Source organism: Calliphora vicina, chromosome 4 (genome assembly GCF_958450345.1).
Source record: "Calliphora vicina chromosome 4, idCalVici1.1, whole genome shotgun sequence".
Taxonomy (NCBI): Eukaryota; Metazoa; Arthropoda; class Insecta; order Diptera; family Calliphoridae; genus Calliphora; species Calliphora vicina.
The window spans coordinates 38263619-38335707 of record NC_088783.1 but is presented as its reverse complement, the minus strand read 5'-3'; the positions used below and the strand labels follow the sequence as shown (position 1 = coordinate 38335707).

General features: G+C 30.2%; 3 protein-coding genes across 6 annotated transcripts in view; 2 read left to right on the top strand and 1 right to left on the bottom strand.

The window, feature by feature from the left end:
- The first annotated feature begins 11790 nt into the window (after positions 1 to 11790).
- Positions 11791 to 17597, top strand: LOC135958357 (N-acetylgalactosaminyltransferase 4-like). The gene is made up of 3 exons (XM_065509261.1): positions 11791 to 12236; positions 16097 to 16868; positions 16923 to 17597. The coding sequence occupies exons 1-3, from the start codon at positions 11791 to 11793 to the stop codon at positions 17595 to 17597; spliced, it is 1893 nt and encodes a 630-aa protein (XP_065365333.1).
- A 23383-nt stretch (positions 17598 to 40980) lies between these two features.
- LOC135957534 (uncharacterized protein DDB_G0283357-like) lies at positions 40981 to 49077 on the top strand. Its single transcript, XM_065508304.1, has 3 exons — positions 40981 to 41267; positions 47958 to 48265; positions 48440 to 49077. The coding sequence occupies exons 1-3, from the start codon at positions 41005 to 41007 to the stop codon at positions 49030 to 49032; spliced, it is 1164 nt and encodes a 387-aa protein (XP_065364376.1). The 5' UTR covers positions 40981 to 41004; the 3' UTR covers positions 49033 to 49077.
- Positions 49078 to 69794: 20717 nt separating this feature from the next.
- Positions 69795 to 72089, bottom strand: part of Graf (GTPase regulator associated with FAK) — a 223747-nt gene continuing 221452 nt past the window's right edge. For all 4 annotated transcript variants that reach the window (XM_065510208.1, XM_065510207.1, XM_065510210.1 and 1 more), the window contains exon 13: positions 69795 to 70318. In XM_065510208.1, coding sequence (XP_065366280.1) covers positions 70218 to 70318 — 101 coding nt within the window. In that variant the 3' untranslated portion in view covers positions 69795 to 70217. The remainder of the gene's footprint in view (positions 70319 to 72089) is intronic.

Genomic DNA, 72089 nt, shown 5'->3' with positions numbered 1-72089 from the left:
AATCCGATTGCTCACCAAAGTGGAGATTTTGACACGGAAGACAAGTATTACAAATATTGGCTCAGGTCAGCCAAAAAAAACCTTTAAGAACAAGAATTGGATGAATTACTCCATGAAGATTGATTCCTCCACAAGAGCATGCAAAATCATTGGAAGCCACCTAAGCAGCAATTCAAAACGTTTGCGAGCAGCAGGATTTATCCAAAAGCAGGTAAATTGGGTGCCATACGAATTGAAGCCGAGAGACCTGGAAAGACGATTTTTAATATCCGAAATGATGCTTGAACGCTATAAAAGAACATAATTTTTGCACCGAATCATTACTTGCGATGACAAATGCATCTATTACGATAACCCGAAGCGTAAGAGATCGTATGTGAAACCCAGCCAAATCGACACCAAAGCCAAATATCCCTGGCACTAAGGTAATGCTCTGTATATGGTGGGAGCAAAAGGTTCCTATCTATTATGAGCTGCTGAAATCTGACCAGACTATCTCAGGGAACCTGTACCGAACGCAAGTGATTCATTTGAAGCGAGAAGTGGCCGAAAAACGGCCAATATATGAGGCCATACATGTAACCGTAATATTCCTTCATGACAACGTTAGGCCACATGTTGCAATACCTGTTAAATACTATTTAGAATGAATTGGCTTTATAGTTCAGACCTTGCCCCGTCCGATCGATGCAGAACGCTCTCTCTGGGATACGCGTCACTTTGAAACATAGTATCCGATATTGGCTTGATTCGTTCTTGGCCTCAAAAGATGAGCAGTTCGTTTGGCTCGTCATCCATATATTGTGAGAAAGATGGGAAAAGGACATAGCTAACAATGGCCAATAATTTAAATAAATGTCTCAAATTAAAATCTAAAAATTAGAAAAATCCCGCATTTTTTAGATTTTTTCAGTTTTTCAAATAATAGATGGAATTTTGATAGAAATGTGATTGATCACAGGTTGAGCGATTTGTTTAATTATACGCTAGCTCAGTTGTATGAACGATCACAGATTGTTTTCTTAATTAAAAGCTTATTTAAAAAGATATGAGGGATGTAAGATCTTGTGAGAATTGGATGGCAATTAGAGTGTCAAAAAAACTGGCAAATTTAAGAAACCGGTTTCCGGTTTAATCGAAAAAGTGTGTTTTTGAAAACAACCGGTTTAACTGTTTCGGTTTTTGTCTTCAAAGAAACCGGTTTACATTAAATGTTTATTTAATATGACAAGTTCTCCTTAAATTTCTTTTTATTTGTGGAAATGTGTTAAGAATTGTGTACTAAATCTTCAAAAATTTAGCATTTTTGAATTCTTATTATTATCTTTATGCAAGTATTTTATAACTTTTACTAAGTATTGTCAAATACTATAATTTTCTATAAAATAAATTAATATTTTTAAAAATGGTATTAAAATTGTTCATAAAAATGTATGAATGAGCTTTAGAAAATATATTTCATTAAAACCGGTTAACCGTCTTACAAAAACCGGTTTGTCAAAAAAACGAAAAGTTAAAAAAACCGGTGGAGTTTACAAAGATGATAAACCCGTTTGACCGGTTTTCGGGTTTGGATCTCTAAATTGATAAAATTGATCATTGAGTAAGCAGTAAGCAGATTTTTTAAATTTTTCATATAAAAAAATAATTTTTATCTGGAAATATGAGTGATCACAGATTAAGCTAGTAGTTTCAATTAAATGCATATTTAAAGAGTTATGGATGATTTAAGAATTTTTGAGCTTTTCATACAAAAAATTTAGATTTTTGGATGGAAATATGAGTGATGACAGATTGCGCTAGTTTTCTCAGCTAGATTGAGCTAGATTGAATAAAGTGCTTAATGAGTGATCTTGTTATGATGTAGATTACGTTTTCAAGCGACTGTGGAGATAACAACACATACCAAATCTGGAGTATCAAAAAGTTAGAACACTATTAGGAAAAGGCAACAAAAATCTTTCTTTACTTGTGCACTAAGGACATCAACGACTAAATGGATTTAAATAAGTTTTTTCTATCAGGTATGTTTCCTACATCAATGCCATAATATTTTATTAAGCTGAATAAATATTCATCGAATAAAATCTATAGATTTCGACACTAAACAACCCTTTTATTTTGCAACATTTGTCTGCCTAGTTTATTTATATAATTTATGGCCCAATAAAGTATTAACACAAGCTAAAAGCAATACAAACCACAAAATAAATAAAGTGTTAATAGTTTTAATGGCCATTAACACTAAAACAGATTAGGTTTTCTAAAAAAAAAATAACCAATTTATAAATAAATATAAAAAGATTTAGAAAACCAAATATTTTGTATTTAAATGAGCATTTATTGGCTTTACGCATAAAATAACCATAAAATAAGCTTTTTTATATAAAAAGCTAGTTTGAAAACGTTAAATATGTATTGGAAAAATAAATCAAAAACTGTCAAAACACCCACTCAAACACACACACAACAAACACCCATTTCAATAAAACAAATGACAATTAAAACAATTAATGTCCTTTCAAACCAACATTTACACTCTCACATACAAATGTATAAATAAATAACAAACTAAATTATAATTAAATTCTAGTTCAATATGGATTAGCAATATTTTGTGCGTAAATGTGTGTTTTTGTGTGATTTATATGAATGAATCTTAATTTGCGAATGAAGGCTTAAATATTACAAGAGCCATTCAAAACAAAAAATATTGTGGGTGGTGGAAAATATTAATATCAAACAGCCACTTCCGTTTCCGTTTGCCATATTCTACATATTATTATTATTACTGTGTAATTTATTTGTAGATATGTATGTGTGTCTAATGACTCTTTCTAGTGTAAAAACTATTTGCCACAATATTGTGGCATTATTATCACATTAATAATAGTTGTGTACACGCTACGTAGCTTAGGGAGCTCTAAGAAAAAGCAATTAATTAGAAATGGAATTATTTAATAAACAACGTGAAAGAATTTCTAACGAAAAATATTGAAAAAAAGAAAAACAACTCAGACAAATTTATTGAAAATGATTGCTGAAATCGTAAATGGAAGGGTGACAAAATGTGTTTTTAATGGTTCCATGAAAACAGTTTTTAATAAATAAAATATGAAATAATATTTAGAAAGTTATGGACATAAAGGGTCTTCCAATAGGGATTTTCTAACACTGACAGCTAATAGCGGCCATATTGTTGAGGCTTCATCTGTCAAATTCATTAGAATTTGGGACGGTACCAATCCTGGTTTGTGTGCATTTTGGCCTGCAGCCCATCGAGTCATATTTCTTTGAGAACGATCTGTCACTTTTAACACTATCTTGCTCTCTCGTTACAAGTTTTAAAAAGTAAACGAACTGAATCCCGTAACTTCCAGTGATAATTTGTACAAATTATCAAGTACGTGAACACAACTGTTTTCGACCCTCCTTAGCATCGCCAAATCTAAAAAAGATCTTCTCAAGGACTTTTAACATTTTAAATTTCAGCTCATTCGGACAATAAATGGATTTTTGGCAATTTTTTTACAAAAATGTGAGACCCAAGGTGGCGTGTAATTTTGCTAATTAAGCGTAAAAAGCATTATTTAAAACTTTGGAATCTTTGGTGCCCCCTGCCGCCTTTTTCAGCAAAAATTCTTAAAATTTCCTTTTTTAAAAGTCTTTTTTGATTTTCTCAAAAAAGAGGTCAAATTTACGCTTAAAGAGAGGAGCTAGCGGGCTAAGATCTCCCACAAAAATTACCCCTCTTAAAATTCCACAATATAACTCTGACAATATGAATTCTCTCAGACATTAACTTAGAACATTTTTTCATTTAGTATAATGCTCCCTGCGATCAAAAAATTAAAACTTTGACCCACTGTAAAAAAACTCAGACCAATTTTTTCATATTTTCATAGAGTTTCTGATTCTCGTTTAGTGAAAAAATGATAAATAAATTCAAATGTTTTCATATGAAAAGAAAAAGTAAAATAAAACAAATTGAAGAACGGGAATCGCAATTTGTGTAATTGTGAAATGATAATTGAAAAGTTCATATGAAAACGAAAATGAAAAGTTTATTTTTCATTTCAACGTTTCACAGAAGCAGAATCGACTCCCAGCTCGACTACAAGTTTATTCTACAAAAATTATCTACACAACATGCCCTTTCAGAATTATAGGGTCACTATTCTGTTCCAAAACTGCTGGTGGACAGTGATTATAAGAAAATTACGAATGTTCATGTCATTTTCTAAGGGGGACTTTGTATGACGACTAAGGACAAATGTTGCCCGATTGCCGCATAATCAACATAATTATACAGTATTCCGGGAGGACTTTTGTATGGAGGCTAGGTGAAATCATGGACCGATATTGCCCATTTTCAATTACAAATAAACCTTATCACCAGAGCTAGCTCTATCTGTCTGTGTTTTCAACAGACAGACAGACGGACGGACATAGCTAGATCGTCTTATAATCTTATGAGGACCCAGGATATATATACTTATGTGTTATAAACGGAATGACAAAATCAATATACCCCCCATATTTTTGATGGTGAGTATAAAAATCTATTTTTGGATGGATCACCGATTTTGATTGTTTTCTCAATTAAATGCATATTTACAAAGTTATAAACGATTTAAGATTTTTTTCAGTTTTTTCATATAAAAAATCAAATAAATTTTTGGATGGAAATGTAAGTGATCGCAGATTGATCTTGCTTTCTGAATTAAAGGAATATTTACTGTGTTAAGCACGATTTAAACTATTCACATAAAAAATGGATTTTTGGATGGAAATATAACTGATTGTGGATTGAGCTTGTTCAGTCAATCAAACGCTTATTTATAATTATATGAACGATTTAAGATTTTTTTTTAATTTTTCATATAAAGAATCGATTTTTGGATGAAAGTATTAGTGATCGCAGATTGAGTTTGCTTTCTCAATTAAACGTATATTTACTATGTTATGAATAATTAAGATTTTGTGAATTTTTCACATAACAAATTTTTGAGTGGAAATGTGAGCGATCACAGGTTTCTTAACTAATCGCAAATTTAAAAAAAAAATCGATTATAGGGTGGAAATATCAGTGATCACAAATTGAGTTAATTTTCTCAATTATGTGATTAAACATTTTTTTTAAGTTTTTCATATAAGATATCGATTTTTGGGTGCAAATACGATTGATCACAAATTTAGCTAGTTTTCTCAATTAAACGCATACTTTCAAAGTAATGAAAGATTTAAGATTTCTTGAGTGTTTAATAATGGATTTTTGAATGGAAATATGAGTGATTACAGATTGTGATTTCATAGTAAATATCGACTTTTTAAAAGTGGCAGATTGTGCTTTTTTTCGTATTTGTAACAGGTTTTGATAAAAACCTTAAAATTTAAAAATGTATTTAGTCTTAACACTTTAAAAACTTTAACAACTATTCTTACTTTTACCACTATTTCTGCTTTAATGAGACTTAAATGTCACATGCAAATCTAAAGGCAACTGTTGTAGATACAAAGAAACATTTTGTTAACAAATCGAAAATTGTAACAAACAAAACCGGAAATTACATTCAACGGAAATACGAGTACTTTGCTAAAGCGGAAATAACTTTCACGAGTTAACAAAGGTAAAACGCGATATAGAATATTGACAATAAAATATGATGTCTTACAACTAGATTAAAGGATTGAACACAAAATATATGTATGGCAGCCAAGAAAACTTTTAGCATAAAGAAAAAATAGTCATGAATTTTGTAACGGAAATACACATAATTCAAAGATGTCAACCATTATATATAGCGACAGAGGTAAAGGGAAGGAGACAACAAAAATGAAATATATTATTGAATTTTTAATATACACAAAATAAGAAAACATAAAATGTATGCCACAGACATCATGTGCTTCAGCATCCCCCTTGTGGCACACAGGGGAACAAAATACCAAAAGTCTCAGGTGTGAATAACAACGCACCAACAAAACACATTTGCACAATATTCTCTAAGAAAAGTAGTCAGTCTACTACAAAGGCAGGGAATATAAAATATAAATAAATATGTTGTTCATCTTTGCTAGACAACAACGCCTAGGAAAATCTAAGCGACTAAAGAATTCTGTAACCAAAAAAACCAAAAAACCGCAGCTCATAAAAACTCAACAAAAAAAAGACTCCATAAATCTAGAAAAAAAAACAAAAAAACAGATAAAAACGAAACTTTTTACTGTCAAGTTGAAGATGAAAAAAAAAACGCACATAAAATAAACCGACAAAAGTTTTTAAGGCTTTAAATCTAACAAGGATATAAAATTGTATTATGAGGCAAACGAAAAGCATGAAGAAAAAAAAACAACATTTTTATATTTCTGACACGAAATTTACACTAAAAACACTTGTTTGTGACAGTTTATTTCATAAATGAGCGTTAAAACACCTGAACATGTTGTTGTTGAAGAAGCAAAAGAACTGAGTGGCGGGGGCAAGAGTGTGTTACGGCTACAATATGTTTGCAACAAACTTTGCATAAAGACACCCACCCTATCCCCTTCAGCTTCAACCTAGAAATTTATTGTTGAATGGGACAAAGGATAAAATGAAATAGCAAAAGTTTCTTGAAAATATTAGAATTCAAAAACGACTATTGCTCTTCGGTTTTTGTGTGCTTTTTGTAGTTGTTGCCTGCCTGTAAGTGTTTTAAAAAGTACTTAAATTGTTAAGTGTTTTTAGTTGTCACTTTTTTCTTATTCTTTAAAATTATTTAGAAGAGTAATAGGTGACTGGTAAGTAGAGCTATGTCAACAAGCAAAGTTATAATTTCCAAAATAATTATGCAAAAACCAAATTAAATATATTTTAAAATCTTTCCAAAAATTATAAAGTAATTTCATTCCAATTATGTTTCCAGACCGATAGGGAAAAAGTGGAAATATGAGTGATCACAGATTGGGTTTATTTTCTCAATTAAACGCTTATTTACAAAGTTATAAACAATTTTAGATTTTGTAATCGATTTTTAGAAGGAGATATGAATAATCACAGATTGAGTTAGTTTTCTCAATTAAACGAGTAGGTATTTACAAAGTTATGAATGATTTAAGATATTGTAAGATTTTCACATAAAAAAATCGATTTTTGAGAGAAAATGTGAGTAATCACAGATTGAATTAGTTTTCATTATCAGTTGAATCATTAAAGGTTTTTTGGAGTTATTAATATAAAAAAAGGATTTTTGGGTGGAAATATCAGTGATCACAGATTTAACTAATTTTCCCAATTAAACGTTTATTTACAAAGATATAAACGATTTAAGATTTTGTAAGTTTTTCGTATAAAAAATCGTTTTTTTGTAAGCAAATGTGAGTGATCGCAGATTGAGCTAATTTTCTTAATCATATGTTTGATAATTTTGTAAGTTTTCGATATAAAACGTAGATTTTTGTGTTGAAATCGCTGAAGCTAATTTTCTCAATTAAATGTTTCTTTACAAAGTTGCAAACAATTTAAGATTTTGTATAATTAAGCGCTTATTTACATGCAAAATATATTTTGATGGAAATATGAGGGATCGCAGAAATATCACTTACTCGATCTTGATATTGGAATAAATGGAATTAAAGAAAGACTAATACACTGAACTAACATATTACCGTTTTGTTACTAATATCTCTTAGACACAGATAATTTCAGCAGCTTCGAAATGGTACAGCTCCGTGCTTGAAAGTTCAGACATATCATAGTCTTTTTGTCATTTCTCTACTCATTTGATAACTTGTCATTTTCTCTACGTTCAGAGCACAAATGGTTCTGATGAACATACTGGTAACATTGTTTTGGATTCTACGAAGGGTGCACCAGACAGGATTATGACTTGGTGAAGGATCTTTAATATTTTTAACCCTCCATTACTCGCAACTGATCTGGTTGATACAGGCAAACATTTTTTTATTTTAAATGTTTTTAAACATAAATTTTAAGCTATTTTTTGATAAAATAATTGGGGCATTCACATGGTCTCCTATTTGGTCATAATGTCCGAATATGTTTTCATAGTTTAAACAAAAAAGTTCTAAACTAATAACAATATTTGAACTATGTTTATTGTTTTGTCATAAAATAATACTTTTTTTGTTTAAATCGTAACACCAACTATTATAATATATTAGGACATTATGACAATATGACTAATAGCAGACCATGTGTATATCCCAAATATATTTACTGCAATTTTTTTGTATTACTCTTTTAAATACATTGCATTTATAATTGTTTTATGCCTTTCTTTTGTTGATATCAATTTGACACATTGCGATTAGTTTCCATTGAAAATGATTGCGACTGACGGATGGTTAAAACTGTCATTCTACAACTAAGCAAAACTGATATGATTTCGTTGTCTCTTAAGAGAAAATATGATCTGGTAATGGGTTTAAAAATTCCGACAAGTCAAGTGGATAAGAACTGAGTAAAACTGTTCTAATTTCGTTCTCTCTTAAGAGAAAACTTGTTCGATGAAACATTTTGTTAGTTTTTCTTGGACTTTAGACTTTGAGATATCTGACCAATTACTTCTTAATGCGCAAACGCTTAAGAACTTCTCAAAAGGATCTTTGAGGAATATTTTAACAATGGCTACTATTAGTAAATGTGCATCGAATAGAGGTTATATAGATTTTGCTGTCTGTTCATATTATGTTCTTTGAAAATTCTGTATATAATAACAGACTCTTAAGCAATAATCCCTAGGGGTCGTAGTATATTCAGCCATATTTGGAGAAATTCTATAAAATAACGTATTTTGGTCAATAGTAAATAATCTGAACTGAAGCAATGCTCAGGATGGTATTCATATATCAAAGACATCTTTATTCGATTTTCGATCCTAAAGCTACGCTTCCGCATACACCGTAATAGGCACCGAAAACGAAAAAAAGTTCGTTTCAAAAATCAACGAAAATTGGGAACGAAACGGCATCAGTAACAATTGGGGGGCCATTTGGGGCCGGAACGAAAACAACTTCAAGTAGGTTGTTTTCGGTGCTGTATGAACGAAATTATTTAAATTATTTTTTTATTTCAAATTTAAAGAAAATCAAAATTAATAAAAAAACAAATTTTTTTTATTGGAAGAGGAAAAAATAATAGATTTTGTCAAAAATAATGAAATTGTATTTAATGTGCGACATCCAAAATTAAAAAAATAATTTCGTTTCTGTAAACAATTCAGAAACCCAGCTTAACTAGTTTTGGAGTGTTGATACACTGTCTGTGTAAAATTGATATGATATGCTGCATGTTAATAAATTGGACATTCTCAATAAAGGACGATGAACTATAATCTGCAAAAAGCAGAAATGAAGGTTCAATAACATGAATTAGTTTCTCCCCTGAACCGCTACGAAGCAGTGGAAGATTTTGTAGAATTACGTAAACAACCAAATTTGGGACTCTGGCGAACATGTGTAGAATATTTGGGTTCAGTTGATATTGAATGGCCTTTTCCAGTCTCTTATTAACTTTTATACAGAGATCATATACAAATGAACGGTTAATGAACTAAATTTGATTCTTATTAGTTAAATGCTCATTGATATTTGTTTAAAGTGTCAAGGAAAATACTCGTTTTATTTGAATAATTACACTCTGCTACAAAATGACACTTTTTGTCAGAACTTGAAAAGCGACCTAATAGGGGTTGTAGGCCTAGGTGAGGACATACTAAAACCGTTTTCAAAGATTTTGAAACACCCTCAAAATTTTGAGATATTTTGAAAAAACTGTTTTATGGTAGGTCGTAGGACTTTAGTACCTCTAACTCACACATTTTTAGACCGATTTAAAAAATTTTAAACAACTATGGATAGGCAAAGAATTAAGCTTTCAATGTATGAATAAATTCTATATCGATTTTTGCGTAAAAAGATTCGCTTTATTTTTTTAATAATTTTTCAAATTCAACAATAGTTATTTTAATTTTTTCCTATAAAAACCTATTCTTTTTTGCATAGTGTTTTAAATACAACTTTATATGGGAAAAATTAGATATTACTTGTTAAAATCGGTTTATATTTGCAAAAGTTATTAATTTTTTTTGAAAAAAAGTTCGAACAAATTTACCTAGTAAATTCAAAATTTTACAAATATATTTTTTCTACAGTTTTTTTTTTTTTATTCATATGCGCTGGGGGAGAAAATACTAAAAATGCTATTAATTAAAAATTGAATAACTTTTACAATTTTAATGTTTTATTAATAACTATATTTCCTATATATGTTGGTATAAAGTTTTATAAACTTTCATATCAAAATAAGCAATGAAAAGCGACTAAAATCAAAAAAGTTGATAAATTTTGTTTTTCTTTTAGATATTCTTAAGAAAAACAATACTTATAACTTACAAATGTATAAAAAACTGCAAGTAATTTTAAAGCGTAATCAGTTTTCTTTCTTTCGTAGCACCGTGTAATCATTTATCCTTTAGTCTAAAGAACCTAAAAAAAATGATTCTCTTTCCCAAAAATGTTTTAATTTACAAACAAAACACATAACTTTAAAGGTATATTTTTGCAGTGTAGAGTGCAGAAACAATATTAAATTATTTTAAAGGAAAAGTTGGTCAATTAAGATCAACCTAAAACACTTTACAGTATTAATATTTAAATAGTTGTAATGTCTTTATATTGCTGCTGAGAAAAGGTTTTTAAAGAGATAAAATCAATTTGAAGTAAACTTAATAATTTAAAGTTGTTTTAAACCATTTGCTTACAAGATAAATTAAGTTAAGGGACAACTAAATACCAAAACGAGTTCTTCAACTTATTATGAAACCATAAGGTGTTGTTATTCCAATATAAAATTTGCACCAATTCTAAAATTCAATCCTAAAATCCCTTCTCCAGCATAACGTGGAGCGATACCAAAAAATGGCTTCAGGCCCGTCTTTGGCCAAACAATCGATCTATAAGTTTCCAACATGGCTCAACATGGATCACATACCTAGCACAATACGACCTGAGTTCGTTCATTGATGAAACGCAGTCAATGACGACACTCGACCTTTCTTCATAACAAAATGCTGTTGATAATATTGCACCAAAGTTATTTAATTTTATTTATTTAGACTACCAAAACTAACATAAAAACCTATAACAGCTTCAATATTTTGTATCTAGCTAAATAAAAAAAGAACATTCAAACATTTCTGTGGAGTTTGGACAAAACATCTTAGTTTTTTTGTAATAAAACTAACTTTTCAAAACGATCCCTTTACACTAATCTGCTTCTTCTTACGAATATTAGTTTCTGAGCTATCATAAAAAAAACTTATTTGGAGTTGTTGTTGATTTGTTTTTGACACAACAACTTAATTCGCAAAAACTGTTGAATTTATCGATAATTATTTATCCTTTGTATAATTCTTTGAGATAAATAATAAAGTTCTTCAAGGTCAAATAATAAAATATTGATCGATAAATTCAACAGTTTTTGGGCTCTCCTGAAAAATTTGAAAATTCCACTTAAGTTGTTTTGTCAAAAGTTCACAGATTTTCTTATCACATCTATCTACCTACCTACATTTATAATGTGTAAAAATAGAAAATTACTTAAGTAAATTAAAAAATAAACACAAAAATAACTAAAAACATTGAAAAACTAGCTATCAATGCCATCATTTCTTCTAGATTTTAAACAATCTATCAAGAATCAATCAGTTAGTTTTAGACAATAAGAAAGTTAAGTTGCACGTAGCTCCCTGTGAACTTATACAAGAAAATAATAATAAAAAAAACATGAAGACCCGCTACCTTAAACGTATAGTGAAAAATATCATAATATTCGTCATAACTCTTGTAGTTCTATCGATTGTAACCATTAAAGTGGTGGAACAGCGTTTAGCTAAAGAAGATGAAGAAGCTTCAACAATGATGCGTAGAGCTAGACCGCCCAATGTGCGATCTGTGCCACGTGGTATTTTAGATCTAACACAATTTTACGACATCAATGTACCATTTCGTTTGCCCGAGTTGAAGGGCCCCAAACGAGATTGGCATGACTGGGCAGCTCTTAACAGAGATCAACATCGTACGGGATTGGGTGAACGTGGCATGCCGGCTTATATTACCGATGAATCACAAAAAGAATTGGAGCATGAAATGTCCATGGATAATGGCTTTAATGCTTTACTGTCCGATTATATATCGGTCAATCGTTCGGTACCCGATGTGCGCAGAGATGAGTAAGTTATTTTTGTTATTTTGTTTGAATTATCTGTGGTGTTATTTAGAAGGTTGTGCATTATAGGAAGCCGGAAGATGTAGTAGTTTAAAGATACCTGGGTGTGTATCTTATCTATAGTTGTATCGTAAAGTGATAAGTGTTGTAGAATTCAGAGATATTAGAAATGCTCGTAGATAAAAAATCGAAATGTTGTCATGCATAAGTATATCAGACATGTTTAAGAGTCATTTGTTGTACATAGAAGTATCAACAGTTTTTGATTTTTATATGCAAAAAAACATGTAGTATGTAGGAAAAGTAATATAACAGGAACATTTTTAAAATGTGTTCCACAATCTCTAGTTCTAAAATGGCTATAAACAGAACTTCTTCGGATTATTTAATATCGCAACCACTTCTAGATGCAACAATATTGTGATTCTTACCCTAGGTGTCCACGTAGCAATTTGCATTGCTTAGCACAAGCAAAAAACGTCAACAGAACAACAGCATAGCAATTGCTGATTATGTTAGGTATTTTTCTTATATTTTCTGTGGATGGATGTTTTCCACTAATTTCTTTGTTTTTTTTTACTTTTGGTACTTAAATATATTAAATGTGTATGCATTATTCACACTGACTCATAGAAAGAAGAAATTTGACATTAATTACAATTTAAATGAGCAATCATTGCGCAATTTATTCCTACATATGACAATTTGCGGTCTAAACATAGCAAATGTTATGGGCGCAATCAAATTTGACAATTGCGGCAATAAATATTGCTACGTGTAGACCGAAGGTTAAGCAAAGATCATTGATTCCATTAAAGGAATGAAATAATGACTTCGTAACGATTCCGTAGAACTTGTTCCAAGAATACAATAAATTAAGCCAGGTGCAATTAGCGTTTCTATTAAAATACCGTTTCAGCTAAACTGCCGATTCCTTTAAAAATTTCAAGAGAAGCCAATATTTGTGAGTCTCCTGAAGGGTAGATATAAACATTGGCCCATAATCATAGTCAGAAATAAAGAATACTTTAAGAGAATTAAACTCGACTTTACTCAAGAGTGGACTTTAGGTCTATCATAGACAAGTTAAAGTATACTTCTGACGTTGAAGTCGACTTTAAATATAAAACTAGCTGAAGCTGTTATTAACTCGTTTAACAACAGCATCAGGTGTTCTTCACCAAGTAAAAAAGTTCGGCAGAAAGTAAAAAATGTTTAAGTTACAAGATATTGGTAGAGATTTTGCAATTATTGAACAGTTATCAATAAAATTAGTACCAAAATATTCTAATTATGATATTCATCTTATATATTTCATTTTTCCACAACAAACTACTTTTTTTTAGTTGTCCCGGTTACTTTTATTGTTTACCTTTTTTGTTATTTTTTAAATTTTGTATTTCAGCTGTTCAGCGTTGCCACTTGTCTGTATTTTGTTGTATATTGTATGAAAACATTTTCTACATTGGCGGTGGCACCCAGTTAAAGTCGGTTCAATTTAAAACAGACTTTAATTTTGACTATAGTTGCAAAATAATTAAAAGCAGGTTTTTATTTTAAAGTTGTTTCTAAAAAGAACCGACTTTAGTGTTTGACTATGATTATGGGCCAATGTACAATTATGTACAAGTTTTTATATTCATTGAGAACCTTAGAAGCAGAGGATTAACATTTAAAAAAAAAATTGTGTCGTACAGTTTTAAAAATAACATTTAAAATAAAAACCACAAATTTCATTATTTAGAGATTTTTTGTGAAGAAATATTTGAAATTCCAATTAGTGCAAAATTCAAACGAATTAAGATATCGTAATAAAATTTGGAACTTGTATAGATCAAAAGATCCTTCAATTAATGTGTTGAAAACTTTAACCATTGTCTTCACTTAAAGATCGAAATTTCTAAAACGGGGAAAATGTATTCAAAAATTTAGCTGACTGATTTACCATGTGATATCTTATTAGCTTTGGTATATTTAAGTCATTCAAATATTTGATTTCTTTTATCTGGGCTTTGCGTTTTTAGAAATTTAAAACTAGATATTAAAAATGTGGAATTCACAACGCGGTTTTCATCATTAATAACTTATAAATCATTTTGAAGGGTATATATTAGGGTGGTCCCGTTTATATGGAGAAAAAATAAGGTATCGATGTTCCCGCCTAAAATGAAAATTTGATTCATTCTTTTACATTTTTTACATTTTTTCCATATTTCTTCCAAAGGAAGTATATGTAAATTTGGCATCATATGAAAGGTCTTTGAGAGACGCATTCAATTGGTTATAAGAAATTTAAAAAAAAAAATAATTTTTAATTTAAAAATTTTCTACAAAATTTTAGTTTTTTTAATTTGTTCATAGAATTTATTCAAATTCATAGATGAAATTTCTTGATCATAAATTTCACCGAAATGGTTTTCTCGTTTTTTTTTAAATTTAGTCTAGTTCAATGTTTATACAAATTTGTTTAAACCTAATTTCATCCCTATCTGACATTCTCTGTATACTCAATTCATAGCATATGTAAAGGGCATCAAAATAACTCAAATTTTATAAGCTTTCATTAGTATACTATATATATATATACTACGAATATTTAAATTTAAGCTAAAACATTTACTATACATCGCGCTATAATGATTATTTTAATGTTATTCCTTTGGAATGTTGTCATCATTGGGAGGTACTCAAGCTGCATTCATCCAAAAGCATGGAAATTGGGTTCAATTCGAATTGAAACCGATAGGCCTTGAAAGACGAAATTGCATGTCCGAAATGCTGCTTGAACGCTAGAAAAGTAAATAATTTTTGCACCGAATCATTACCTGAGATGAAAAATGGATCCATTACGATAACCCGAAGCGTAAGAGAGCGTTTGTGAAGCCCGGCAAACCAGCCGAAACGACACCAAAGCAAAATAAACATGGCGTTAAAGTAATTCTCTGTATTTCCTGGTACCCAAAGGGTGCTATCTGTTATGAGCTCCTGAAATATAGGCAGACCATCACAAGGAACCTGTACCGAATGCAACTGATTCATTTGAATCAGCCGAAAAGTGCCCAGAATATGCGGCCAGACATGAACTCTTAATATTCCATCACGACAACGGTCGGCCACATGTTGCAATACCTGTTAAAAAGTATTTAGTAAGGAGTGGTTGGTATGTATTGGCTCACCCGCCTTATAGCCCAGACCTTGCCCCGGCCAACTACTATTTTTTTCGATCGATGCAGAACATTCTCTCTGGGATTCGCCTCTTTTTGGAACAGAGCATCCGATATTGGCTTGATTCGTTTTTGGCCCCAAAATATGAGCAATACTTTTGGCGCGGAATCTTTATATTGTCAGAAAGATGGAAAAAGTTTATAGCTAACAATGGCCAATACATTGAACCTATAGTAGGCCCGTGGGGAGGAACTAACCCATGTAAATACAAATTAACTCAAAAACACAACAGCACTGATCTTCAATCGTTCACGAGCTACCGAATCATTTCACAAAATAAAAACTTATTTAAACACTGCGCGATACAGAAGTAATCCAAATTACCTCCATTATCACAATGGCTGGTTATATGTTAATTTATAGTTATAGTGTCGGTTAAAATAATTTTTGTATGAAAAATGTCAGTATATCTTTTGGTTAAAACATATACATTGTGATAATGGGGATTAGCGTTATATTTTAACCATTTTGAATCGATAGCCAACCTTAATAATTCGATAATTCTATAATTCTTTATATTCCGGAGCTTGTTATAAGCAAACTCTACTGCATTATAAAGAAATTTAAAGTATTTTTTTAATTGTTACCAAATTGTTACGAAAATAGAGCAAATTTTATAAAAGTTCCTATTTATTTCAGATGTCACAAAAAGCTGTACTCCATGTATTTACCCACCACAAGTGTGGTCATACCATTTTACAATGAATACTTCAGTGTACTTATACGAACACTGCACAGCATAAAGAATCGCACACCACCCGAGCTATTGCGTGAAATAATTATAGTAGATGATTACAGTGATCGTGAATATTTGAAACAGCAATTGGAAGATTATGTGGCCAATTACTTCAAGGATTTGGTGAAAATTGTCAGACTCAAGGAAAGAACTGGATTGATAGGAGCCCGTTTGGCTGGAGCCCGCAAAGCCACTGGAGATGTCTTGGTATTTTTTGATTCTCACATAGAATGTAACTACAATTGGCTGCCACCTTTGCTGGAACCTATTGCCTTGAATAAACGCATATCCACCTGTCCCATAGTAGATGGTATTGATCATGCCACTTTTGCTTATAATGGTGGTTACCAGGAAGGTTCGAGAGGAGCATTTGATTGGAATTTGATCTATAAACAAATGCCCATATTGGAGATTGATTCAGCAGATCGCACAGATCCCTATCGTAATCCCATAATGATGGGTGGTTTGTTTGCCATAAGTAGAGAGTTTTTCTGGGAGTTGGGTGGCTATGATGAGGGTTTGGATATTTGGGGTGCTGAGCAATATGAGTTGAGCTTTAAAATTTGGATGTGTGGTGGCTTGTTGTGTGATGTGCCCTGCTCTAGAGTGGCTCATGTCTTTCGGGGACCCATGAATGGCAGACCAAGTCCTAGGAACTATAGTTTTGTGGCCAGGGTAAGTATGTTTTATGGAACTAAACTATATCTGCTAATTAATGTGTTTTTCTAGAACCATAAACGTTTGGCTGAAGTGTGGATGGATGAATATGCCCAATATGTGTATGATCATGAACCAGGTACTTATGAGGACTTGGATGCTGGCGATTTATCGAAACAAATCGCATTGCGTAATAAACTGCAATGTAAACCTTTCAAATGGTTTTTAGAAGTTATAGCTCCTGATATATTGAAAACCTTTCCCCCCGTTCTACCACCCGACTTTGCTTCGGGTGTCATACAAAGTGTAGCTTTTCCTCAATACTGTATCGATTCTATGGGAGGTGCCAGTAATACGGCCATTGGTCTTTTCATGTGTGCCGCAAATAAAACTCATCCTCAACCCACTCAATTTTGGAGTCTCAGCTATATAAGGGACATACGTAAAAAATCACAAGATATATGTTTGGATGTCCATGAAAGTCCCAACAATGCCACCATATGGATGTGGTCTTGCCACAATTCTGGTGGCAATCAATTCTGGTCTTATGATCTTAAAGAACAAATGATTATTCATGGCACCAAAAAAGCTGCCTGTATGGAGGCTTTTGTTGAAGATGGCAAATTGGCAGTATATGTGAATCCTTGCGATAAAATGAATCCCCGAATGAAGTGGATATTTGGAAATGTAAATGCTACAGCTTTCGAAGATTTTTGGGAGGGAGTGAAATTGGAGGAGGATGACTAATAAATTTACTATTTTAATATAATTTAAGTTGTTTTTGTAAAAGTCCTTTAAATGGCCATAAAACACTTCCACTTGCATCACATTAAGGGAATTATCCTAATTGTCTGGAATTTGTATTCAACTGAACCTAGAAAACATTAACGTGCTCATCTCTGACATTCTTTTGGCGTTTAATAACAACATAAAAACTGAATATAAAACCCATTTTATAACCTTTAAACAGCTTTGCTCGTGTTTCATTTTTTCTTTTCATTTCTTTTACTTCCTGCGCTAATTATTTCTTATGTCTACTGCCATTCTTAAATGTTGGGGCACATTACGCGTATGTTACTGCTTGGCAGTTAATGTGAACCTTGTCTCATTAGTGCAATTAAACAGGTGCTCAAAATGTTAAATTTTTCCTGCGCCAGATTAAATACTCTTACATCAGACAGGATGATACTTAACTAAAAAAAACGACTCATCTTCCGCATCTTCCTCATCTCAGCAGTTACATTTTTATGGGTGTTGATGTGTTTTTTAATCTGTATATAAAATAAGAAATTCTTTGTTACACTAATGTAACGGAAATGTTACAAGAAATTGAAATTGGCATCGTGATAGAGCAGGGGGATGATTGCAAGTTAATGTTTTGCCACTTCCACTTTCATTGAGTTGACTGACTATTCGCTTAAGGTCAAAATTCCATTAGTATGTATTTTTATACATTACGTTGTTTTCCTGATCCCTGCAAGGCAGCAAATAAAAGAAATAATGCCATCCTCGTCGACATCATCATCATTAAAAGTGCTAATCCCTTAAATCATGCTCTTGTATTTGTTATATCAAATTTTATGAAATTCTTCACACGTGTTCATTCGGAAAATGTTAATTTTTCATGTTCAAATTTGTTGGCGTTGATGTTTTGGTGGATACAATTCTTTTGTTGAATATCAAATCGTTTAATTTGCTGAGCAGGATAATTAGTAGAAATAAGTGTTTCGAATAAAACTAACAGAAAGTCCCAATTTACAATTTGAAAAGATAAGTAAATTGTTAACTTAAGTACATACAAGAATTTTTGAAGGGGTTATTATCTTCCATTGAATAATTGGTTGGAGTTTATTTTGTGGAGTATAGATCTCTGGTTTTTCTTACTAACGGGGTAAATCGCAACACGCATTCAATAAAGTAGATTTGATAAGATCAAACTCCTTAATGATATTTAATAGCCAGATCAATACTAGATGCTAGTAAAACGTGTACTAAATCCAATATGATGCTCTCAGGTGTCCATAAAGGTTATCTAGTAGTGTTCCCGACACCTCAAACAGATCGTCCAGTATATATTATTTAACAAGTATGTGTCTTATTAATAGAAGTGCTAGATATTCACAGATTAGAGGAAACACTTTTTCCTTCTGTCCAGGATCGCGGAAGCTGCGACAATTTGTAGAAAGAACTTCTGGTTGCAGTCTAAATCTGCTTGCATGCTAACCGATCACCAAATGATCAGTTCCTATTCAGTTTCACTTCATTTTCTGAGAACTATGAATTTGGAGTAATTTATTGTCTCCCTTATGAAGATAGTGTCTAAAGATTTCGCTTTTAATTGTACTAAGCTGAGACATTAAAAGCCTACCGAAGAACACTAATGTGATGAACAAGCTTTGAACTATGTATGCCTCGCTGATCATCAATACCTGGGCCTGAAACACAATAACCTTATCTGAATACAATCCTAGTTCATCACAGACGATACCAGGGGGTTATTATTTGTTGCGAAAAAAAAATAATTAAATGCTATTATCAAATGCTATTATCATCATTCCATTCCGTTTTGAAGATATACAAACTTTGAAAATCTTATTAGATTCTATAAGAGGCGTAATGTATTCAAGCTTTTAATTTAGGACATAGGAAAACGTATATAAAATCATTACGTGTCCATAAGTTCTAAATCTCCAGCATCCTCTCACTATATTGAAGTACATAGTAATGGGCGGATTACGCCAACTTAAGATGTGCTATTCCTAACTTGTTTTGGCTTCTGTTCTCAAGACTTGCAGTGATACTCTTAACTCTCGATTTTAAAATGGTCACTATACAGCTGCTGATATAAATCTCAGCACATAGATCACCTAGAGCTAGAGCCTGTTGAATTCCGATAGCCGTTACGTCGATGAGAACCTTTTCCATTCCTAGGAAATATATTTCTTAAGTTCAAGTTGTCTTTTAACCTCATGTATGTCGGCGCAAACGTGGGAACTTATAGAACTTAAATATCATTGTTAGGGGAAAATGATATCCGTCAGAAATCAATTTACAACAGCGAATATGTCAAATTAAGTAAACGCATAAAAACACAGATCAGGATTGACAAGAGAAACTATTTTGAACAAATTGGCTTGGAGGCTCAAACGGCATACGAAAAGGGAAATTTAAAGGAACTGTATAGGATCACAAGGAACTTGGCAACTAGCAATATGAAAGGTACCCCACCGGTTATGGAAGAAAATAGCGCGGAAATTAAACATCAAAAAATGATCAGTTGCAAATTTGGAGAAGGCACTTTCAAAGAACTCTAAATATAGTTTACAGTGAATCGAATACTCCAGTAATTAATAGACGACTATTCTTGGATACCAATATAAATTTCAATTCCCCATCCATTGAGGAAATTTGCACGTCAAAATGTACCCTTAAATCCGGTAAAACTGCTGGCAATAACGGACTAACAAACGAATGTTTTAAGGCGGACCCACTGACAACGTCAGAATGAAGGAGTCAATCATCATCAAACTACAGAAGAAAGGAGACAAAAAAAATTGCAATAACTGGCGTGAAATCTCTCTTCTACCAACTGTGTTCAAAAATTTTAATAATATTATTCTAGATCGGATATCGAACTCTTTAAATGATGTTCTATGTAACACACAGACAGCATTTCGACCTAATAGATCAAATAAGTTCGGTGCGTGCCTATATAGAACAAGCTTCGGAGTTCAACACGACAATGTATCTAAGCTTTGTTGCTTATTGAAAAGCATTTGATGCCTTAAAGAGAGAATATATTTGGCTGGCGCTTGAAGCAGAAGTTATTCCTTAATGTTAATGTCAATAGGAAAAGCTATGATGACTCATCCTGCAGCATCCTACATGATGAGGAACTAAGTTATAGCTTTAGAACAGTTTGTGGTGTAAGACAATGGATGTATTATTGGATGAAATGGAAGCAAAGAATATTAGACTGTTGTGGAAGATGAACCAAAAGCTAAGTCATCTTGAATATGCGGACGATGTTGTTCATTTAAGTAATACCGTCAGAGGTGCAGGAGCTCTTAACAACCCTAGCGGACGAGTCAATAGAAGTTGAATTAAAGGCTAACATAAGAAAGACGAAGGTAATGAGAATGAATACACAGAATATCTTAAAACTTACAATAAATTCAAAGGAAACAGATGATGTAACTACTTTTGAATACCTTGGAAGTGTTATCAATGTGGAAGGTGGTACCAAAAGCGATGTGGAAAACAGTTTTGCAATACGATCCAACTCAATTAACATCTCAACTAAAATAAATCTTTTTGATTCATGTTTTAAATCTTCTCTCTTGAGAATTAACGAAAAAGTTACAAACCTTCATCAATAGAATGTCTCCGATACATTTTAAGAATATTAGCATCGTCAACTTACTGGATAGAACTGGACAAATCCATATTGGCATGGAAATAAAAAGGATAAAATGTAGCTGGTTAGGACATACATTGAGTAAAAATACTGATGAAATCCCACACGCAGTATTACAATGGAAACCGCAGGGCACGCGGAGAGTGGTAAGTCCTAAGGAGACATGGAGAAGAACTGTTTGCAGGGAAACAAATAAATCATTTACCCAATTACGATATATAGCTAGAGATAGAACAGAATGGAAGAACTATATCAAAACTATAATTTGAGATTAGACTAAGATCCAATTTTAAATACAAAATTGTAAATATAGAATAGGTACTGTCAATATTACGAGAGTCACGAGGATGCCTCCATCTTCTGTCTTATATTTGAGTTTATTTAAAATGCCCACAATAAGATCAATTAAAAAGGTTAAAAACCTCGAAAGCAACAACTAAAGGATATGGAAGATTGAGTTTTGTAACTCCACCTTTTAACAGTATTATAAAACCATTCCTCTTCTAATAAAATTCCTGAAATTCCAAGGAATTCTCATAATTGCTTTAATTGAAATTTATGAAAATTCTTTCAAATCTCATACAATTAAAATAATAAATACTTATACACATTAACGCACATTCATACACAATAATAAGTATTTATACATATTAATAAGCAAGTATGAGTTTATAGCTCTCATATTAAATTAAAACATAATAATACCATAATTCTTAACAAATTAACGCATTAATTAAAATTTATAAAACCTTAAATCCACAACAATGTAACGCCATGTCAACGCCGAAGTAGTCACATTAAAACAATGAGACAAAAGTATGAAAAATGGGTCTTAAGTTATTAAAACGAGACTTTCATGGTATTGGATTCTCTCATTTAATGTTGTAAAAAATAAAAAAACAAACTTCTCTCTGGCATATAATAAGTTAGTCCTTTTTCATCCTTCTTAAAACTCAAACTAAGACTTTGTGTTGAAAACTTTTCTCAAAATATTGTCATAGAATGTCAAACAATGTCGTGAAAATAACTTTTCAAATCAAATGAAGTAGAGAGGAAGGCTTATAAAAGTTTTGCTAAACATGTGAGTGTGTGTTGTGAAATGTTTTGTAAATTGGGAGTTTGTTATTTGTCAATATGTTTTCATGATGTTTTCTTCAATTATTTTTGAAAAGCTTCTTGTGTTTAGATTGTAAGGGAGGGAGTTTCCTTTTCCTAGTAATGTCTTTATTGTGTTCTAACTGCGATAGTTGTGTGCTGTAGTAGTATTTACTTTTGTGATTTTCTTTATTTTTCTATGTTCGTTCGTCTTATTACTTTATTGTGGCTGGCAAAGTCTAATAATATTATGTTGACTAAGTATTTGTAGTAAGTAGTTGTTAGAAATAAAACTGGTTGGGTAAGAGTGTTAGAAACCAGAGACGCATGGTCGCATATTTGAAGAGACAATTTTCTAATTTGAAAAACTGTTTCCTTTTTGTACTGTCCCTGGATTCTTGTCAATACTTTAATACTTTTTTGCTCTCATTATCATACTTTTTTTCATCTTCATCGTTGTCTTCAACTTCCAATTCAACATTGATGTCGTAAAATGGCATTAAGTAATAATCACGTTAACATCCTTTGAGAATTTATGGAATTATGAAATATTTATATGCACGTGTGTGTATGCATATGTTTGAGTATGTATTGTACATGTACTTATGTACCCAGCAGTTCTAACTAGTGATTTTACTCTTACATATCCTAAGCAGGGGGTCAATTGACCCTTTTTGATTATAATGATCTGTCTGATACCTGGTCCAAAGTAGACAACTCATTGGATTGACATACCGGTTACATAGAGTCAGTTACCTTACTACTACTACTACTAACTGGTTACTTGAACGTGTACGCTAGGGTGCTTTTAAAAAATCGAAGTCGGATTTTTTTTTGGACCAGTGGCACGGGTTAACATCTTCCTATTGTGCTCAAGCTTTGGCACCCCCCTAAAGAAACATTTTAGGGGGTGCCCCCAAAAAACTTCTGACATTTTTTTTACCCTATGAGATAAAACCACACTAGTGTACGCGTGCTAATTTACATCAAATAGTCAGTTAAAAAGACATCTCATAGACAGTCCAATAACCGATTGCTTGTAAACAAACCTTCCTCCGACAACTCTCCAATAGATTATTTCTGGTGGCTAAAATAAGTACTTTCTAAAGTACAGTACAAAATAAACATTTAAAGTGACTACACTATAGATTACTTATAGACACTAAAGTGACAATTGACTTCACTCTAGTTTATATGAGATCTCAGTATACTTAAGCAAAAAGAAAATAAACTGTATGAGAATTAATCAAAACCATTATTAGAATTACTCGCAAAACGTTTAAAGTGACTACACTCTAGATTACTTACAGGCACTTAAATGACAATTGCCTTCGCGTTAGATTACTTGGGAGATATAAAGTAACCAATTGTCTTCTCTCTTTGCACTACAAAGAGCACTTACGTGTCAAATGATCCAAAATATATAAATTGAAGTCAGTCAAGTGATAAAAAATTAGTGACAATTACTCTCTATATGGTATACATTAACTACTTGCTTAACTGCTGGGTAGTTATTTAATTACCATGCAGTGTTAACGATATTTATTGTCTACTTTGCACTAGTTATATCGCTAGTTCTGAGGAAGCCATTCTTCGGATCCCTCTTATATACCGTTTGTTGTATTTCCGCCCTTTATCCTACAACTCTATGCTCATCTCACGAATATATTGGCAATATAGAAAATGAGGTAATAATAATTTCATAGTTTTGTTTTTAAATAAAGAAATTATTGATATATAATATAAACTTCAAGCATAAAATTACTTTTTCTAACCGTCTTCAGAGATGTTTCACGTTTAAATTGTTTTGACTTCTCGCTGTTCTCAAGATTTCAACACGGTCACTATCCACCTAATGCAAATCAACACAGCTAGACCCTCTATAGTCCGTGGAATTGTGATAGTTTTCGCGTTGTTGAGGGCTCCCTGTATATTTAGGAAAGCTGCAATGGTACATTTCTTAAATCCAAGCAATCCTTCAATGGTCTTTATGATCATTAAACGACTCTTTAGTTAGACATTTTAACAGCACGGGAGTCCCTAGGAAACCCCAATTCTGTTGGTAATTTCACTGCATTGAATTGAATGTAGAATGTGTCCATTTCACGGTCCTGTTGAAAAAGAACTCTGGCGCCGAATTGCCGAATTCATGATCGAATTAGCTATTCCTCTTACCATAATCTCAAATAGGAAAATTAAGATAAATTTTACTCGATATCGAATGGATTACATGGGTCTCGGAGTGGAAGTGTATTCTATAGAACACACTCCTTCTAATCTCATCTAACAGTCACTGCATGACCAGCCTTATTTTCCAAGAAGTTTGTTCCCTTGATGCCAACAGGCCAAAATGCGCTTGGACAATCATATGTGAGTTCTCTGATCCTCAAATGATGTATATTTGAAGGTTTTTTTTCATTACTCCTCTTGGGAGCATATGGCTTCCACAAAGCATGTCCATCCTGTTGCAGTTGTATTTTCTCTTTTGTACTATCCTAGATATTGGAGTATCGTGAGTCTACATGTACAATATGGCCATTAGATACAGTCTATTGTAATTTTGCCTTGTATCAGTTTCGTTATTCGGTTGTTGTTGCAGCTAAGAAGATGACCGGTATGCTGTATCAGATCTTAGGATAATGACGCTGACATCTGTCGTTGTCTAGAAACAACGCAATCTGTATATTTGGTGTAGGAAACCTTGCTAATCTTTGATTACTACCGTTTTTCCCAGGGGTTGGCGGCTGCCTGACCTTTGCAATGTTATCCTTTTTTCAGGAGGTCAGATGGCTTCTCGGATGGATTGTTTAGAGGGTTGTTGAAGCCAATTAATTTTTAAAACTCGAAAACCATGATGAACTTTTTTTGTCCTCTGTCAGGGATCGATCCTTCCAAGCCGCCATAAATTTTGACTATTAACAAGAGGAAAATATGTATTAATTTGCATGAACTGTGGCGGCCAAACATTCATTGTTCTCGAAATATTGTTCAACAACGAAAACTCGTTTTTCTTGGAAACACTTTACTGCACAAATCTTGCGTCCTTAAATTCCTACTAAAACTACTGCTTTCCATTGAGTTTTAGATCTTTTATTTTGTTTCAAGATACTCTTGGCGCCTTCAGAGTTTTAGCTGGCATTCCGATTCATCTTAAGCCTTGAGGCTAACTAATTCGAAGAACTGCAGGATAGTTGTTTGTTTATGTATTTGCTCACTTTGTTTGCGAGTGTATTTGTCAATGTTGATCACGTACATGACGCGGCTTTCATTTACCCTTTTTCCCTCCCCCTCCTAGGAACCACTTTACTACATTTTCACTTGCTCTCATTCCTCAAACCAAATAACTTCGGTGACAAGGCGTGTGGTTGTATTTTTTTTTTCATTGTGTCGCCCAATTTATAAATTGATTGCATTAAATTAATATGTGTAAAGTACTACAATTTTGTCTAACAGTCAGTCTGTCACAGTTTCTGTCTCACAGCCACAGGCAATACAAGATTTTTTTCTAACTACATAAATACGTTAATGGCAAATAATGAATGGGTTAAAGGGTTGACTAAAGTGAGAAATGTTGCAAGTGTTAATATTAAATTGTACATTTCATGATTGTCTTCTTTTTAGTTTCACAAAGAATCCTTAAGAATAATTTCTTAAAATAAATTTAAAACAATTTATTTGAATGCCACACGCATATACAACATAATCAATTTAGGAAATTTTTAAATAAATCATAACAAATACTTTTCAAATGTTTAAGGCAAAAAACACATAAACAAATAAATAACCACCAACACAAGCAAATATAATAAACAATATGGCTGCCTGCTGAGTTAAATATACCGGAACTAACTTTTATATCCTTTTGAGAAGAAAAATAAACAGCCGTTGAAAAACGAGTTGTAAATGTCATTTTATAATGTAATAAAATTCATTTGTTTGTCATATTGTTGTGTTTTTGCCACTAGGTTGTCAACATTAAAAATTTAATATTAATTTTTCAAAACGCTCAAAAATATCCTGGCTATATTACGAAATTGTATACGCATTTTAAAACAAACAAAAAATTGGAACGTTACGTCTGTTTCTAGCAGGCACATTTTCTTTGATGTGTTTTTTACGAGTATGTAATATTAAAACGTTTAAAAATATATATTTTCTTTTGAATTTATGATTTTAAATTATATTTTAATCAAAGAAATGTCAAAATTGTATCTTACATGGTTGCAGGAAGTTTGGCAACTGCTAGACAAAGTTGACAGCTGATTAATTAAAAGTAAATTTATTAAAAAAAATGATAAAATTCGCTTAAATTTGAAAATAATATTCTGAAATCTGAAAATGTCTTGTTAAGACACAGTTTTCTTGATAGAAAAGTGTCTTGTTACGACAGTTTTCTTGATAGAAAAGTGTCTTGTTACGACAGTTTTCTTGATAGAAAAGTGTCTTGTTACGACAGTTTTCTTGATAGAAAAGTGTCTTGTTAAGACACAGTTTTCTTGATAGAAAAGTGTCTTGTTAAGACACAGTTTTCTTGATAGGATTGTGTCTTGTTAAGACACAGTTTCTTGATAGAAAAGTGTCATGTTAAGACACAGTTTTCTTGATAGAAAAGTGTCTTGTTAAGACACAGTTTTCTTGATAAAAAAGTGTCTTGTTAAGACAGTTTTCTTGATAGAAAAGTTTTCCTATAGAAATAACAAATATTCATAAATATCAACTAGTTAGATGCCTTCCTAATGTTGCCCCTCCATTACAATTGTACTTGTTTTATGATAAAAACAACAACTTGTTTATAGTTGGAATCATTACATGGTCCATTGGAAAACAAATATTATAGTAATATTCATTATTATCATTACAGTTATTACCATGCCAATGTCCATCAAGCAATGAAGCGCAAAAAAGCAGGAAACCAACCAAAGAAAAACAGAATATTACAATTTTAACCATAAAAAGCCAATCATACAACAGAACAACAATAACAACAAATAATAGTAATAATAATAATAATGAAAGAGAAATCCTTTGAAATGAAACAATCACCAACGAAGGATTACAAAATGTTGTGACTTCTGCAGCCTGCTGTCGTTGTAGCCAATTGTCGCCTTCGTAATGTTTATTAGACACATTTCATATTTCATGGTTGAGGGAGGCCGTCCCAAAACCCCCTTCAAATAAAATATTTTATTTCTATAATTTTTTTTTGTTTGTTTATTTTTCCTAATAGCCGTAAAATGTTTGGGTTTTTTTGCTAAAAGTATGAAAAGAAATCAGTTTGTGAAAAGAAAGTGAAGCGTAAAAAAAGAACAATTCTTTTGATGTCTATTACTTGTGATGATTGTTATGCTTATTGTGATGATTATTTTTTTTGTGTTTTATAGTAATAATTTTATTGTGGAATATTTTTCATAATAAGGAATGGGTGCTATGAAAATAAAGACGAGGAAGTTGTAAAACTTTACTTTTTTATAAAAAAGAAATATTTAATTTAAAAAATAAGACCAAGAATTGGTTAATCATTATATTTGAGAGCGAAACTTTGTAAATCCAAAATTCAATCGTTCATATGAAAAACTCAAATTCCTTGACCGTCTATAACTTTGTAAATAATTTGATTCTTGAGACTGTGATCACTGATATTTCCATCCAAAAATCGATATTTTAAATAAAAAAACCCTGAAAATGTTTAATCGTTGTTTACTTTGTAAATAAACGATTAATTGAGAAAACAATATAAATTTGTGATCAATAATATTTCCATAAATCTCCAAAAAAATTTAAACGTATCTAACTTTATAAATAATTGTTTAAATGAAAAAAATAATCTGATTTCATTATTTCTCCCTCTAAAAAATCAATATTTTCATTAAAAACAGAAAAAACTTTAATAGTCAACAACTTTGTATACATACGTTGAATTGAGAAAAGTAGCTCAATATTTTATCATTGATTTTTCTGTATAATAAGCTATATTTTATATGAAAAACTCCAAAAATCTTTGTAAATAAACGTTTAATTAAGAAAACAAGATCAATCTGTGATAACTCACATTTCCAGCTGAATACCAAGAGAAAACTAGCTCAACCCGTGATCAGTCATTAGAGACTTAAAATCTTACAAATATTTCTTTAAAAAAAAACTAACAAAATCATCATGTCATTCATATTTGAATCCAAAAATCGTTTTTTCTCATAATCATATCTTTCTAATAAGTAAAAATATTTTATTTATTCAAATTCAGATAACAACTGTTTAAATAGTCACTATGTATTTTTATACCTATAACGTTTATAATTCACAATAATACACACACTTAAATTACACTTTATAATGTACAAGAATGTAGTTGATGTTAACTCTAACAGCGCATATGATGAATTGACCACCGACTGCAACTGCTGCCACTATTAACACACAGCGCCATCTTCCTTCCAGTAGCTTCATGAATGATCTTAAGGAAACAACTAGAATGTTCGGATTCTAGAGCTTTTAGCAGCTTCAATGTCAAGGTTAGAAGCTTAAATATTTAGTGTTTCCATACTTACAAACAATGCTAATAACTGCGTGCTATCAACATTGTTGATAAGTAGAAGCTTCTATGGACGGACATGTTTATAAACATGACTTAGTTCTATGTTGCAAGCAGTCGTTACAAGCAGACCGTTAAATTCAAATCGCTAATGCAAATTCGTAACAATATATTAAAACAAGTGAAAGTTTTGTGTACTAAATATTTTTTTTATTTTTAATATCACAATTTAAGCTCCTAAAATATACTAGACTTTCCACATCCCACTTGTAGTTAAAACACTTACAACAAATAAAAACTATATAAAAACAAGTAAGAAAGTATAGTCGATAAAGCCCGACTACATGATACCCTACACCGAGGATATGATTATAAAAAGCTGTCGTTTAAAATGTATATGAAGTCTATAATTAATCAATATTATCATATATTTAAAAAATAATTGCCCAATTCACAATCGATGTCGTAGCGTTGTATGTCGTAATTTTTATACCCTTCACCTTCGTGAGAAGGGTATGTATAAGTTTGTCATTCCGTTTGTAATTTCTACATTTTTCATTTCCGACCCTATAAAGTATATATATTCTGGATCCTTATAGATAGCGGAGTCGATTAAGCCATGTCCGTCTGTCTGTTGAAATCAATTTTCTGAAGACCCCAGATATCTTCGGGATCCAAATCTTCAATATTTCTATCAGACATGCTTTCGAAAAGTTTGCTATTTAAAATCAGCAAAATCGGTCCATAAATAACGGATATATGAGCAAAAAACCGGGACAACCTCGATTTTTGACCTATTTATGATCTATATCTGGCTTACTAAGTCATTAATATAGACAATATGGATATCAAATGATAGATATTTCAAAGTCCATTGCAACGATGTAGATATGGCTATAGTAAGTTGAACCTACAATGGGTCAAAATCGGGAAAAATATTTTTTAACCCAAATTTTTTTTCATCAAAAAATGTTTTTTGTCATAATTTTTTTTTCAAAAAAAAAAATTTAAACAAATTTTGGAAAAAACTTTTTTAAAAAAAATTAAAAAAAATTTTTAAAAACAATTAAAAAAAAAATAAATTTTGTTTTCCTAAAAATATTTAAACAAATTTATTTTAAAGTATAATTTGGTGAAGGGTATATAAGATTCGGCACAGCCGAATATAGCTCTCTTACTTGTTTTATTAATATATTGTTTTTGTTTTGAAAAATTGTTATTGAAAAATATTTATGACAAACAACTTACAACGCTACGACTCCGATTGTGAAATGTGCAAATATCTATATTAACATATGTATATCTAAAAAATAATATAAAGTTTGCACTTGACTGGTTTCTGTAAACAATAAACAATGCATTTACCTTTAAAAAATAGTAATGGCCCAATAACTCTGTTTTTAATTTTTTGTTGCTTGACTGGTTTTTGAAATAAACTATTCAATTATGAACCAACTATCATAAAATTTGGTGGCATGATTTGCCTATATGTGAAACTTATTTGTGTTGAATTTTAGTTAGATATTAACATATTTCAGAGATTTACGCTCATTAATGCAATTTTCGAGAGAGGTCTTTATATGGGAGCTATTGCAAATTATGTACCAATCTGTACCAAATTTGGTAGTGCGAGATCAGCTTATATAAAACTTTTTTATGCAGAATTTTGTTTGGATAGCTATGTAATTAAGATATTTATGAGAGCTTAACTATTTTCAGATGGGGCAGTTTTATAGGGGCTAGCAGAAATAATGGATGGATTCTAACCAAATTCAATAGGTTTCGTCCTTGAAAAGTTTGTGCTAAATTTCTTCGAATTATCTTGGAAATTACGACCTGTAGTTGAATTACAAGGTTTACATGGACGGAAGGACATCGCTTAGTCGACTCAGAAAGAGATCCTGGACAGATAGATATACTTTAAGTATACTAAAGTTTTGCACGTTACAAACATCAGCACTAAACCAATATCTTCTCCTCACTATGGTGGTGTTGGGTATAAATACTTAAGTTTTAACAGAAAATCGCCTTAATGTTGCTGAAAAGTTAAAAAGTTAGTTTCAGCGTACAAACTCAACATAAATAAAGTGCATTCATGCTAATAAGTTGTGACAGCATCCTTTTCAGTTTAACACAAGAGTTTATAACTAAAGGACTTTACACACACATATTTCATATACTAAAACAAAACCAACACACTCCTCAGCACAAATTTGGTCTAAAAGGAGTTGGTCTGAAAATGTGTTTTATTGCAAGAGTTTGCCTTAATGTGTAAAAGTGTTTAAGAAACTAGAAGAAAGAAGTCTAAAATAAAAAGGAACTTGGAAATAAAATGAAATGGAATAAAATAAAAATGAACATAATGGAGTATGAAAAATGACTGCAGGAAATTACTTTTGTCGCATGAATACAACGACGAAACGAACGAACAAGTGACAACGGTGATGACGGTAGAGTTAAAAACGATGGTGATGAAAACGAGGAATATGATGACTACAATGATGATGATGATGAGTTGAGGCAATGTGTAGTTATAAATGGACGTTTTAAAAATTATGAAAAATATTATAAAAAACAAACTCTGCGTTGTGGGGGAATATTTTAACAAAAGCAACAAAAGAACAAGATGTTTAAATTGTTCCTGAATAGAGAGAGATATTCACACTTATGCATTAAACACATTGAAGACAGCAGGCTTCACGACTTCACGAACACAAATGCTGCTGGCTGAAGTTGCAGCCGTGCGGCAGCCGGTGAATTCTTTTAAAGACGACAGCTTCAAAGTAAACAGCTGATTTATAATTCAGTGATGTCACTTTAATTTTTTATTTTAATAAAAAATAACCGTACAAAATTCCAAAGTAATTAAACGTTAAACAATTATTTTGAGTAAATATATATATGTGGTAATAATTTATGTACCTGTTATTAATTCATTTCAATATGGTTATCAGAAACTTCTCTTAATTAAGTAAAAAAAAATATATTTTTTTAAGCACTAATTTGATTTACATTTTTTATTATATTAGCAACACTATTTCTGTTTTGAAGTTGACAAAAATAGAAATTAGCCTAATTGGGCAGCAGCAGCAAACGAAGTCGTGTCGTCGTGAAGTTGTGCTGTCGTCAAAAGAATCGTCTTCATATAAACGTGTGTATTCTATTTTTGACAGATTGAAGTCGGAAGCCTGCTGTCTTCAATGTGTTTAATGCATTACACTCCAACACCAGCTCCTTGCTTCGGCTATTGTTCGAGTGGTTAAAAGCTTAAAATTGGTCTTGAAATTGTATGAGTTAAATTGCAAAGTGTGAGAACTTTTAATGGAAAACTGTAAATAATAAAAGGAACAATTTTAATTTCTTCTTTATAAATGCCAAGAACAATGAATAATAATTCATAGCCAAAGCTTATTAAAATTTTTGGAGAATTTCTTAAAAGAGTTTGTTACGAAAATGATTTTATAAATAATGGTGCAATTTTCAATTGTTTGAAAAGAAAGAAATTTGCATTTAAAGATTTAAATAAACGTTTCTTTATTTATTTTTATTAAGTCAAATGAGATTTCTTGAAACTTTAGAACAATGGTCGACTGACATAGCTACCAGAAACCGATCATGATCGGTTATTAAAAATTGTCCACTAAGAGATAAAAATCCCAATCAGTAGCTGCTCATATGACAATATTAAAACTGCATAACATATTATTATAACCCATATTACATGTACTCTTTATGTTCACCACTTCTTTATAGTTTTATAATCGATAGAGCTTTCAGTGATATAAGGGAGAATCCATCCAAAAGCGGACAGAAAACTGCACTTTTTGAATTTGTCATTTACGATTTTAACGAAATTAATTATGTATTTCTATCTGTTTATCAAATCACACTCTTTTTGACTCGAGACCCATCCGGTACGACGCGTCGCACAGAGGGATTTTGGTGTCAAAAAGTCAATTTTTCAAACACTCAATTTTAAAAATCAAATGATGCAGTTTTGTAGAGAAATGTTTAAAGATGAAATGTACACTTATAGTTTTAAGAAACATTTTATTTTATTTTTAAAAAAATTGATGTCCACGCAAGGGTGTTAAGCAAAAATTTACCAATATTTTCACGCAATTCAGTGGTTTATATATGTATAATTTTCGTAATAATACCATTTACATTTAACATATTTGAAAAATATAACATTTCTACATAAATAAAAAAAAAATTATGGGGATATCATAAACCGTTAAGAAGATATGCTCAAATCTATAAGTCTCTAAAAATTATTTTATTTTGGATTTTCCATGGAAAAAAAATGTAGCCCCACTTTCCCCCAAGATGTTTCTTTAATAAAATTAAAGTTGGGAGTGTCTTGTTTCGATTAAAAGAAAAATAGTTTTCGGAAGTTTTCGGAACAGGATGAAAACTTAAAATTTGTTGTCGAATAATAAACGAAATATCAAAAAAATTCTTATCTATGTATGAGTTTTGTGGGCGGTGGGCATGGTCGATTTTATTGAAATGCGTTCTTCTTTTGTTTCAAAAAATATATGTACCAAATTTCTAGACTTTTACTTGAATAGAAACAATTTTATGCGAAAAAATCCATTTGGACTGTATGGGCAAATTTCAGCGCTCTACGACCACTCCTTATAATTTTTGCCAAAAAATGTATGAAGCCATCCCTCTGTGCGTCGCGACGTCTTAAATGTTGTAAAAAATTAAAAAATTTCACATAAGGGTGTAAATGGACATGTGAAGAGGAAAATGAAATGGTGTACATCATCTTCATTTGGCATTATTTGGCTCATTATGTTATTACGGAAACTAAGAAAGCTTACAAAATGACTCATCTGTCGATAGTATAACAAAGATCCTGTCGATAGTATAAGAAAGATCCTTTGGGAGACTCTGTCCAGAAGTCACTAATCATACAGAACTGAGTTCACATCTGTATCGTACGAAACATTCTGTCAGTATGTTTTGCACGGCATGTGAAATAAAGGATGGAACTTTATGTTTTTTGTTATTGAAGATTATAGTGTAAACAGCTAAGTTTTTTTTCTACTTCGAAAATGTCGAATTTTGTATCAACAGCGGGAAGTTTTGCTTTATTTCTTTAATTTGAAAAAGAGTGCTACTGATGAACACCGATTGCTCACCAAAGCTTATGGTGAATCTGTTCTATCCGTTTCAACCTGCGATAGATGGTTTATGGGGTTCAAAAGAGGTGATTTTCAAAAGAGGTGATCAAAAAAGTTTGCAGACCAAGAATTTGAGGCATTACTCTATGAATATTGTTGTCAAACTCAACAAGAGCTTGCAAAATCAGTGGGAGCTACTCATGCAGCAATTTCAAAATATTTGCGAGCAGCAGTATTCATCCAAAAGCAGGGAAATTGGGTACCATACGAATTGAAGCTGAGAGACCTTGAAGACGATTTTGTTTGGATCCATTACAATAACCTGAAGCTGCCAACCAGCAGAATCGAAACCAAACTCAAATATCCATGGCGAAATGGATAATGCTCTGTAGTTGATGGGATAAAAAGGGTCCTATCTATTATAAGCTTATTAAATTTGGCCAGACCATTACAGGGAACCTGTACCGAACGCCATTGGTTCGTTTGAAGCGAGCATTGACCGAAAATATTCCAATATTCCATCATGACAACGTGTTGCAAAACCTATTAAAAACTATTTAGAAAGAAGTTGTTGGGAAGTTTTGCCTCAACCGCCTTATAGTCCAGACCTTGATCCGTCCGACTACTATTTGTTTCGATCAATGTAAAACTCTCTTTCCGGGATGCGCTTCACTTCAGAACAGATTATCCGAAATGATGAGCTGCTTTTTTTTGGCGTGGAATCCATATATTGCCAGAAAGATGGGAAATGGTTATACAAATTTGAAATAATCCCTAATTTTTAAGTCATATATACCCAATAGTTGACAATGGCCAATACAATTTAGCCTGAGTCGTACCTTATGTAATAGGATTCAACCTTACAGGATTTGAATATTATTTGCCAATAAGAAATCCAAGGATGAGAAACCATCCAATATGAAATACTAATGGTCCTTAATCCTTTTATTTTTACGTATATCTTGCATTTAATTATATTTGACAACGACTATAGTCTATGCTGTTACATAAATTGGCAAACAGTAAGCGAGTGAAGGTCTTTAATGTTATACGTGAAGGTCTTTTAAGGAATACGAATATTTTATCTCTACAAATTTCCTACATAATTTCTGCAAATCTTTGGTAAAAATTAATAAAAACTTTGCACAAACACTATAAATTGTAACACATTTTTTCTGTTAAAACTTTAAACCTATTTTCATATTTCTTTACAATTCAAATTGGTGTTAAACTAATTAACTTGCTCTTAAACTTTAGCCATAAATAATGTTTGATTTTGTTAAACAAAAACTGCTAAAAAAGGCTAAAACCAACTGGCAGGGAAATTAACAAAATTTTAGTTTTCAGTTAAAGTAATGAAAATATTTGTGGTTTTCGTCAACAAGAATTTTAACGAGATTGAAATGAATTTATGAACTTAATGGAGCAACTATGGAAATCGAGGAAATTAAGGGATTTTTTCTTTGCATTTTAAGCTTAACAAAATAACATTTCGTGTGGTTTCACATAAAAACCACAAAAACTCATTATGGATGAATTAAAGCAAAAATGAAAAGAAAATCAAACAGCAACAATGCTCGTAACGTAACAAAAAAAGGAAAATATTTCTTCCAAAAAACCATTTATGAAGAATGTTGCCAAATAATGGTAAAGGAAAGAGGGTGACAAATGAAAAAAATATAAACAGAAACAGAAACAGGAAAAGAACCATCAACATCAACACCCTCCTGACCTTTTGCAAACAAATAACACACACAGACATTCTTGCACATACCTCTGCCTTGACAAAAAAGGAAACGGAAACATACGCACACACACTCACTTCAATTATGTAAAAACTATTTTTATGGCCATTTTGTGTCACAACCACAAACAAACAAATAGGAAAATAAAATATTTGTTTCATTATTTTTGTTATTCTCTTATAAGATCTTTCCTCATTCCGGGTATTTTTATTTACATTTTCGGTTCTCGGCTTATCGTCATAAAATTAAATACAAATCATTTTCTTATTGTATTAAGTATATTTTGGCTGGGGATTTGGAGACAATATTATTTACGTTGATTACATTTTACATGTTTTATAAATGTCGTATAGTGTGGTCTTATTGTCTTATATGATAAAATCATAAAAACTGTATATTTATATATGTATTTATGTGATACCAGTATGTCTTTGACATTGAACTTAATGAAAGTTCCGCCTAAACTAAATTTAGTTGTTGTTTAGCTTAAACAAATTTTAAAATTTATATTTTAATGTTCCGCCTTTTAAGCAGGTTTTCTATAATAATTTAATTTTTTAATTTAATCATATTTTGCGCAACTTATCGAAATTAGCAATAGTTATATAACAATATAATATTATATTTATAAAATGGAAGCCAATTAACAGAAAAGTTAAATGAAAAACTAATCGTATTTTATTTAGGGAAATCCAGTATTGTGTAATATTTTAAAATTTTACATAGTGTCTAAGATATGAGATACAGCTGATGAAAGCAAACGGAATATTCCTCATTCAATCTTTCGGAAGACGGCCAGACGTAATGACTATTGTGGAAATAGATTTTGAAAATGTTTAAACCGACTCCTAGGATTCACTAGTCACAAGAAACTATGTTCATTAAACTAATATAAAAGCTTAATTCATTCTAAAATAATTTTTCTCAAAATATTTGTCCTGGCATAAGTATTTTGTGAGCTGGATCAAAGGATTTTCCATATTTCGCAATAAAGAGGTGCTTTCAGTTCCATATTTTGTATTGTCGTATAAGTAAAAAAATACGAGGATGGGTCAATAAGTCCGCGACTTTTTTAATTTACCGGCTCTTAACTGAAATGACAACACTACTCCTGTCAACAGGCATCTGTCAATTGACTCCAGCCAGAATTTGAACAAGCTGCGTCATTTAATTTATGTTTGACATCCATTGATAGAACACTACCTCGTGACTTGAGGAGAAATTGGAAAAAAGTAAATTTCATTTGGTCATAAAGCATTCTTTTTTGTGGAAAAAAAATCAATATCAATGGTAAAAAAGTGGTTTACTGAATTTCATTTTCACAAGCACGGAATATGCCGAACGTTCTGGACGCCCAGCTGAGGTCTCTACACCGGGAACAATTGAAAAAATTAACAATGGTGTTGGCTGATTGGAGATTGAAAGTGCCAAAGATTGTGTAAGCCATAGACATCTCACATGGCTCAGTGGTTTCAATTTTGATTAAAGCTTTCCGCAAGACGTCAGACGCGTTTGCTCACAATGGGGTGAACAAAATGTGCAGTGGCAAACATTGAAATGCTCCCTCTTTCATCATATTCTCCGGATTTAGGACCGAGTGACTATTTGTTGTTTCTAAACCTAAAGAAATGTCTATCTTGAAAAACACAACTTTTCAGGAGAGAAGAAAAACTGTTTTTTTCGCGTATTACTTTTTTAAAGCAACTACAGAATCCCACAAATAATTGGTTGCAACATTTAGTGCAACATTTTAGCAATTTTGTGGACTTTATGGTAGATAGAGGGTTTTTCTTCTAAAAATATTCAATGTGTTTGTATGAAAATGATAAGATAGAGGATTTTGCATTTTAATAAAATTAAATTATTTTGATTTCATTTATGCCATCTGTCAGTTTTTACCGAGATTTACTTAAGATAACGGCTAATAATACAATATAAGATAAAAACTTAACAATAAACAATATGAAACAAAAAGTTATAGAAAAAATGTTTTTTTTTAGCTTTTTTGGAGTTAGATTGGTGTAACTTATAGTAAAATAATAGATGACACTTTAAAAGTAGACACTTTTTTAAGCAAACTCCAACTTTAACCATTTATTTTCATGCCATAGACATTATATTTTCCAAAAACACAAGGTAAAATATTTTTATGGTAATTCAATTCAGAATCGTCATTCGCTATTTTGATAAATGATTGAAAAATGTAAAATTCATGTTCAGCCTGCAAAAATTGGTAAGAAAACATGAATTGCAAAAAGAAATTATTCCAAAAAAATATTTGAAAATTAATTATTTGAAGAGATAGAGGATTGTGCATTCGGAAAAAATTAATTGTATAAGATAGAGAATGCAATAAAAATGAGAATAAATAAAAATGCAAATAAAACAGCAAAAAAATTAATTTTGTTATGAAATACACACCAAATATGAGAGCTGTTTTACTGACAAGGTAGGTATAGGCCCTCGATATAATAGTTGAAATAATTAGTTTATATCAAGACGTTTCTCTGTTTTTCGAAATTCAATCTAAATATTAAGAAGTTAATTCTATAAGAACATAGAAGGAGTCTATGGAAACCTATATTTACTGCAGATATTTTCTGCCAATTCTTATACATTTGCTTGAGTTAGAGAGTTAAATGGAATTAACGAGATATTTTGATAAACAGAATTTGGAAATTTTGAGTATTTAATATTAGTTTGAGCTGTTCGGATCTTATATCTAAAGGTATTCAGAATGTATCGAATCTCATAGCTCCGTGTACTGAGAATTCACTAGTATCATATATTCCTGTCTGGTGAAGAGTCACGAAAATGTTAACCATTTCTAAAAAGGAAAAGGGCACTCATGTTTTTCCGAAGGATTTATGAACAAAAACTTCATTGTCTTTTCGTCTGAAAACATGGAAATTAATTATGTAGCTAGGACTTGTTACGTATATGCTATTGCCGCACAGAATGAGAGGCATTATCTTGGGTTAAAACACAGATTAAACTCCTGAACTTGGGATTCATCAAGTTATACCTGCTGTCACGATTTCTATGGGACCTGAAGCTGAGGTCAATGCTAAAGTTTGAGGGGCTGTAAAGTTATCTTGTAGTCTGACGGCTATAAGATATATACTGCAAAGCTGTCAATTTATCTATATAGCCGGATGAATGTAGACTTGCTCTAAATCATAGTAAAATGGAAAGTTTTCTGAACAAATGCAAATGAGAATTCTGTATGTTGTCCGCTGAATTAAACATTAATATTGTTCAAGTATCGAAAGAAGCTTGACGGATTTTTAAAACGGCTTGAGAAATACTTCACTCGTACTGATCACTAGAGTGTCCCAAAAAATCTTTTTTTGGAATTTTGGAACGCATACCCTCTATTTTTGTATATACTATATAAAACTATAGTTAAATATGAAATTTTGTCTTTCTATCATGATTGCAACCCGTGCCGACTTGCGATTTAGTTTTGAGGTGCATTTACAAGGGGAAAAAATGCAATTTTTTCAGTTTTTGTAAAAATTTTGCCATTAAATAACTACTTTTGCTATTTAATTTAAAAGAATCGAAATGCTTATGTAATTGTCGTTCTAATAAGATATAAAACACAAAAATTGGTTAAAAATTGTTAAAGTTATTAAAAAATCGCCAGGCCATTAACGTATCTCAGGCCACTAGAACATGAAATGTAGGAACAAAATTAAAGTATTTTGATAAATATTAAAATAAAAGCTTATTTTTACTTAAAATATATCCATATTTACTTGTATATGAGTTTTTGTCTTCGTAGGATACCGTTAACCTATTCGCAGGTATGACTAAAAAACATTATATTTTTAACAGCAGTTTCAAAACTCCATTTTCAAATTTTTAAAAATTTTGTTAAACAAATTTTAGAATTTTTTGATCAAGACATGGAGATTTATTTACAACATAATAGGGAATAACAATGTGAAAAATTTATGACAATACCTCCTAAGTTTTTCCGTACCTGCAATTTAAATTTTGCAATTTTCGAGAAAAACTAATTTTTTGGCCATATTTTGGCGAATGTGCCGAATTTCCTTACTGTTATGATTTTTAAGTAAAACCTATTCAGAATATTATAGGTCATGTAATTTTAAATAAAGTCTGAAATTTTTACTAAAATCGGAAAACGTTAACCCTTAAGATAATCTTGCCTGCTCACTTAGAATATGCACAAAATATGATCACTATTGCTTAATCCTAACTGATAAGGATTTAAGCAATTACAGGTGGGTCATAATCCTTCCTCCTTCATTTCTATTGTCTCTCACTGTATTTTGACTTTAATTAAATAAAAAAAATTACGCACAAATTGAATAAAAGTTAACACATTTTAATAAGATGATAAAAAAAAATCTTCCAAAAACTCAGACATGAAACCTAAATAATTATCACAAAAGAAAACAGAGACAATCTCACATACATATGCTGAGCATATGTATGTGGGAGTGATTAAACCCTCAAATTAAATTTAAGTTAAATGACATTTTACGGCAGAAAAATAAAAATAAGTGGCAATGTACTGTGGCAACTTGTTTCAAAGGTAAATGGATGATTATGAAAAACATTTTCCAACAACAAATAATGATGTACAATGATTTCAGTTTTCAAATAATTTTGAGCAACATGTGGGTATTTCAAGAAATACATACAAACATACATATTTATTTGTCTATATGAATTTATATATGAATTTAGACTAAATGAATGAATGTTACTTGTAAAAGTAAGTAGTTTACAACTGGCGTTACTAATTGTTTTGCTTAATTCAAATACCAACGATATGATTACAAACTGAAATTGTGTCTTAAACTTAAAACAATTTTAATTTCAAATATAATTGTTTTATTTATTTATTTTTTTCGTTGTTTTGCATTTTCTTTTAACTTAAACTTCAGTTACAAGCAAATTCCCCCTACAATTTTAGGCTTAAATTGTGTATGTCCTACTTTGTTTCTACAAAATACATGTAGTTCGTAATACGCTTTTATGAATTTACTTACATTTTCATAATTTCAAAATATTTTGGTTCAAAAACATTTACAACACAAGTCTTTTTATATAAGTTTATGTTTTTTAAGGTGACAACTTCAGTTGATTTTATTAACGCGTACGGTAAAGTTGTATGAAAAGATAAAAACGATAAAGAAACGGTTTTAAATTCAAAATTAAAAAAAAAAACAAAAAACTAAACTAATTTGATTTTGAAATGAATTCCTTAGTTATTAATACATACGTGGTGTTCTTATTAATATTTAATGTATTTTTAATTACAATTAATGCTAAAGATTTAAAAAATGAAGTTACAACTTCGCCTACACCCACCTCAACATTGCAACGTTCAACTTCGGCACGTGTAATTGTGGAGTCCGAAGGATTAACTAAACGAGATATAAAAACAACTGATTTATCATCGGCAAATACAGTTGGAGTTGCAGCCAAAAGTTATGATCCTCCACCAGAGTTTTATCGGTGGGTAAAAAGTGAAAATGAAAACAAAAGTTCTTCGTTTCAAAGTTAAATTATATAACAAAAGTTTCACATTCAGTGAAAGATTTCAGACATAGGGTAACATAGAGACGAAACATGTTACTCAATGTATTTTGGTGGGAAATTTGAGTGATCACAGATTATTATACTTTTTTCCTCTAGGTCCTCTTGCTAACGATCTATGAGTGATTTTAGATTTTTCATATAAAAATTGATATGTGGTGGGAAATATGAGTGATCACAGATTATTATCCTTTTTCTTCTAGGACCTCTTCATAAGGATCTATGAGTGATTATAGATTTCTCATTGATATTTGGTGGGAAATATAGGTGTTCACAGATTATTGCCTGTTTTCCTATAGGTCCTCTTACTAAGGATCTATGAGTGATTTTAGATTTATTTAGTGAAAAATATGAGTGATCACAGATTAATGTCCGTTTTCTTCTAGAACCTCTTGTTACCGATCTATGAGTCATTTAAGATTTTTTAACTAAAAATCGATATTTGGTAGGAAATATGAGTGATCACTGATTTTAGTCCTTTTTTTCTAAGACATCTTGTTAACGATCTATGAGTGATTTTATATTTTTCATATAAAAATCGAAATTTGATGTAAAATATGAGTGATCACTGATTTTAGTCCTTTTTCTTCTAGGACCTCTTTATAAGGATCTATGAGTGATTTTAGATTTTTCATATAAAAATCGATATTTAGTGAAAAATGTGAGTGATCACAGATTATTGTCCGTTTTCTTCTAGGACCTCTTAATAAGGATATATGAGTGATTTTAGATTTTTCATATAAAAATCTATATTTGGTGGGAAATATGAGTAATCACAGATTATTTAGTTTTTTCATATAAAAATCGATATTTGGTGGGAAACATGAGTGATAACAGATTATTATCCTTTTTCTTCTAGGACCTCTTAATAAGAATCTATGAGTGATTTTAGATTTTTCATATAAAAATCGATATTTTGTGGGAAATATGAGTGATCACAGATTATTATTCTTTTTCTTCTAGGACCTCTTAATAAGAACCTATGAGTGATTTTAGATTTTTCATATAAAAATCGATATTTGGTGGGAAATATGAGTGATCACTGATTTTAGTCCTTTTTCTTCTAGGACCTCTTAATAAGGATCTATGAGTGATTTTAGATTTTTCATATAAAAATCAATATTTGGTGGGAAACATCACTTATGTTAGTCATTTTCCTATAGGACCTCTAGTCTTGATCTATGAGTTATTTTATATTTGGTGGGAAATAAGAGTGATCACAGATTATTATCCTTTTTCTTCTAGCACCTCTTCATAAGGATATATGAGTGATTTTAGATTTTTCATATAAAAATCGATATTTGGTAGGAAATATGAGTGATCACTGATTTTATTCCTTTTTTTTCTAGGACATCTTGTTAACGATCTATGAGTGGTTTTAGATTTTGCATATAAAAATCGATATTTGGTGGGAAACATGATCGATCACTGATTTTAGCCCTTTTTCCTCTAGGACCTCTTAATGAAGATCTATGAGTGATTTTAGATTTTTCATATAAAAATCGATATTTGGTAGGAAATATGAGTGATCACTGATTTTAGTCCTTTTTTTTCTAGGACATCTTGTTAACGATCTATGAGTGGTTTTAGATTTTGCATATAAAAATCGATATTTGGTGGGAAACATGATTGATCACTGATTTTAGACCTTTTTCTTCTAGGACCTCTTAATAAGGATCTATGAGTTATTTTAGATTTTTCATATAAAAATCTATACTTAGTAGGAAATATGAGAGATCACAGATTATTGTACGTTTTCCTCTAGAACCTCTTGCTGGATGTGGTGGGAAATATGAGTGATCACAGATTATTGTCCGTTTGCCTCTAGGACTTCTGGTTAACGATCTATGAGTGATTTTAGATTTTTCATATAAAAATCGATATTTGTTGGGAAATATGAGTGATCACAGATTATTGTCCATTTTCCTCTAGGACCTCTTAATAAGGATATATGAGTGATTTTTGATTTTTCATATAAAAATCGATATTAGTGATCATAACTATCGGACACGATTTACGTTATTGACGTTTTTGCTCAGGGAGTAAAATCTTTAGTTGAACACCTTTACAAGCTACATCAAGCTTTCTAAAAATCTGTGAAATCCATGTCAAGAAGAGTTCTCCATTCTACAGAAAATTCGATTAGTATCATCAAATTTTTTACACTGATGTTTTAGGGCGAAAGCCAGCCTTTTCGGTTCCTAAACTTTCAGTATTATGTTGGAAAAGCCTTTTGTTTCTGATAACCAATATTAAATCAATAGACATCCTTTATTTTCGTTACAACCAAATTTATTAAAATTTTAATTTAAAATATATCACAGAAAGCTTCAACCCATAATCCACAATAATTCATATGAAATATTAAATAACATATTCCCCATTGTTTGTCAATTTTACAGAAATCCTTTATCAATAACACCCTTTTTTCCCCCAAAAATTACAATATTTGCGGTCAATAGACACAGAAAACCAAAAATATTTTTTCTAAAACTTATTTCCCTAGTTATAAGTTAAATAAATTTATGACTACATGAAATAATAGCAGACAACCAAACAAATAATCGAAAAAAGCCAAACATACAAGTAATATTTTCATAGTCGATAAAATGTTAGGAATTTGCAGTGAGTTTCAACTAATAAAAATATAAAACAAACTAATACCACAACTCCTGCCTCTGTTACCCAAAAAATAAAAACACGGAGTAAAAATATAAAACATGAATTGAACATTCTTTACTGCATGTTGGGTGCAGAAAAAATAACGCAAAACAACATTCCTAAAAACATATAAAACAGATTATAAAAAGTGCAAAGTTTAAACGTTACACAAAATAAAAACTTTCACTAAAACTACTCCATTGAGAAAAAGGGAAGATAGGGGATAGGAAGCAAAGGGTTTCCTCCTTCTATAACAATAATTTTGAAATGTAGTAAAACCCTGAAATATTTTTACAACCTCCCGAACAAACAACTCAACCGCTTGGAAACATTTTACAAACAAAACCCAACTGTTCCACAAAAAAAGACAAGAGTGAAATGAATATAAACATTTTTGAACAAATTCTGTTTTTTGCGATAAAAATCTAGGGAAACGGTAAAAGTAAAAAATGGCTAAAAAGGACTAAAAGCAACAAATTATGAACACAATGTTTTTTATTTTGCAAATCCATTGACTTTTGGCAGTGCATGAGTGAGTGGGTGACAATACAAAATTGGTGTTTAAATGTATGAATTGTTTTGATTAGAATTACAAACAAGGATTACTACACCTCTAAGTACCTAGATATCTAGACCAGTAATTTCCTAAGATTTTAATTATTTCTCCGAAATGTTTCATGTGCAAACAACTTCGATGACATTGATCGTTTTGGGAAATCCAAAGCGTGGACTTCTGTAACAGTATATAAGAAATCTCCCACTTACGTGTGATATTTTTCAGCACTCTTTTAACTTTTGGATTATTGAAGACTCTCAATGGTACTAAACTGACTTCATAAAGTGAGGAATCGCTGGAAATCCTTCATCACAATAAAGTCTCAAGCTGTATATAGCAAGCATGTTATATATCTGAGCATACACGCAGGGAAAAAATATAGTTGGGCATGGTTACTGTAACCATTTAAATAGTGTTACAAGATTTTTAACAATATTATAGTCACAGTAACCATTTACATGATTGTGGTAACCATAATATGGTTAATTTACGATTCACATGATTGTATCAACCATATATATGGTTACAGTAAACAAATATATGTTTGTGACAACCATTCATATGATGAATAACTTATCATATTATTGTGCTCTCGGCTTAAGGCTTATCATAATCTGAGAACAACATATTATGATAAAATTATTCATCATAAATATGGTTGCCACAAACATATATTCCATCCCTCAGACCAGGTACTCAATATGTCTACACTCATAAGTTAGTCATATATAAAGATCCCTGATCTATAAGAAATTTACTTTAGTTGCCTCCCTGGATCCTTCAATTGGAAATTGATCCTGCTGTAATTTAGTTTGTTGGAAAACTATTAATCTTATCTAGGTTCCTCAAAAATTTCCATTGTGGCTTTTCGCAGAATTGTGTATTCCGATGTTGTGCATGGTGGACATAATAACTATTGGAATTTATCTGTCGTCAATATAGATATTAACACAATAGTTTTCGATCCAGGTTTTATGACAAATATGCCAGATAGATCAGATTTTACGGTAGCATACTTTAAGACGAAATTATGTCAATAAAGGTGGTAGCAGGACAAATTCAGTATCAATGGATATGAGGCAACAAAGATGACAAGTGAGCATGTCCTCTGTTACTTATTGTACGATGTTTGAGAACAAAATAACGTTTGATCTGCAAATACTTATTGTCATGACTTGTCAAAGGGCAATTAGGATAAACTACGGAATGGTGGAAAGTTACGGTATCCAAGGGACATATGACGAATGGTATAATAAGCACAGGGCATCACAATGATACCAAAGTTTGGGAGAAACTAAATGTGCCCCGATCTTGTCAAATACAAGGTGGTGATCACTTCAGAGTTAACAGCTTAACAATTCTCTAAGTGTTGGTTTCTGTTCTTCCTTTGAAATATGCGAACATTTGCTTGTTTCCAATAAATTTTTTTTGAACTTGGAAATTTCTGTGGAAAGCTTTTGGTATTTAAAAATTCTTTGAACCAAGTTAAGGAATATTCAAGAAATCAATCTGATGAGCAAATGTTAATGAAATAATAAATGTATGAAAGTAGAACTAAAGCCCAACCATATCTCCATTTTACGAGAATGCACCGATTTTGAATGAATTTCAAGAAATTCATGTTTAGCAAACGAGGACAAAAAACGAAATTCGATAAATTATAGTGGTTCTTCATCAACAAAAGTCCAAGCTAGTTTATCAGCACAATTGTTTAGAGTTAATTAAGTTATGATCAAAAGTTCCAAGCCTCTTCAACATTAAAAATGAAACTCAATATTGGTATTTAATAAAATTTGATGTTCTTTAATATTATTAGATTAAAACAAAAGTTTTGGCGTTTTATTCATACCATATACCATAAACAATTTTTTACATGACAATGAATTCATACTTTTAAAGTCTCGCTCCCAGTACAGGGACAAATATTCCACACAATGTCACCGATATATCGCATAAACCCATCGTCATCATCATCATCATGTGATGGTGGACAATCATGTATAGTCACATGTATTATGACTAGATCCTTTTTATATGCGACAACAACTTTCTAATGCCCCGGTAATTTACGTGACCATAAGGGAAATACCTAAAACTAATTTTTGCATGACTAAAAAAGCAGTCAAACGAAATTGTTTTAGTTTAACCCTACAGTTTACTATGTATGTAGGAAATGTCTGTGCTTTCCTGAAGTTTCTGACTCAAGTAGGAAACTAGAAAGGCATTTTCTGCTTTTACACAGGGCAAGTTTTCTTGCGCAAGTCTAGAGTTTATAGGAGAGAGAGGCAAGAAGAAAGAAGAGGGGTACACACTTGCTTGTACTGGCAAGTCTCTTCAATTCTCTTTTGTTTTCTATCTTCACTATGGCGTCTATTATGTTTAAACAGACGAGCAAGTTTAAAAGGGAATCGAAGAGACTTGCTTCAAGTAAACTTGCCCTGTGTAAAAGCAGTCATTTAAAGGTTCTGTACTACAATACTTTGTATTATTATCAAGGTTTCATTGTCTATAATACAAAATCAAATTTACAATTTCAAATACTTTTTGAAATTTTGATTTGTATTAATACAAAGTATTGTAGTATTCCGGAGTTTTCACATCCCAAAGGCAATGATGATCTGTTAGCATTCTGTACCACCTAGTTAAATTATATTTCTTTCTACTTCTCTGCCATCCCTTTCCTTGTCGTTATATCCATTGTATCATATCCTACAAATACAGTGGTGGCCAGGAATTTAAGACAAAATTGTTTGCTAAATTCCACGTGATTGTCAATTATTTTTTCAAATATTTCCACAAATATGTATGCATGAGGACTGTTTTAACACACAAGTGTGTTTTATTCGACTGTGTCAATTCATACATATTCACCACGAACACATATATTTTTTCTAAAACTTGACCAAAAAAAATGTTTCCAAACATTTTTCAGAAACTAGAAACATTAATAATAAATTTCATACCCTTAGAGGTCCTGTTATTTTGGCTCTATCGCACTTAAAATTCAGTTGATGAAAAAAATTCAAGTATTTGTCTTAAATTGGTGGCCACCACTGTAGATCTCTGAGCATCTGAGATTCATAATTAAATCTTAAACTTGAAGGATGCTCACTCAATATAAGTGTTCTTTAATTCTAATAATTGTTTTAATACAAATATAAGCTTTATCTTTCCAATCTCCAAAATCATTACAAATTATTGGCTTGTGCATATAATACCTCATTCAGAAAAGTAGAGGTCCTTATGTAGCCCACAAAAAAACTAAACTAAAGTATTTTCATGACATTGCATTAAATTATTCCATTAAATATTAAGTTCTTTACAAAAAAATAGCTTCAACTTGTAAAAAATGGAAAATAATTTTCTTTTCATAATTATTTTTCTACTTATAGAGGTCCTGGATCAACAGGTCATTTCATATCAACAGTAGCACCTCCACACTACAACAGTAACAATTATAAACCCTCAAATGGTTTTATATCCAGGCCCATAGCATTTCCAGACACTCACAATTCCAACTACAATAACAACAACAACAATCATAACAAATACAATGGAGCTGGTGGTGGAGGAGGTAGTGGGACACAAGATAACAGCGATGTACATTTGGCCAACAGTTACAATTCTTGGCAACATCTCAAAGGGAAAGTGGGAGCTCTGTTTAATAAAAAAGGTGCTCTGCAGGATAGAATCAGCGTGGGTAAGTGATATGAATGCGTAATCAAGGCAATATGCCAACATACTCAAACACATTCACTACACTACACCTCCAACAAACTGCAAAATGAGTTTGTGAACAGGAATGGCAAAAAAAAACTGCATAATTTACATTCGGTTGTGTTTTCTTTTCTTTCTCTCACAATCGCCCCCTTAGGACATTATGGTACATCAGAGCATGGCGGCAGTAGCAGCTCAAATGGTGGCTATGCATATGAAAGTCGTCCTTATGGTGAAAAAGAACATCATGTAGAATACATACCCACCAGTGCACACTATGGTGGCAGTTTGGCTTCTACTGCTCATACGGGTAGTTATTACGGCAGTAGTGCTGCAGCAGAAGGCATTCCATTCGATGTTTATGGTGGCAAAAATCACTATTCAAGTTCAGGTGGTGGCGACTATCCAGCCTACTCCTACACAGAAGGACATGAACCAGCTGTACACAAATCTCATCCAGACATATCAAAAAAAGCCCTTTTAGCCAAAAGCTTTCTCATACCTCTGGCCAGTGCTGCTGTTTTAGGTATAGCTGCTGCTTTGGTCAGCAATCCCTTTCTGTTACAATTGGGCACTGTGTCTGGTGTGGCGCCGGGTGCTACTATTTTAGGCAAACGTAAACGAAGAGACCTGACCACTTCCGCAACTCCCAATGACAAGAGCACTAATAGCTTAGACTTAGCTTTAACTTCTGAGGAGGACAACAAAAAGGATTCAACATTACTTCCTTATCGTGCTCATCATCATTGACATTTTGTGCGTACATAGAACACACGTGCAATACTTGGAATCTACTCCACAGTAGCAACAATTACATTAAAAGGAAAAGAAATATCTAAAAATTGAAATTCTCATTACCAGTCACAAACATTTACACTTAAATCCATTCATGGAGTTTTATCAATTTCATACAAATCCTTTAAGAAGAAACACACTGAGAGGACGAGAATGATAACAATAGCAGCATTATGGAGTACACCTGTCATTAGTATGATTCGATCAGTTAAATTTTTTGTGATTTTTACTTGTTGTAGGAAATTATTGAAATGTCTACTTGGTTTAACTTGTAAATCTTTTAATAAACTCATATAAAATTCATTAAGACTTGGTGTTTTTTTTATAATTAATGTTAAGATATTAATAAATTGATAAGATAAAAGCTATTATTATAATTGAAACCAAACTTCCCTTTCTCACTATCCAGCTACGACAAATGTGAGAAGTAATTCTTTATTTAGAATAGTGTGTTGATAATATATTGGTTTATAATTTCATGAATTGTAATTAATTTGTTTTTTACGAAAAACGTTAAGAAGGTTATATACAAACAAAAATAACAAGAAGTGCAACGCTGTCAAAAAAACCTAACTCTACTTTCAGAAAAAATCTAATTGTTATAATGCATTTGGTAAAATTTCGTTTTTAACCCAACAGTTAAGCAAGTAGTCAATGTATCCCTTATAGATAGTAATTACACTGCGGAACAGACATTTTGGTGCCCGATATTTGAAATACGTTTTCTACAAGTTGATGAACACTCATTACTATGCACAGTGGGGCAGAATCAACGTCTGGTCCGATCGGGATAAACTTTGACGCGAGCGTAACCAAGGAGTATTCGAATTGAAGTTATTAAAATGGGCCCTACAAATTTTCCAGGAGCGGCGTTATGTGGGCTCAAAGTAGGCCCACGAATAATGATAATAGTTTACATATATCGAGCCCTTAGAGCCAAATTATCGTAAGCGACATTTTTAAAATTTTTGTTTTATTGCAGAAATTAAAATTTTATGGACCGAATGATGTTTTAGCGTTCTCAGAATATCAAAATTGTTAATAACATCAGAAATATAGGGGGTAAGATTTTATCGTAAGTCAATGTTTATATTTTACAGTAAAATTTTATCGTAAGCGACACACAGTGGTATAGAAAAAAAGAAGGAAATAAATCTGTAACTTCTAAACGGTTAGATTGGTTTGAATGAAAGTTCACATGCGCAAAGAAGAAGTGTTGTCGAGTTTAAGTTTTGAACGCGGATCTCATGGGCCCACCAGGGGCGCGACCAAGGGCCCTCAAAGTAGGACACCTCGGGTATGTTACATTTTTAAAATGATCCTATTTCTTCGTTTGTGTTCCGATTTCAAAAAAATTACGACACAAAATCTATTCATCGAGTGCTACAAAATACCTAGTCGTAGCTATCAATTGTCTCTTAGGAGATATTCGCATTTGAAAATTAAATTTTCAACATTTTTACCCAACCTACTCCAGTTTTTTTATAACAGCGTATCCAAATATTTTCTGATTTTCTCCAGTTTTCCTTCATTAGACTAACAACATACTTAGGTGTCAAATAAGAAAAGAACTGTTTAAAAATAATGACTAAGTCCAAAGTTATATGCATTTGAAAAGCCGATTTTTCGCTAATTTTTTGGGAAAAAAGAACTTTTTTTCTTTTTAAGTTATCGCAAAAAAAAAATTCTAAGAGGGTGTATAAGGAATTTATACTTTCTGAAAGCTAAGTTTTCATAAAATATTTTGAATGAAAAATCAATTAAAACTTTTTGTTACCGAGGGGACCAGGTCCATTCAAAAAACACCTATTTTTTATGTAAAATTAAACTTTAGGCCAAAAATTCTCAAATCGCATATTCGATATCAAAATATAATAACCTATTTTAGATGGCCCAATATGCTTTTAATTATTTTGTAAAGGATTCCGATAACTCCGACTCTGGTATGGATATTATAGCCAAAAAACTAAAAATTTCCATTTTTGGATTTTTCAACACTTTTTTGGGAATTGCGGTATTGCTGATAATAAATTTCAAAATTCGTTTTTATTTTTTCATTTTAACCCTGCTGTTAGGTTAAAAAAAACTTACGAATCTTAGGTAAGGGACCATTTTGGTCCTCTTTGTATTTTTCATAAAAAATTTTACATAAAACTCTTTGACCAGACATTTTAAATATTTATAAAAGTGAATATATAAATTTTTATAAAAAAAATTAAAAAAAATGGAAAATTAACGAAATATTATCAGTGATATTGCCGAATTTCTAAATGAAATTGATTCAGATATTTCATTTTCGTCCATATTAGATGAAAATATTGAAAGAAAGTCATATTGATGAATGTGAAATGAACAATGGTGAAGAAAATGAAGCAGATTACGCTGTAGATGCATTATACATTGCGAAAACCAAAATGCAATGGATTCCTTTACCACGTCACATTGGAGCTTCAGCTGAGAATATTACATCATTACCACAAGGTTTAACGCTTTGTGGTGTGAAAATAATCATGGGTAATACGAATAAATGTGGTAGACTTAAATTTGAAAGCAAATGGAAAGATTTATTGGTGTTCTAATTCTTGCTGGGATTTTGGTCTTGTGTATACGTAATTAGGTTATCATAATAATTTTATATTGCAGTGGCAAAAACGAAGATTAGTTTGATGCAAGTTTTGGCATATTGATACAAGTGCTCTCAGCTTGGATGATGTTGTCAAGAGAAGACAACAAAAAAGTAGTGACAAGTTTGAGTTATGGGACAATTGGGAAACTCTTCTTTCAATGTTTTATAACATCCTGATAACAGGTGATAACTTCATCTTTTGAGTAAGATGCAAAGGAGACGGACATATATGGGAACATTTCGGGAAAACAAAACTTCCACCGAAATTGTTTATGTCCAAAAAAGTTCCTTTATATACATCCGCATTTGCTTTTAGTGAAATCGCAGCACTTGTTTGCTATATATATCGGCCATAAAACTAAAGGAACTATATTGATGAGCTCCATCAATAATCATAACAAGATACCTGCAATCGTTTCTTATTATAACTGTACAAAGTTTCCTTTATCTATCTTAGGAGGCGGTGATACTGCTGATCAAACGATTAGTTACTACAACACTAAAAGAAAATTAAATAGATGGTAAAATTATGTATTTTCAAATATAGATGATACATCCGAGTTATTACGCCAGTTAGCTATGTGCCTATCAGAAGAATACGTTTTGAAATGGACAGTCAAACCTAAAAATCCATTTGCAGCAGAGCTATTGACTCAACAAAAAGCTTCGCCATCAAATAGTGTACCATCTACAAGAGTTGATATAAACATTTCAGCTACTAGAAAATGGGGAATTTGCAATTGATGTAAGTTCAAATGTGATGCCAAATGCATTATGTCCAACATATTTGTATGCAAATCGAATCGAAAAACTATTTTTTCATCTTGCTTCGAAAATAACAATAAAACATAATTGTTTTTTCTTACTTTTACTCATATAAAGAATAAAATATATTGCATGGACCAAAATGGTCCATAACCTAAGATTTGTAAATTTTAATTTTTTTCTGTTCGATGTTATCCTATATAGCTAAAATCTAACTAAAATCATTAAAATAGAAAAATAATACCTGAGCAGACGTTTTAAGTTGATTCGATAAGCCATTGCAAATTTATATAAAAAATAAAAAAAAATTTGACCAAAATGGTCCAAACCTAACAGCAGGGTTAAATAGAAAATTTTACATAACTGTGAAATTTCATTAAAAACTATTCATAAATAAATATTTTATTTCAATTTGAAAAATTTGTATCTATGCAAAAATTCAATAAAAAATATTTTTTGTCATATTTTTCAATAAAGTATTCCATGGATTTTTAATTGTCAAAGTTATAAATATTTTTGAAAAATAGACAAATAGTTGGAACGAAATTATAATATACATCATAAAATTTTTAATTCTATGTATAAATTTCAAAATAATCGAAAAAACCTTCTCCTGTAAAATTTGTGTTTTGTCGCTTACGATAATTTGGCGCTAAGGGCTCGATATGATATCAATTCGTTAATAAAAAAAATAGATAATCTTCTATATATATGTATGTAATGGCATCACGTGAGAACGGCAGGAGCGATTTGGCTGATTTTTTTTTATTCGATTCGAAATTTTCAGCAGATGGTTTGTCAACTGTAATAAAAAAACTCCCTATAGTATGGAGTACAAATTTAGATATAAATAAGAACATAACTAACATTAGTAAATGCTACCGGGCGAAGCCGGGCCGGTCAACTAGTATAGAATAAATAAAAGTATATTTATAGTTAATATGCAATTATCACTTACCTTTTTGTAATCGGATGTAAGTTTTATATGCTGCATATTTTTCCTACAGTTTGTGATTTAATTTTATTACTAATTTTTCATACTATTTCAATATTTTATTTTTTACACTGATTTTTTATGTAAAGGCCATATTTATATGTATAAACTTATTATTTTATTACTTTTAATGATTTTTTTATTTAAATATAATTTTATATTTTCATTCACTAACACTTATTTTACAGATTTTTTTAACTTTTTTATACTATTTTATTAAATGACTTTTTTATATAAAATCATTTTTATTTTATTATTTATGCATTATATTATTTAACTTTTTAGTTTAATGTGTATAATTGTTTAATATTATGAATAAGAAGATATTTAATATGAGTATGTACTTTTGTGTGGTTGATGTTTGTAATTTACCTTTTAATCTCCTGAAAGGTATTGAACAACTAAGTAAATGTAATGCTGCTCTATTCACAGAAAAAATTATATTTCAATTCAAACATTTATCCCATATTGAACTGGTTTCAATTATTTCATAATTAAATCAAGTATTCATTTGCTCAAAAACAAAATTTCTTGATATTTTCTATTGAATTTTGAGTTTTGAAATTGATTATTTTGACAAATGAATATACAATTTTCGTTATTGGTTGAATTTCAAATACAAAAATTATTGAATAGATAATTTTCGTAATTGAAACACAAAAAATAACAAAAATGTGTTTTCAATTACGAAAATTATCTGGTCATACCTGTGAATTGTTTATTTAGTATCAAAATATTTATAAAAACTAAAAAATTCGTATTTTTTCCGAATTTTAGCGATAATACAGTTTGTGGGTCATTTTGACCCAATGGAAATATTGGGTTAATGTCCAAAAGATTTGCATTACTGTAATTTTCTAAAAAATAGGCTGTCACCCTAATGTACATTTATTGTCATTTCATTCGCAAATATGAATAATCTTGCAAAAGTGAACTGGCCTGGTTTTAATTAGTTCACATTATCGCGAGTGCACTAAAATTGTGATTGTATAAAATATTGCATATACCCGAGTTGTCCTACCCTTGTTATTTTATAAGGTCAAAACACAAAACAAAAACTTGACTATATCTTTGCTATAGCTATGGGAATTTTTATTAAAATCGGATCATCCGTTTATTTCCACTTTTTTAAAACACAAAAAAATCAGCAAAAAGTATCTCTTGAACTGAAAAAGATGACACACATATAAGCATATTTTTTTTAGATATTTTCAACTTATATATAAAATTTCTTGACATTCGGATAAGAACTGAATTTTTGGTAACTTTTTTACATTTTGTAGGCCCAAGAGAAGCAACTTTGGAAGGTCGCCCACTAGTCCCCACTCCAACTATGAGCCTTTACACAAATACAAATCAACTCAAAAACACCTCAGCTCTGACTGTTAAAAATTTCATTAAGATATCTGCAATCGTTCACGAGCTATCGAATTATTTCTATGAATATGTAATATGCAATACAGAATATACCAACACTTAACGCAACAATGACGTCATACAAAAATAAAACAACAACAAACATTATTACTATTGCACTCGATATGCCAAAAAAAATTATGCAGACAGCTCTTTAAAATAAAGAAGAATAAACAGAAAGGTGGCAAACAACAACAACACTAAATCATACAATCATACATTATTAAAAATCACTTGTCGCGACAAACACGAAATACATACCCACATACGTACAAACATATATATGAATGCATTTAACATCACCCGACCGACATGTTGCGACACTAACAAAATACCAACTTTGTTTGGAGCGCTAGGGCTCCGCTACCAACAAGTGATGTTGCAGTTTTTGGCAAATTTCTTAATTGCTTAAAATCACACAAAATTTCATATTTTCCTTTAATTAAACACTCACTTTTTAAACAATATTGATTAAATATCACTTTTTTCATAAATTTATTAACTATTTAACACTATTTAATAACTTTTTTTAATATTTTAATGAGATGAAACGAATTGTACGTATAAATGGGGCGAACATAAGGAAATAACTAAAATGTGGTGAATAAAAAGGGGAGTGAGTAAAAGGAGTAAAATTAAATTTATTAGTGTGTGGTGGGGTGATGTTAGGGGAAACGGAATATGTGTAACATAAATGGCAGAGTATGAAAATACATTAGTGCAAAAATAAATATGTAATTTCTTTTTGCAGCATACCACAGGGGGTCAGAATCAATTTTTTTTGGAAATAAATCTGGCATTTCTAAACGGCTGGTCCGATCGGGATTTCGACGTGGGTGTAGCCAAGGAGCATTTGAGTTTATTTAAATGGGCCTCACAAATGCACCAGGTGTGGCGTAATGGGTGCTTAAAGTAACATACCTTCGACATGTACAATTATTAAACATGTGCAATTTTTATATTTTTGGAAAGCATCTCGGCTAGGTCTTTAATAAACATACATTATAGGCATTTAAAAATTTAAATTTTAAAATTTTGCCATACGATTTTTTAAAAAATATAGGTCGTACTTTTGGACCGAATGGACTCGATTTTTTTGCTAGGCTAGGTCTTTAATAAACATACATTATAGGCATTTAAAAATTTAAATTTTAAAATTTTGCCATACGATTTTTTAAAAAATATAGGTCGTACTTTTGGACCGAATAGACTCGATTTTTTTATGTTAGTTAGACAACTAAATTACAAATAACATTCAAATGATTTCAGAGCAATATCAATTATGGATCCAAAAATAAACGATTTTCAATTTAAAGTTTAAAAAAATAGTAGATTATAATAATAATTATAATAATTATTGCTGTTTTTTGGGAGAAAAGGTGACTTAACTCTTTTTTTATTAAAAGAAGACTTTCTTTAAGAACATGTAACAATTTTAATTTTTTCTGTAAGTTATCTTTACGGAGAACATTTTGGTATAAAACACATGACCTATTTATCGAATATGTAGCCCCACGCCCCAGATAAAGCTGAACTTTATCTGTTTCAGTCATGTTTGGTATTGGGTTAAAGTGCATTAAATAATGCATCACAAACTGCTAAAATTACAGTTGTGAGTAACTTACTTGATTGGCAGTGAGCGGTCAAAGTCAAATAATTTTTACAAATTTTGAGTGCTGTGGTTAAAATTGGAAATTGTGATATTTCGAGAGCTTATATTTTTTGTTAAATCTGTTAAAAGTAGAAATATTAAAATGGAACCATCAACTTCAGGTATTTGAGAACATAAATAAATAATTTTTGTTTAGATAAATGTTTTGAAAATATTTTTTAAGATTTTTTAAAGTTCTCCATTATTGGGGTTTTTCGATATATAGATTGAGTTTAAAAAAAATCAGGGCGAGATCGGGTAAATTCCATTAAATACTCTTAAAATATGAACTTTCAGCTTCTATATACAGGAAAAAAATCGTGCGGGTTTATTGAGGTTTTTTACTTATTTAAGTTATAGTGAAAGAACTCCTCTTGCTAAAAAACATATTCTGATACAAAATAGGTTAAAACATTTTTTTCTCACATTTTTTTTAAAGTTGTGTTTTTATGTATTTATGATTGTTCATTACAAAAATTTATAATATTGTCTTTTGTGGTTTTTTTAAAAAAAAATTTGTACATTTATAAAATTTTGTGGAAAACAAAAATTAGATTTTAAATTAAATTTATGCTTATGTAAATACATATAATAAATTTATGTTTTGAATTTTTTAATAGCATATTAAGTATGCTTTTATTTCCAATTTAATTAATTAATTCATCGCTTTCCATTCCAAAGTTACAGCATAAATTGTGAACTAAGGTCTTTTTTTCCTAAAAAACAATAATGCGGTTAACGGGTTAAAATTTTTTTTTTAATTTTTTTATTTTAAATGCTGTGTTTTTATGTATTTATGATTATTCATTACGAAAAAATTATAATATTGTCTTTTGTGACTTTTTTAAAAAAAATTTTACATTTATAAAATTTTGTGTAAAACAAATATTGGATTTTAAATTAAATTTATTAGTATAAATACATATAATAAATTTATAATTTTATTTTTTTAGTAGCACATGAAAATATGCTTTAATTTCCAATTTTATTCATTAATTTATCGCTTTCCATTCCAAAGTTATAGCATAAATTGTGAGCTAAGGTCTTTTTTTCCAAAAAACAATAATGCATTTAACGGGTTAAAAAATGTTTAAACTTTTTTTTTCTAAAGTGCTGTGTTTTTATGGATTTATGATTATTCAATACTAAAAAATTATAATATTCTCTTTTTTGAAAAAATTTGTAAATTTATACAATTTTGTGTAAAATAAAAATTGGATTTTAAATTAAATTTATACTAATATAAATACATACAATAAATTTATATTTTGAATTTTTTAATAGCACATTAAGTATGCTTTAATTTCCAATTTTATTCAATAATTTATCGCTTTCCATTCCAAAGTTACAGCATAAATTGTGAAAAAAGGTATTTTTTTCCAAAAAACAATAATGCGCTTAAAGGGTTAAAAAAAGTTTTTGTTTAACCTTTTTTTTCTAAAATGCTGTGTTTTTATGTGCTTATAATAACTCATCAATAAAAAAATATAATATTTTAAAACTACGGCTTCTATGAATTAATCGCCACTTTGGGTACCATTCAACCCACTGTGCGCCCTTCGGAATGTGACGTATTTTTTATGAAAATTTCAACTTGGGCCACATGTTCTAAAATCTCAAAGCTGGGATCAGAAAACGAAAAGCAGCTTTGGAAACCTTGATGTGTTCCCTATTTAACCCCAAAGTATTTTCCCAGCCCCGAAAGAAATGTGAACCCTATGGGCAAAGTTGTAAAAAATTGATTTTTTGGGATTTTTGCTCCAATTTTTAGGAATTGCGAGATTCCCTTTGACCTTTTGACAAGTTTTTTTTACACAATTTTTTTTTGTTTAGATAAGTTAATTTTTTGCCTTAAGAAAAAAAAGTTTGCCCAAAATGAGAAAAATTAGTAGTAATTTTTAAAACATCGAGGCACTTTCGGCACGGGATAGCAAATTCCGATTGAGCTAATACTTTAGCAATCGTATTTTTACACTAAATGGCACAATTCTAGACGTGAGCATCTATAAAAATCGGAAATCGATTCAATAAAACCACCCTAATATACACATATTTATATATCAATGTATAGGAAATTGTGCCTTCTTTTCAAAAATATATAAAATATTTAAGAATTAAAAAATTTTTAGAAGACTTTTTCCAAAAATATAAAAAAAAATTAGCTGATTTTTTTTAGAAAATTTTAGGGCCACATTTTATAAACGTTTAGAAACTGGTAAAAAGGTTTTATTAAACTTGAATTATTTCCATACAATTTTTTTTAATGTTTGTAGTTGCGTTAATTTTTAAAATACAATAAAAGTTTATTTTTATGAATCATTTTTGATTTGTGAATTTTTTTGGCAATCCCAAAAATCTTTTCAAAAATGGTATTCTTTAGATTTTTGATTCTGTTGACGGTAACGAGGTCCGGGCTATAAATTCAATTTGCAAAATATTTAGCAACATATTGGGTTATACAAAAGAGGTTTTATGATTATTTGAAAGCAGCTATTCGATTAGAGAAAATTTGGATTAATGTTGATATTTACATTAAAAAATAAGTCTCTGGAACTCGAAGTTATACAAATTTTGAAATTATTTATCTTCTATAGAAGTTCCCAAAATCTATCATAGTATCCATTTTTAAATAATTATTTTTTCCTAATACATAAAAACAAATTTGTTGGTAATTCAAAAATATATATTATAACAAAATCGGCAGAAATTTAGATCCGCTATTAGCTCAAATCTTAAAATTTTAATTTTCAAATATGAATATCTCGTTAACTAATATTAAATATAGTTCAAGCAATGTCATTTGTGGCTCTCTTCTTGTAGATATATATACACATATAAAAATCTTTCAAATCGGATGGAGAACAAAATTTGGCATCATTTTTAATTTTACATATACCCGAAATACCCCACTTTGGGGACTTGAGGGTCCGCACAACGTTAGTTTTTAATGTCCAAATTCATAACATAAACTCAGTTACACCTCCTCCATAGTCGTGGGAAACTTTATTAAAATCGGACTATCGGTTTAGAAGTTCCACTTGTTCCACTTTAAATTCTTCAAACTTCATGACTACTTTTTATTTTGCAATAGCTGTTGTGAATATTTCCACCAATAAATTGAAGAAAAAGCGAACTGAAAAGTCTAGGTTAGTAACTTTATTTTTTCATAAAGGAAGTAAAAAGATTCGTAAGGAGACGACATCTGTATTTCTAATTCAGTTTGTCATTATTGAAATCAACCACTGTTCCACAGTATTTTATTCGAGTTTTCTACCTCAACTACATAGAAAGGTTTGTGTCTTGACTACTTAAGCGGTTGATTGCAATAATGACAAACTGAATTCGAAATACAGATGTAGTTTTTACGAATCTTTTTACTTCCATTATGAACAAATAAGGTTACTAAAGGTAGGATCACACGATTGCTGCAATACTGAATTGGGGCCCAATAAAGAAATTGTCCCAACTAGAAGACAATGAATATTGTTGTATTTTCAACGTTTTTATTAGTGCATGGTTGCGTCTCAAGCCTTCACATGATTGCCGCACCAGGTTTGCATTTTATTGGGCCAAATAAGCACAAATATTGTTGTGGTTTGACATATAAGACAATAAGTTGTGAAATCTCACGATTGAGGTATAAAATATGTAGTCCAATAACACGGTGCTACGATGGAAAAAAAACTTGGAAAATGACCTAGCGTGGGTTATAGGGCTTGCTGAGTACATTACAAATTGTGTCAAAAATGTCAAAAGCATCCTCAAATTCAGAAGTTATTCTGAAAAAACCGTTTTCTGTGATGTTCGTCAACTTATCGATCTGTAACTCAGTCAGTTTTTGTCCGACTTTAAATTAGTTAACGGGTTTGGAAAGAAAACTGATTACGCTTTTGTCTAAAAATGTGTGAGTTAGAGGTACTAAAGCACTACGACCTACCCTAAAACAGTTTTTTTCAAAATATCTCAAAATTTTGAGGGTGTTTCAAAATCTTTCTAAACGGTTTTAGTATATCCTCACCTAGGCCTACAACCCCCATTAGGTCGCTTTTCCAGTTCTGACAAAAAGTGTCATTTTGTAGAAGAGTGTAATTGGTGCATTGCGGCAATCGTGTGATTCTACCTTAACCTTGATGTTTCAGCTCGGTCTTTCTACAATTTATTGGTGGAAGTATTCACAGCAGCTGTCGATAGCGGTTTAAAACAATGAAAATTTATCCTATAAAATTTGGTTCCCCCATTAGGGAGATAGGGCTCATTCCACATTATCATATATTTTTCATCTTATTTTATTACTTGACAATCCTGGAAAATAAAATTTTTCGATAGATAAACTTCTGATTCGATCCAAATCCGTCTACTGGTTCCTGAAATATTACAGTTTTAAACAATCCCTTAATTATGTCTCTTTATAAATTTGAAAATTTATCCTATACCCACAACCTGGCAACCTTGGCAACCTTGGCAAATTAAATACATTGAAAGCTCACTATACATGAACACAAGTTCAAGCCCAATACATATGTTCATATATTTATCGCTTTTATTTTATTACAGACGACTCTGGCAACTCTGACAAATTCAGTTTCATATATCTCAAAATTTCAACACTCCCCTGGACCTGTTGTAATGTTTCTTAAAAGGTCCAATAATCGGAGTTAGCTCTTTAGGTTATCCCTCGATTAATTGGAATAATTACCCTGTGCCTATAACCTGACAACCCTGGAAATTAAAATTGTTCGATAGATAAATATGTCCCCTAGCCTACGATTTAATCCAAATTAGTCCACTGGATCCCGATATATCGGTTTAAAACAATCCCGCAATTTTATCTCTGTATAAATTTTGAAAATTGATCCGATACCCACAACCTGGCAACCATGTAAATTTAAATATTGCGAAAGCTTACTATGTAGTCTATACACGAAAAAATGTTTCATGAAAATGGGTGCTCTAATTCAGGAGATATGGCCAATTACACATTTTCATATATTCTTCACCTTATTTTATTACAGAAAACGTGCCAATGCTGGCAAATAGAATTTCCTAAATCTTAAAATTTTTCACACCCCTGCTCCTGCTTACTATTATAATTTTATCTAAATCCACTGCTTCCCGAGTTATAACAGTTTTAAATAATTCTGCAATTTAATATCTTCATAAATTGGAAAATTTATGAACATGGCAACCATGGCCTTTTAAATATTTCCAAAGCTCACCATGTATTCTATACATGTACACAAGTTTCATGAAATTTGGTGCTCTACTTCAAGACACATGATCCATTACACATTTTCATATGGTTTTCGCCTTATTTTATTACAACTCCTTTTTGCAACTCTGGCAAATAAAATGTCATAAATCTCGAAATTTCTGCACACTCTTGGACCTATAATGTTTCATAAAAGGTCCAATATTTTCGGAGTTATTAGAAGTTTATGTTCCCCCGGTTAAATTTGAATATTTACCCTATACCCACAACCTGGCCACCCTGGAAAATAAATTTTTTCGATAGCAAAATATGTCCCCTAGCCATAGAATATGATTTAATCCAAATCCGTCCACTGGTTTCCGAGATATAACAGTTTTAAACAATCCCGCAATTTAATCGCTTTATAAATTTGAACATTTATCCTATACCTACAACCTGGTAATCATGGCAATTTAATAATAATATTTCGAAAGCTCAGTATGTAGTCTATACACGAACACATGTTTCATGAAAATGGGTGCTCTAATTCAGGAGATATGGCCCATTTCACATTTTCATATATTCTTCACCTTATTTTATTACAGAAAACGTGGCAACTCTGGATAATAAAATTTCCTAAATCTTCAAAATTTTTCACACCCCTGGTCCTATCATGCTTCTTAAAAGGTCAAATATTTTCGGAGTTATTAGAAATTTATGTTCCCCCGGATAAATTATACCCTATACCCATAACCTTGCAACCCTGTAAAATAAAATTTTTCAATAGATCAATATGTCTTCTAACCATACCCTATCATTTCATCCAAATCGGTCCACTGGTTCCCAAGATATAACAGTTTTAAACAATCCAGCAATTTTATCTCTTTATAAATGGCAAAATTTATCCTATACCCACAACCTGGCAACCATGGCAATTTATATATTTAGAAAGCTCACTATATATTCTATACATGAACACGAGTTCCATAAAATTTGATGCCCCAATTCAAGAGATATGATCCATTACACATTTTCATATGGTTATTTTATTAAAGACTAATTGGCAACTCTGGCAAATTTAATTTTTTAAATCTCCAAATTTCTGCACAGTCCTGGACCCATCATGCTTTTTAAAAGGTTTAATAATGCCGGTGTTATTAAATTGTATGTTACCTCCGGATTAATTTGAATATTTACCCTATGACCATAACCTGGCAACCCTGGATAATACAATTTTTCGACAGGTCAATATGTCATCTAGCCATAAGCTATGATTTCATCTAAATCGGTCAACTGGTCCGAGATACAACAGTTTTAAAAAATCCCGCATTTTATATTTATAAATTTGAAAATTTATGCTATACTCACAACCTGGCAACCATGGTAATTTAAATATTTCGAAAGCTCACTTTGCATTCTACACCTGAACTAAAGTTCCATGGAATTTGGTACCCTAGTTCAGGAGAAATGGTGCATTACAGATTTTCATATGGTTTTCGCCTTATTTTATTACAAACAACACGGCAACTCTGGCAAATAAAATTTCCTAAATCTCCAAATTTCTGCACAGCCCTGGACCTACGATCCTTCTTAAAAGGTTCATTATTTCCGGAGTTATTAGAAGTTTGTATTACGCCTTGCTTAATTGGAATATTTTCCATATTCATATAACCTGGCAACCCTGGAAAATAAAATTTTTTCGATAGATAAATATGTCCCCTAGCCATAGCTTATGATTTCATCCAAATTGGCCAACTGGTTCCCGAGATATATCGGTTTAAAACAATCCCGCAATTTTATCGCTTTATAAATTTGAAAATTTATCCTATACCCACTACTTGGCAACCATGGTAATTTAAATATTTCGAAAGCTCACTTTGTATTGTACATCTGAACTCAAGTTCCATGGCATTTGGTGCGCTAGTTCAGGAGATATGGTCCATTACACATTTTCATATCGTTTTCGCCTAAATTTATTATAAACGACATGGCAACTCCGAAAAATAAAATTTCCTAAAACTCCATATTTCTGCACATCCCTGGACCTATCATTCTTTTTAAAAGGTCCAATATTTCCGGAGTTACTAGAAGTATAAGTTACCCAAGGATTGATAGGAATATTTAACCTATTTCCATAACCTGGCAACCCTGGAAAATAAATTTTTCTATAGATCAATATGCCCCCTAGACTTAGCCTATGATTTCATCTAAATTCGTCAACTGGTTCCCGAGATACAATAATTTTAAACAATCCCGAATTTTTGTATATTTATAAATTTGAAAATTTATCCTATACCCACAACCTGGCAACCATGGAAATTTAAATATTTCGAAAGCTCATTATGTATCCAATATGCGAACATAAGTTCCATGAAATTTGGGGCCCTAGTTAATGAGATATGGCCCATTACGCATTTTCATATGGGTTTCGCCTTATTTTATTACAGACAATATGGCAACTCTGGCAAATACAATTTCCTAAATCACCAAATTTATGCACACCCCTGGACCTATCATACTTCTTAATAGGTCCAATATTTCCGGAGTTACTAGAAGTTTAAGTTACCCCAGGATTGGTTGGAATATTTACCATATTTCCATAACCTGGCAACCCTGGAAAATAAAATTTTTCGATAGATCAATATGTCCCCTAGCCATAGCCTAAAATTTCATCCAAATCGGTCCACTGGTTCCCGAGATATAGCTGTTTAACACAATCCCGCATTTTTGCAGATTTACGCAGCATGGCAACCCTGGAGAGAGATGGTGACAGCGCCATCTATTGAGCGACATGATTTTTTATCGACCACCAAAAAATTGGCCGTCCAACAGATGGCGCTGTTATTAGGCCGAAAAAAGGCATTGCCATCAGCGATCAAATGCAAAATTTGTTTGAGGCATTGCCAGATCAAAATTAGCATATTAACTGCATTTGTAACGACTTTTTGTAATGCAAATGGGAATTTATTGTTTTAGGTGGTAAATGGAGGATTTTTAAAAGGTTTTTGTGGGTTTTTAAAGTGTTATAAAGGGAATTTAAGGGGTTTTCAACAAAAGTCTAGAAAATATCCTAACTTTGGTTATTATAAATAAAAAAATAAACATTTATTTTTAATGACTATTAAGTAATTTATTATTTATATTTTCTGTATTTTATAGGTTTTTATTGAATTTTAAAGAGTTTTCTGGATGTATAAAATTAGCTTAATGGATGTTAGTTGAAAAAATGATTGGATGATAACGCAGATCTTTTGATTAAGTCTTATAACAAATATTTGTTCGAGAATTTTAATATTAAAATCAGCCAAATTAGTTCCTAAACCATGACTATAAACTCAGAGCATTTATTTTTAGATTCCTTCTCTTTAAATAAAACACATTTGAATTTTTTTTTATATAATTTATTTTCAGTATAATTTTTTTTCTTTAATAATTATTACTTCACATATTACAATAACTAGATTATTTTCATTTTATGTTTATAATTTTTTTTTTTCTGTTTTTAATTTTTTTGTTTATTTATTAAAAATGTACATTTATAGAATAATAATAATATATTTAATAGTGGCATGTGGGTTGTTTCTTTTTAATATTATTTATAATTATCATTATTAATATTTATTATTATTATTAATTAATAATTATTTTTTTGTTTTTATTTTAAATGTTTAGGGGATAAATTAAAATATTATGTTTTCTTTTTTTTAATTTTTTTAATAAAAATTATAAAACTAACTATTAAACTAATATTAACAACAAAAAAAAATAACAAGGGGGTTTAAAAATTTTGCAAATTTCTTAGACAATTTAGGCAAAAGTGGAAAAAAGAAAAAATATAGCTTAAGAAATGAAATTTTAATTATATACAAAATATGTTTCTGAAATTTGTTTAAAAAAGAAAACTTTTTAATAAGGCGCAATTGATTTTGTTTTTTTTTTTAATTTTTTATAAATATAAATTAATAATTGTTGAGTGCTTTTAAACAAAAAGTGCTAAACAACAATGTTTATGTATAAAATTTATTTTTTTTTAATTAAAACTAATTTATAATACAAATAAGAAAAGAAAAACAATTAATTATAAATTATGATACAAATAATATAAAACTAAACAAAATTATATACATTTATAAAACGTTCTTTAAAAAAAAAAATATGTTGGAAAAAAAATTGGAATATTTTTATAATTTATTTAGGGTTTTGTAGATTTTTGTAAAAAATGGAATGGATTTTAAGGTTATTTTTAAATAATTTTGAACTTGGCTTTATATTTTGGGGATTTATGTGGCTTTCTGTTTGCATAGAAATAATTATATATCACATTTAAGCAATTTTTAAAAAATACTTTTAAAAAATAAATTTTTTATGGAATTTTTTTATTTTTAGGTAAATTTGTTGTTTTTTGCGGTTGTTTTAGATCGGTGTAAGTGGTTGTTGGTATTTGTAATTTTTTTTATTTAAAAAAATGATGTCCAAAATTAGTTTTCATTTGTAAAATTGTCAACAAAGTCAACTATTTTGTGTGTAAGTATTTCAAAAGGAGATTGGAAGGGAATAATGTCAGACTGCTTGTTTTGGAAACAAATATTTAAAAGTTTCAAGCTAAAATAAATTAGAGGACTATTCAATTTTTAAATTGTTACTTTAGGTAATTAACTTTGTAAATTATGGAGTATTCATTTTCTTTATTAAAATTTGAGATATTCTCGAAAATTTTTATAAAAAACCTAAAATTTTTCTGGAAATAATAAAATTCTTATATTGAACATAAATATTATAAAATTGTGTCCTCTAAATCTGGAAATTAGTAAGATCAAATTTTCAAACAATCTTTATAAAAAAAAAATCGTTTTATGCTGTAGCAGTGATTGCTAAGAGACAGTAGGGTACTGTCAAAAAATGTTTTATACGATGGTTTGCTGTATAATTTCTAAACTTATTCAAATATTTAGACACTTTTTTTGTAAAACACATTTGTGTGCCATAAGTTTTATATTTTGCTTTAAAACTAAAAATAATGTTAAATTGAACTGATGTAACTTTTGTACTTTAAAATTTAAATGCAGAAAATAATGCAAAATATTATATTTAATTATTTGAAAGAAAATATTTGTTTAAAATAATAAAACTTTGTTCTGGTACTTTTATAAACTGCTAAAAATGTTTTAAATAATGATCTACTATTAAAAATTTTTTAACTCATTAGAAAAATTTGTTGGTACTATTTGATGAATACATTTGGTACTTTTTAAATTAAGTACCTAACATTACAAAAAGTATAATGAAGTTGGAACCAACAATATAAATAAATTGTTAAAATAAATATTTTAATTCTGCCAGAAAAATACAACAATGTTAAAAAAACAACATACATAAATATGGTACATTTTTGTTTGGTACTAAAAATATTTAAAACTTTTCTTACATATTGTTAATTTTCCCTGAAGATGTTACACAAAGCAGTAGCGAAATATTAGAATATAGAAATATGTATATTATTTTTTAAAACTGACTGTTCGTACTTTTTGTTATAAGCATTTGGTACTTTTTAAATTAACAATTTAGTGTCTTGAAAATGAAGTGTTTCAGTTTTATAAATTAGAAGTCCCTTTGTAAAATATTTAAAGCATTTTTTCTGTAAAAAAAGTTTAGTACTTTTCTATTTATTTTCTATGTATTTGCATTTCTATGGAGCCTGATTTTTGCTTATTTACTTTATTTGATTTTAGCTTATATATTTTTGGAACTTTATTATTATGTAACAAATGTTACAAAAATTCTTTTAAATTAGCAATGTGTAAATGCATACAAAGTACTTTTTTGCTAAATACATTTGGTACTTTAAAATTACGTAATAATAGAATATAATTTAATTTTGCAATACAATTTTAAATTTTTAATAAACAAAATTTGGTACTTTTTGAAAGAAAGTACTTTTTTTGGTACTATTCTAAAATTGAGTAAGAGAAGTTATTCAAAATCTCATAAAACAAAAAATAGAAACCAATTTTTGCAATAAAATTGAAAATTTTGAAAGAAGAAAATTTGGTCCTTTTTTGAAAAATGTACATTTTTGGTAAAACTTGTTAAGAAAAAAAATAGTTAAAATATAAATATTTGGTACTTCTTGGTACATTTTTTGCAATAAAATTTTAAATTTTGAAAGAAGAAAAGTTTTTGAAAAATCTTCTTAATCAAAACATGTAAAAGTACTTTTTTGAAAAATGTAAATTTTTGGTAAAATCTTGTTAGGAAAAAAAAATAGTTAAAATAGAAACTGTATTTCGATGTAAAAAATGTTGGTACTTTTTGAAAGAAGGTACTTTATTTGGTACTATTTTAAAATTAAGTAAGAAATGTTATTCAAAATCTCCTAAAAGAAAAAAAAATAGATAGAATAGAAACCCATTTTATGCAATAAAATTTTAAATTTTGAAAGAAGAAAATTTTTTAAAAAATGTGCATTTTTGGTAAAATATTCTTAATAAAAAAATTGGTAAAAATAGCAACTTTATTTCGATGCAAAAAAGCCTTTTGCCACAAATAGTGGTGAGTGAAGATATATAAAAATTTTTCCTTATGAAATTCTAAGCCGATTTAGCTATGTCTGTCTATCCAGTAAAAAACATTCTCACGTCCAAAATACCCAGCCGAAATTTATACCAATTTTGTATATTTTCTAAGCAGTTTGAAAAATCTGTTGAACAGAATAAAAGTGAGACAACATTTTATCCAAAATTTTACTTTTTCAATGAAAAATTTCTGAAACGTTTTATTGAGGTAATTTTTTTCTTTTTTGAGTTAAACAAATGGTATGAAATTTTAAAATTATCTACAAAATTAGTACCCTAACAAAACTTGTCTTTTATAGCTAAATGCAAAACAGGATAATAAAATTGAAAAGCAACATTTTTGAGGACTCTTTTTTAAATTAATATTTGTATTTGAAAAGTGTTAATAACTTTTTAAATAGTTAGGAAAAAGTCCACGATTAATTTAAAATATATGTAAATAGTTGTTTACCAAATCAAGCATGACATTATTCCGTTGATGTGTTTATTTACCAAAAATAATAAGGCATGTCACAGATTTCCTTATTATATGAAAAATTAAAACTATTACTAGAATCAATTACATTTGCTAAACTATTTCAGTTTTATATATTGTAAGTTCTGATGCTGTGACATGCCTAATTACTTTTATAGTTAGCTTTGCTTAATTGTTTATTGTAAAACAAAAACCTTTAAAACTGAAAATTTTTCAAATAAAACAGATAATTACAAAACAACTATAAATGTTCTTAGTAAAAATTTAATTGTATATACAGAGTAAGCGTTTCCAGATTGTTTTTTATTAAAATTAAATTTTTTTGGAAATTTAAAAAAAGTGTTTTATACAAAAATTGTTTAAACTAAATCAGAAATAAATATTTAAACAATTTATATACAAAAAACTTTTTTCAAAATTTCAATAAATTTTTATAGAGTTTTTTTATAGCAAAAATATTTGTATGTTTTTGAACATTAAATTTAATTTTAAAAAAATACAACAATAATAAGTTTTGTAGCTTAAAGAGAGAGAGAGGATTGGGGGAGTTGGGTTTTCTTCTTTTTATATTTAATATCAATATAATACACATAGAGCTTTAGCATTTAGTTTAGTTTTAAAGGAAATTATATTATAGACGATAGGTAATAATATTTCATAAATAAATATTTTTTTTTACAAATTACATTACATAACATGTAAAACTGTGCGTCAAAGCTTTTAAGTTTACTTTTTTTGTTTTAAATTTTAAATTATTTTCAGTATCAAAAAATTTAAACAAACCAAAAAACTTATTTTTAATGTAAACTTCTGCAAGAAAATTTAACAAAACCTTTATAAAACATAAAAAATTGGTTTTGCTTTTCTTCTTTTAAAAAAAAAAATATGTCATTATAAAGTAAACTGGTTGAATTTATTTTATTTTTAGGAATTGTATTCAGTTTTTTTCTTTAACAATTGAATAATTGTTATATAATTCACATTGAACATTTATTTAGCTTTTTTATGTTTTAATTAAACTTCTAAACTATTGTAGTAATAATTTATTTTATTCAATTTTGTGCTGGTTTTTTGTATAACTTTCTTTCGTTTTTTATACATTCTTTTATTTTTTTTTAATTAAATAATTTTGGTTTACATTTTATTGTTATTACTTCAATTTTGGATATAATTTCAAACTTCTATTTGAATTTTATATTAATGTTTGCAAAACATTACATTTGTTGTCTGGTTTTTATGTTTTTCAACTACAATTCATTGTTTTTTTTCGTTTTATATGTAGAATAGATACTTAAATTGTTTATAAATTAATTCAATTTATCACTAATTATGCATTTATGTTTATGTAATTATAATTAATTATAATGTAGGGTATGTATTTATATTTTGTTTTTATTTATTTTTATATATGTTTAAATATATATAAAGATAATTGATGATTAGACTTACATGACTAATGGTATGGTTTTAAGTGTTCAACATAGTTTTCTGGTATAAGTCCGGTTTTACCATTTAATGTGCCTTGCAACCAGCCCGGTTCATGGGAAAAACCAACTGAAAATAATAATGAAAACAATGGTTTAATATTTTTCAAATGTAAACACATATAAATGAAAGAAATCTTAGTCATTCACATATTTTTTTTAATATTTAGGTGTCAACAGTCGACAAAATCATTTATCGCTAAATCAAATATCGAAGGTCTAAGGTAAAAAAATATCTAGCTTTTTATAGGACTCCACAAATAGTATCAAATCTGGATCAATTTGTTATTGAAAATCCGTGAAGTAAACAAGTAAGAGTGCTCGGCTGTACTGTACTGAATCTTAAATACTCTTCACCAAGATAAATATTAAAAACAATTTAATTGGAAACAAAATTTTGTAAAAAAAATGACGAATACCTCATTGTTTTTCTTTTATCTCATCCATTTTAAACCATGTACATTAGGGTGGGTCGATTTAGCAATCGATATTGTGCTATCAATTTTTCGATAGTTTTTGGCATGAGAACAAAAAAGGTCCACTACTACATATCAAAAAAATAATTTTTGCGGCGCCCAAATTTAATTTTTTTACTTTTTCTCAACTTTTATTTTTGTTTTTTTTAGTAAGTAATAAAAAAAATCGGCTGATTTAATTTTGTTAAATATTACCTTTCCAAGGTGAAATTGTACTCTAAACGATAGCGATAGCAGTTTTTCAAAAAAATGGTTTTATTCGATGGCACAATATCGACAAATTTTTGTCCAAACAAATAGTCCCATCCTAATGTACATATGTATCAGCGTTGCCACTTTGGTCCAATTGGACCAAAATTGGTAGTTTGAAGTTAACAAATTGACTTTTGGTAGTTTGGTTGGTTTGTTCCGATATTTGTCGTATTTTGGTAGGCTACGATATTTCTGAATACAGAAGTATTTTTAAGAACAAAACAATTAAAATAATAACGAAAAAACTACTTATGTTAAGCCAAAATAATAAAACTACATATTTGCAAAATATGAAGATAGAATTTTCTAAAATATTTTGTTTAGTCAGGTAAATGTGTATTTATTTAGTAGTGTTGAGTTCAAAAAATGCCAAAGGGCTCTCAAAACTTTTATTTTCTAATAATATGTGTTAAACTCTGCTTCAATATCATTCTTCCTCTAGATAATTTTATAGCAGCAATAATATAATTTTAAGTTAACTATTAATTTTGAAACGAATTCATATAGCATTTCTCAAATATTTTAAATTTGGTAGGTTTTGGTAGGCTTTGGTAGTTTTTAATTAGAAATTTGGTAGGAAAAATATTTTATGAGTGGCAACGCTGATATGTATCTACATACGTGTGTAGGTGTTCGGATATATGCGAAGATCATTCCTGATATGAAAAAAGTCGAACTTCATAAGAAAGAACTGGATGTGTGTTCTTTGACGGGTAAGACCTTCATTTCTACATAAAGATGGTAATCCGAGGACATGTGTAGGCTCTACTTAGAGCAACATTTTGGCAGCTTAGTATATATTTTCACTGGTTATCTCTTAATGATAGTGACTATATTTGAGTCTAATATCTAATTGACCTCTAACCAGTCTAGTGCAGATTGGAGAATATCATTAGTAGCATGATTAAGATTATGGTACCGGACGCCCGAAGTATAACCATGTCCAAATCACTATTAACTCTCCTTCACTCGTTATCAAGGAGTATGCTGATGTACGAATTATGTATTTCAACAACTCATAGATCACAGAGAAGAGTTTGATGTGGCACTTACTCAAAGCCTTTGAATCTGAGATTGCCTCTTAGGCCGCCAGATCACTGTTATAGAATTCAG

Bases quoted from the DNA above. Each gene is read 5' to 3' on its own strand.
- LOC135958357 (XM_065509261.1), top strand. From the start codon at position 11,791: ATGAAGACCCGCTACCTTAAACGTATAGTGAAAAATATCATAATATTC. The intron at 12,237-16,096 runs GTAAGTTATTTT...TATTTATTTCAG, and splicing joins CCCGATGTGCGCAGAGATGA to ATGTCACAAAAAGCTGTACT. The intron at 16,869-16,922 runs GTAAGTATGTTT...GTGTTTTTCTAG, and splicing joins ACTATAGTTTTGTGGCCAGG to AACCATAAACGTTTGGCTGA.
- LOC135957534 (XM_065508304.1), top strand. From the start codon at position 41,005: ATGAATTCCTTAGTTATTAATACATACGTGGTGTTCTTATTAATATTT. The intron at 41,268-47,957 runs GTGGGTAAAAAG...TTCTACTTATAG, and splicing joins CCTCCACCAGAGTTTTATCG to AGGTCCTGGATCAACAGGTC. The intron at 48,266-48,439 runs GTAAGTGATATG...TCGCCCCCTTAG, and splicing joins GCAGGATAGAATCAGCGTGG to GACATTATGGTACATCAGAG.